Source organism: Coptis chinensis, chromosome 5, assembly GCF_015680905.1.
Source record: "Coptis chinensis isolate HL-2020 chromosome 5, ASM1568090v1, whole genome shotgun sequence".
NCBI classification, from domain to species: Eukaryota; Viridiplantae; Streptophyta; class Magnoliopsida; order Ranunculales; family Ranunculaceae; genus Coptis; species Coptis chinensis.
Window position 1 is genome coordinate 97,195,566 of NC_141460.1, and position 53,381 is coordinate 97,248,946.

Below are 53,381 nucleotides of genomic sequence, written 5' to 3' on the forward strand. Positions count from 1 at the left end.
AGCATGAAACTTGTTGATATTAGCTTGAATGAGAGTCCAACGGTGTTTCATACCCGTCAAGTTGCGTTCGGTCATTCTTCTTAAATTTGCATGAAATGCATTTAGAATTCTAGCCCAAAAATCGTTTGACTTTTGCTCATTTCCTACTACACCATCTTGACTAATTTGTAGCCAACTATTAGTGAGAGCAATACCTTATTCTTATATTCAAGAAACCCCTCTAGATTTTGATTTTGGTTCTTGACTCATTGTTGTTTTAAGAGTAGAGAGTAGAGAAAAGAAGTGAGTGTAAAACTATGGTGTGAGCGTTTCAATTTATAGGGTTAGAAAGATATAGCCGTTTTTTGCTCGTTGTTGTAATTGAGTGCACGCGGTTTTAGAAAAACCGTGCGGTTTTGCCAACACCGCTCCCTTAAAAGCCCAAGCCCACGTGGTTTTGCCAAAACCGCATAAGTGATTTGATACAGCATCAAACCTGGAACCAAATATTGGCCGATTTGGTGTTTGGTTTGGTGTTTTTTGGTGTTTTCATCAACTTGTAGCTCTCCTGAAGTTGAAAAAACACCAAATTGTTGGAAATTTAGTGTTTGGTGCTAGGTTAATATCACTCCTAAAGACGTTCTAAGTTGAGGTGAGTTTATCGCACCAAGATTTAGAGCCTATTGGTGGCGTTGGGTGATTTTTGGGCCTACTAAAATAACTTTAGCATCATACAGTCATGGGCCCAAGCCCAATTACCGAAATTCTTACGTTTCAGTTTCGAACACAACTGGTTTATGTAGGGAGGTGTTTGGCAACACATTTTGACTAAAAGCAGGTTCAAAGTAAATTAGTATTTATGCATTCAAAAGTCCATTTGTAATTAGTATTTGAATGAGAAACAAACCGTAAGTAGTGGGGTGTTAGTAAAAAGTTGTTCCTTAGTTTTTGTTTGATTTGGAGGATCTTGAAGAGAAGTAGAAAGGAGGAGAAGAAAAATAGATACGAGGAGAGAGAGGGAGACGTATAAGAAGAGAAAGAAACGTTGCCAGTTTCTGTTGTAAACAAATCATCAAGTTCACAATGACAAGTGAAAGAGTACAAGTTACAGACAGGTTTAGCTTTTTGCCCGAGGGAATCCGAGACCACATACAATCTTTTCTTCCCATGGAAGATGTTGTGAAAACCAGCATTCTTTCTCGACAATGGAGACACATTTGCTACTCTCTTTCCGACTTGAAGTTTAGCCTAGAGGAGTTTAAAAACACGGAGGGGAAGCGTCGAAATGCGGTGGATTTCAAGAACTTTGTTGATCGTTTACTTATTAGTCACGATACGTCTGATATAAGAAGTTTCAAACTAATTATCAGTGAAAGCCTTGATGGTCGTGATGCAGTGTTGGACAATATTCAAATCTATGCATGGGTATTATTTGCGTTAAAGCATAATGTCCGCGAGCTCAAACTTTTTTTTGACTCAGAAGTGCTTCCTCTTTGCATCTTTACATGCCATACTTTGACTGTATTGCATTTACAATGGGTAAACCTTCACTTTCCTAGTATGGTTTTTTTTCCTAGTCTCAAAACTTTGGAGCTCAGTCATGTTTATTTGTATGGTGAAAACTTAACTAAAAATCTCTTTTTGAGCTTTCCCGTGCTAGAATGTTTGATCCTTGAATGTTGTGAGTGGTTTAATTTTAATACCAGTACAAGTTCTCCTCCAGACCTTAAGGTGCTGAAGTTGCGGGAAATAGATCTAGAAGGGTCGAATTCCAGTAATATTCACATTTCTTCCCCAAATCTCGAAGAGATGAGGTACATTGCGCCCAACCCACCAAATGTTAGTTCTGAGACCCTTTCCTCTTTGGTCAGAGTGGATTTTATGTTAATTGAAAAACCATCTGTTCCGGGTAACATTGTGACTAAGACGTTGATGGGGTTGTGCAACGTAGTCAAACTGAGCTTATGTGCAAACTCTTTTGAGGTATGATTATTTTTTCCATCCTTATGATATATTTTGGAAAATGTGAATCATTATATCTGTATCTTACATGTAGTTGTGCACTTGTGCATCTAGGTTTTAGGCGAAGATCCGAACTTAGCAGCATGTCTTCCTACCTCATGTCGTAGCTTGAGACATTTGTGTCTTAGGATGGGGCCTTTCAAAGACTCTGTCAAAGTGTTAATCCTCTTACTCAGGAGTTATCCCAGACTGGAAACTTTGGACATATCTTTCCAGGAATTCCAGGTATTACTTGAAATCGTTGGAGTCAACTATGTTAGATTATTAGTAATGCAATATATGTTTAATGTTGCTGGAATTATGGTAACTTGACTCATGAATTACTAATTTACTGTTTTGGTTAGATGGATTATAAATTGGAAAGCATCCTCGTCAGTTCTAAGCAGTCTGGAGAGTTGTTCAATGCTTATATCTTGAAGCACCTTACCAGAAACTTGTTGAAGCACCTGAAAGCTGTCAAGATAAAAAGATTCCGAGTTGCTGATGAGGATGAATATCACATAGTAAGATATATACTTGAGAATGCCGACTTCTTGAAGAAAATGAGCATTCTATACCACCCTAGCGTAGAAGAAGATGTAAAGTTCCGGATGTTGGTTACAGAGTCCTTGTTGACATTTAAGAAGGTTTCTCCTGATGCAGTAATTGTATTCTCCTAAATCAACCTGATTATATTGACAGGTGCGTACTCTGTTCTGCTATCAATCTTTTGAACCTTGGGGTTAAAAAATATGAAGTCAATAGGTGAAAACTATCTTTTGAACCTTGGGGTTAAAAAGTATGAAGTCAATAGGTGAAAACTGATATAGCAGTACTTGCTACAGTCATCCCAAAATCGCAAATTCTTGTTTATAAAGTCATCTAGTAGCCACGACTCCACTAGCAGTTTAGTAGCCCTCCCTCTCTCTGTCTCCCCTCCCCCGTTCTGCTTCCGTTCTTTGCTGGTTCTTGCAGCACGACTACACAAGCAGGACTTCGGCCTATCGGCATAATAGCATCACCTAATGCATGCTTCTAGGATTCTAGCTATAGATTTTGTTTGAAAAATCGTTTTACAATAATTTCAACAGTATTGCCAATATTTCTTCGGAATGGAATATACATCATATGGCACTATGGCAGCACATGCATACAGTGATCTGCCTGACTTGTCCAAATTTTAGTAATACTGTATGTTAGTATCTCCACCATCGGTGGTAAAAATATGAGGCCATTATTCTTACCGTTACACTAGTTTTCTTATGTGTGCAACTACGAGACTAATTGTACTTTACCATAAAAAGAGAGATGGTAGAACTATTGGGGACTGATGTACAAATACTAGAATTACTGCATAGCAGTGGGGAAGTTAGTGTAGCAAGGGTAGGAGATGAGAGGAGAGAGAGAAGGGCGGAGAACAAAGAGAGTGAGAGGAGGAAAATGAAAAGAGAAGGAGAAGAAGAGAGAACCTACTATAAGGGAGGGGGGGCAACAGCCAAAAGTCTTTACCCTCTCCCAAAAACAACTCAAAAATGAACGCTCAAAATTTTGAACAACAATGACGTGGCAGCCACATCAGGCATTTGGATGCTCGTGTGTATTTCTCAAAGAAGTACTGAAAATCAAGGTCTCTCAGCTTGCCACGTCATTGTGTTCACAAATTGTGTTCAATTTGTGATGTTGCTGTAGAAGGTATGGGGGATCATGGACAGACAACAGCCAAGAGTCATTATACACCCTTTCCCAAAAAAACCAACTCGAGAACTTTCGCATACGCTCACTTGATTATTTTGCTTTTTTGACAATAGGGTCCGAATTTGATAAGGTGCAGCCACAGCAGTGCATTTGGATGCTCGTGATTTGGTGCGATTTTTCTAATTTGTAGAAGATTCCTGGTACCTGATTCTGAGGTGGCTGAACTGATTGGTACTGAGGTGGCGACGCCATTTGCCTAGATATTACAGCTACAGTTAGTTAAGGTATGGGGGATAACAAGGAGTTATGGTTACGCTATAAGGTGTCAGTGTCAGTGTCTGATTTGAGTCTGCGAATATTATAACTCTATGTTATAATATTCAGGTTAGTTTTGCTTGGACGAATAGATGTAATGTCAAGGAACAGTTTATGAACTAGCCCAATAAGCTTGAAACAATGTGTTGAGGGCCTCCACTGGATTGTTTTGTTTACGGAACTGCTTGTTAATTTTATTCTGTTTGCTAATTAATGTTTAAGGAAGTAGTTTACAATCTGCATTTGGGTAGAATTTTTCAAAGGAGGGTCTGTAAATTTACAGTCTAAAGGAGTCTCCAAACTAGAGGGGGGCAGTTTTTTACACGACCCGCTAACCCGACACGAAATTAGTGGGTTTGGGTTGGGAAAAAAGGCTTTTGGGTCATTTAAGGATTGACCCGCCAAACCCGTCAAATAAATGGGTTGGGTTAGGGTCACACATGTTAGCCCAGGTAACCTGTTAGTATATCCGATTAGTTTCGGGTCTAATGGGTCGGGTCATCAACCCGTGACCTGTATGACCTGTTTTAAGTCATTAAACATATATGTTTCCGAATTTTATTAAATATCATAATTCCAATTACCTCAAAAGAAAATACTAAACAGAAAAGGATCAATTGAATTTAGAAGGATTAGCCGACAATCCAGCATATAGAATATTATAGATTCATTTAATAAAATATATGATCACGTACATTTAACATTGAACCCTTACTCTAGTCTCAATTATATAAAGAGAACAATAAAGCCATCAAAATCACAATAATATTTGTATTTATTTAATAATAGGATTTGCCCACGAGGTAGCAAAGTGGACAAACTGGACATGCATGGTTGTTGTTTCTAGTTTGGTTATGTTTTTTGTTTGGCTAACAGGTTGTTTCACTTGTTTGGTTTAGGCGTTCAGCAGATGCATGTGCTTCAACAACTCTGCGTACTTTTGCAAGTTCTTTTATTATTTATATTAATAAATAAATATTCTTTATCAAAAAAAAAAAAAAATAGAACTTACGGGTTATCTATTAACCCAATCCGAAATTGACCCGTTGGTTTAGCGGGTCACCCGTTGGATAACCCGTTACATATGCGGTTTGGGTTTGACAAACTTGACACGATTAGTAATTGGGTCGGATTTGGGTTTGCTCTCCTAACACGTGATCCGAGTATGACACGACACGAACTCGACCCAACACGACCCATTGCCACTCCTACTCCAAACATCCTATTCATGATGTTTTGCAATCCATCTATATATTGTAATAACACAGGCACCAAAGTGCTCTGCACTATTACTCCAACAGAATCACTATTAAAACTCTTAATCGCCTGTCTAAATAAGTTAAATTGTTGACCATATTCTTAATGGGCTTACATTTGAAGGAAAATAAATGCACAAATTATTTAGTAAAAGTTTTAGGACAAAATAATTTTGACATGATTCTCATTCCATCTGGTTACGTAGCATGTATAGCAAACAAAATAATTGCATTGGGTGGCTTAACTGGGTAACTTCCTTGGGAGAATGGTAGCAAATAGCACAAGTGACACTAGGTTGATGCTTTGGGCCTTAAGGCCTCCAAAACATTTCCAATAAGGCCCACAATGATATCCCGTTAGGCCCAAAACGATTACAAAGTTTTAAATATAGAATTGCTTGTAGAGAAGAGAATCAGAAAAGAGGGGGGAACTGGGGAAGGATAGAAAAGAGGAAAATGGAGACAAGGAAAAGAGAGGGACGAGAGTATTTATTATTGTAAACTACTCATCAATCTGTGGGTTGGACACAAGGTGTTTGACGAAAGTGCACAATGACAAATAATGAGACAATTTCTACTGAACAAGCCATAGATAGGCTTAGTTCTTTACCTGAACCAATCATAGACCACATGCTATCATTTCTTCCTATGGAAGATGTTGTCAGAACAAGCATTCTTTCTCGCCAATGGAGATGTATTTGCTATTCTCTTTCGCAGTTGAAGTTTGATCAATGCGAGTTCAAAGAAGCCAAGGGCAAGAGTCGAGAGTCGTTAGATTTCGTGAACTTTGTTGATATTTTTCTTATTAATCATGATAGGTCTGAGATAAGTAGTTTCGAACTCAAAATATTTGATACCGCTTATGGTGGAGTTATAACAGATGGTCATCTAAATGCATGGGTATCGTTTGCTATAAAACACAAGGTCCGCATGCTGAAACTTGATTCTTCTAATGTGCTTCCCCTTTGCTTATTTACATGCAATACTTTGACTGTATTGACTTTAAAATATTTGGACATCCATTTTCCTAGTATGGTTTCTTTTCCTAGTCTCAAAAGATTGAAGATCATTCATGCTACTCTTTTTGGTGAACACTTGACTGAAAGCATATTTTCGAGCTGTCCCGTGCTAGAAGGATTGACCCTCAAGTATTGTGATTGGTATGACTTCTTCAATACCAATACTACAAGTGGTGATATCCACATTTGTTCCCCCAATCTCCAAGTGATAAGGTATTATGGGCCCCAACCACCTAATATTAGTTCGGAGACCCTTTCCTCTTTGGTCAGTGTGGATCTTGAGCTAGACGAAGAACCTTATGGGAACAGTGTCATTAAGTTGTTGACGGGGTTGCACAATGTGGCCAAGTTAAGTTTAGATGATTACTGTTTTGAGGTACGATTCAGTCCTCTTCCGCATGACATTTTTGAGGAAAAATAATTCTTTATATCAGTATCTTACATGTAATTGTGCATTTAGTTTTTGTGCAAAGTTCCAGATTTGGCAGCATGCCTTCCTACCTCATGTTGTAGCTTGACACATTTGCGACTTGTAATGAGGCCTGACAAAGACTCTCTCAAAGTGCTAATCCTCTTACTCAGGAGTTATCCCAACCTGGAAACTTTGCACATATCTCTCAATAAGGTACTACTTGATATCTTTTGAGTTACTACAATACTAATGCATTCATATAAGTTTTACGTTTGCTATAGTAATCGTAGCTTGACTCGTGAACTACTATTTTTATTAGACGAAACCGAACTCGAAAAGCATCCTCATCAGTTCTGAGCAGTCTAAAATGTTGTGCGACGCATATTTCTTGGAGCATTTTACTGGACACTTGTTGAAGCACCTCAAAACAATCAATATTGAAAATTTCCGAGTTTCATATGAGGAAGAATTGCACATTGTGAGATATTTACTTGAGAATGCCATCTCCTTGAAGAAAATGAGCATTGTACACCACCGTAGCATTAAAAAGGATGTAAACTACCGGCTGTTGGTTGCTGAGTCTTTGTTGACATTTACCAAGGTGTCTCCTGATGCAGTAATTGTATTCTCCTAAATCAGTCTGATTCTTTTGACAGGTGCGTACCGTGTTCTCAATCTGTTGAACATTGTGGTAAAAAACATGGAGTCAATAGGTGAAAACAGCTATAGGCATACTTACTACAATCATTCAAAAAACACAAACTCTTTATTACGATGCCTAGTAGCCACAACTCCACAAGAAGTTCTCTAGCAGTCCTCCCTTTCTCTCTCTCTTCGTCTTCCTTCCCTTGGTTTTCTCAATATCCTTCTTCCTTCCATCACCAAATGCATATTTGTTGGCATTGACTTTGTTATTTTGCCATCACAATTATTAGTTTTGTTGTTTCCCTCGTGTGGGACTACAAGACTAATTGTGTTTTACAGTAGAAACGGTGAGACAGTAGGACTATTGGGAACTAATATAGAGATATGATTTTGCATGATAGCAGGGTCTCTAGCAAAGTGTAGCTGCAGCTGTGTATTTGGACACTACTGCCATCTTTCCAAAAACACAAACTCTTTATTATGCAGAGTCTCTAGCAAAGGTGCAGCTGCATCAGCTGTGTATTTGGACACTACTGCCGTCTTTCCAAAAACACAAACTCTTTAGTACGCTGCCTAGTAGGCACAACTCAACAAGCAGTTCTCTAGTAGTCCTCCTTCTCTCTCTCTTTGTCTTCCTTCACTAGTTTTTCTCAATTTCCTTATTCAACTAGTTGTTAATTGCTTGGACCTTGGCCTAATACCCTCACCAAATGCATATTTGTAGCCGTAAACTTTGTTCGAAATTAGTTCCACAAAGATTTCAAAAAATATTACCAGCATTTCAACACTTCAGGAATCCGGCATGGAGTTTTGAATTTTACTGTACATCATATGCCAACAGATGCTTAGTCGCATCTTCCCAATTTGCCAAAATATCAGTGATACCGTTGTCGGTATCTCCGTGATGTGTGATAAAAACATGAGGCCATTAGTTTTACCATCACTATTATTTATTATTTGTTTTGTTGTTTCCCTTGTGTGGGACTACAATACAAATTGTGTTTTGCAATATAAACAGTGAGACAGTAGGACTACTGGAAGCTAATTTAGAGATATGATTTTGAATGATAGCAGGGACTTTAGAAAAGGTGTAGCCGCAGCTGTGTATTTGGACATTCATGAATTGGTTTAATGTTCTGCTTATAGAAGATGCAAGGTAATCGATTCTGCGGTGGCTAAATTGATTGGTGCTGAGGCAGGCGATGCACTTGCCCCGGAGATTACTGCTGTAGTCCGTTGAATGTGGGGATAGTGAGGCAGTTATAGCTATATGCTTAATGAAGAAGGTGTTAGTGTCAGATTTGAGTCTGCTAGTATTGTGGGTTTTCTTCTGAACACTATGCCGTCTATGCTGTAATATTCAGGTCAGATTTTGCTTGGAGTAATATATATGTAATAATGTGAAGTATGCTCATTAAATAGCCAAAAAACCATGAAACAATGTACTGAGCTTCCACCAGATTATATTTTTTAGAGCACTGTTATTTGTGTTAATGTTTAAGTGGTTTCACCGGAATAAAAATTAGCATAAAAAGCTTTTTTCAATCTGCATTTATATAAGATTTTAAAAATTCTATAATCTTCATTAAGGTAAACTCTTAATAACAGTGGCCTGAAAATGTGATTTGGAATATCTGGATGAGACCTCTGAAACTCAAGTGTTAATAAAATATTTCGGACAGGATTTCTCGTTTCATCTGGTTGCAAACTAAACACGTAATGCCGGTAATGGCATTGGGACGACATCATATGTATTATGTATATCAAATTTTCACGGCAACAAGAACAATGTGCTTTGGTTTGGTTTTTCATATTAATGCATGGGTATCGTTTGCTATAAAGCACAAGGTCCGCGTTCTCAAACTTCGTTTTCCTTTTAACACGCTTCCCCATTGTCGAGTTGCAGATGAGGATGAATTACACACTGTGAGATATTTACTTGAGAACGCCATCTTGTTTTATAGCGAAGGCAATCCATGCATTGATATGAATATCAGTAATAATTCGATTCAGAAAAAAAGAGAGTTTGAGTTTGAAGCTTCTTATCTGAGGCCCTAGTATAATTCATAAGAAAACAATCAACAAAATTCTTGAAATCAATGATATTTAGTGTGGTGCTGAGGTGGCAATGCATTTGCACAGAGATTACAGCTACAGTTACATAAGGTATCGTGGGGTAATATGGGTTATAGCTATGCTTAAAGAATGTGTCAGAGTCAGTGTCAGTGTCTGGTTTGAGTCTGCTGGTTTTTTGGGTTTTATTCTGAACACTCTATGCTGTAATATTCAGGTGAGAATATATGTGTAATAATGTTAAGGAGCCTGAAACAATGTGAGGAGCCTCCACCTGATTTTGTTTTGCTGAGCGCGCTCTGTTTTAATGTTTAAGGAAGTGGTTTCGCAGGGAAATTTTTTATCATAAGAAGCTTTTTCAATCTGCATTTTTATAGGGATTCTTTAAGGAAAATTCAAAAATCAAAAAACAAACTTTTTTTTAATTTTTTGTTGGATTTCTTGAAATTGAATTACAGACATCCTCCATTCAGGAAGAATCATGTCCCAACCGTCTGAACCTTCATTCACGTGGTAGCCCAGGTCACCCCTTGACCCATTCCAGTGGCCCCAAATGTGATTTGAAATTTGAATATATGGATGGGTCCTCTCAAACTCAATGGCATTAATTCTGTTAAAAAAGATAAAACTGGAGATGGTTTTGGCGTTGGGTCCCAGAGTAGTAGTTGATAAAGGTTTCTGAGTAGACTAGTAGAGTGTTTGACAAGTTTTGTGCAGATGCTTGTGAAAAGGAGCAAAGAAGTACTGACACGAGAAGAAGGGAAAAGGCACAAATAATCGGAGATGAAAAAGTGAGATGGGGAGTGAAGTGAGAACTGAGAACAAGCCAGAGTTAACGTTTCTGCTGAACATTTGAACAGAGTCGGCAATGGCAAATTCTACTGAACAAGCCATAGACAGGCTTAGTTGTTTACCTGAACCAATCCGAGACCACATACTCTCATTTCTTCCTATGGAAGATGTGGTTAAAACAAGCACTCTTTCTCGCCAATGGAGGGACATTTGCTATTCACTATCCCGGTTGGAGTTTGATCAATGCGAGTTCGAAGGAAGGCAGGGAAAGAGTCGAGATACACTAGATTTCAAGAACATGGTCGATCATTTTCTTATTTATCATGACAGGTCTGAGATAAGTAGCTTCACACTCGATCTCATTCCCCATCCCGATCGGTATGATGGTGAAATATCAGATGTTCATATGCATGCATGGATTCACTTTGCTATAAAGCACAAGGTCCGTGCCCTCAAACTTTGTTTTTTTCATAGAGTGCTTCCTTGTTGCTTGTTTACTTGTCACACTCTGACTGTATTGAGGCTAAAATATTTGGAACTATATTTTCCAAGTATGGTTTCTTTTCCTAGTCTCAAAAGAATGACCCTGTCTAACGTATTTGTTTATGGTGAAAAGTTAACTAAGAATCTCTTTTTGGGCTGTCCCGTGCTAGAAGAATTGTACCTCCATAACTGCTTCTGGTATGATTTCAATACCGTTACAAGTACTCCTCCAAACCTTAAGGTGTTCCATTTGGAGGAATATCATGTGTCTACATCCAGTAATATCAACATTTGTTCCCCAAATCTCCAAGAGCTATTGTATTTGGGGCCCAAACCACCAAATATTAGTTCGGAGACCCTTTCCTCTTTGGTCTGCGTGAATTTTAGGACTCCACGTTGGGGCGAAAGTAAGTTGTTAAGTCCTGATGCCAATGTGACTAACTTGTTGATGGGGCTGAGTAACGTGGCGAAACTAAGTTTAGATGCTAACTATTTTCAGGTATGCTTTATTCTTCATTCAAATGATGAATTTGGAAATCTCTATATCAGTATCTAACACGTAGTTGTGCATCCAGTTTTTATGTGAAGATCCAGATTTTGCAGCATCTCTTCCTACCTCATGTTGTAGCTTGAGACATTTGCATGTTACAATGAGGTCTTTTAATGACTCCGTCAAAGTGTTAATCCTCTTACTCAGGAGTTATCCCAACCTGGAAACTTTGCATATATCTTTCGAGGTACTACTTGAACTCTTTTGAGTTACTATAATACTAATGCCTTCATATAAGTTTTACATTTTTTGTTATTATCTTAGCTTAACTCGTGAATTGCTGTTTTTAAGACAAATTCGGACTCAAAAAGCATCCTCGTCAGTTCTGAGCAGGCTGAAGTGTTGTTTACCGGGTATTTCTTAAAGCAATTTACTAGACACTTGTTCAAGCACATGAAAACTATCCTGATCCGAGATTTTCTTGTTGCAAATGAGGATGAATTACACATTGTGAGATATTTACTTAAGAACGCCATCTCCTTGAAGAAAATGAGCATTGTACGCCACCATAGTGTTGAAGAAGATGTAAACTTCCAGCTGTTGGTTGCTGAGTCTTTGCTGACATTTACCAAGGTTTCTCCTGATGCAGAAATTGTATTCTCATAAATCATTCTGATTCGACAGGTGCGTACCATGTTCTCTTGTCAATCTTTTGAACATTGTGGTAAAAAACTTGAAGGCAATAGGTGTAGGTGAAAACCGCTATAGGCTACTACTACAGTCATTCCGAAAACATGAACTCTTGTTTATTACATATTTAAATCATTTGGCAAGCACAAGTCCACTAGCAGTTCTCTACAGTCCCTCTTTCTAATACTTCTTACTTATTTTCTTTGCTCTGTTCTGACACCGTAACTCCAAAATTGATAATAGCTTGGACCTTGGCCGAATAGCATCACCAAATGCATCTTTCAAGCCATAAATTTTGCTCGAAAATATTTCCGCCAATATTTCAACACTTCAGGAATTCGGCACGAAATGTTTATACGTCATATGCAAACACATGCTTATAGGGATCTGCCTGACTTGTCAAACTATTGGTGATACCTATGTCCGTATCTGTATAATGCGTATTAGAAACATGACATGAAGCCATAAGTTTTACCATCACATAACTAATTTGTTATTTCTGTGTGGGACTACAAGACTAATTGTGTTATACAATAGAAACAGTGAGACAGTAGGACTATTGGTGACTGAAGTAGAGATATGTTTTTGCATATTTGCAGTGTCTTTGGCCAAGGTGTAGCCGGTTTAATGTGCTGCTTATTGAAGATGTAAGGTAATTGATTCTGGGGTGGCTGAATAGATTGTGCTGAGGCGGTCATGCATATGGTTGTAGGCTCGTCGTATACTTAAAGAAGAATGTGTTAGTGTCAGATTTGAGTATGCTATTAATTTGGCTTTTGGGTTTTATTCTGAACACTCTGTTGTAATATTCATGTTCAATTTTGCTTGGAGTAATTTATGTAATGTTTATAGATAATTAGTACAAAAAGCTTTTACAAGAATATGGCCCTTGTTGTAGGTGCCGACTAGCAAAGTCGGTAAAACCTTTGGGTGATGATGCTAGAGGTCGGGGATCAAAAACCCGATCTCATTTAAAAACAAGGCCAAACCAAAAAAAAAATGATCTCATTTAAAAACAGGCTTGCCAAAATATCCCAATATATTGTGATATTTGAAGATATCTATCCAGATTTAAGAGAAAGATATATAACTATCACGATATGTTTAGAGATATATACGACTGTAAATATCGGTGATATTTTGATGATATTTGTGATGTTTGTGATATTTTATGATATTTGGTGATATTTTGTGTATATAATAATTTTATTTAATATTTACTATTATATTTCAAATAAATATAAATAATGTATCATGATATATCAAGAAATATTCACAATGTCTACGATATTTATCGATATTTTAGATATATCTATGATATTTGCATGTGAAACAATGTCAAATATCTCCAAAGAGAAAGATATATCTACGATAAATATTCAGAAATTAAATATCGATAAATACCTATATTCAAATATTTTGTACTAGGACTGCATGAATGTTGCGAACATTTTTGGTGTTGTGATATAGGCCTTAGGCCCATAGTATTTAGACAAAAATTCTCCTCGGCTTAAGCCTTTATAAAAAAAAACTTTGCGTTGTGCATGTTTTTAGGCCCAACCTGTTACAAAACTTATCATTTTCGTTTTTGAGAGAGAGAGTGAGAGAACTGAGGAGTCTCTGAGTGAAAACTAAACGAGTGAGAACTGAGAAGTATAAGAAAAGAATTTGAGCACAAGGTGTTTGAAGAAAGGTCTCAATGACAAGTGGTAAATTCTTTGTTACTGAATAAAAAACTTGCTCTTAAGGCCAAGCTTTGATCACAAGGTGTTTGAAGAAAGTTCACAATGACAGGTAAAAGGAAATATAAAAAGAAATGTTCTTCTACTAAACGACCCATAGACAGGCTTAGCTCTTTACCCGAGGAAATCCGTGACCGCATATTCTCTTTTCTTCCTATGCAAGATGTTATTAGAACCTGCATTTTTTCTCGGAAATGGAGAAACAGTTGTTCTTCTCTTTCTCACTTGGAGTTTAATCAAACTGATTTTAGAAGTGTGCAAGTTTTCAAGAAGTTTGTTGATTGTTTTCTTATTACTCACAGTATGTTTGAGATAAGAAGCTTCAAACTTGTAATGGATGAGACTGCTAATGAAGACGTGATTAATGATGTTTATGTCAATGCATGGATATACTTTGCTATAAAGCACAATGTCCGCGTGTTGGAACTTTCTTATCCCTGGGAAGTGTTTCCTGATTGTGTCTTTAAGTGTCATACCTTGACGGAATTGCGTTTAGAATACGTAGACTTTCATTTAACTAGCACGGTTTCTCTTCCCAGTCTCAAAATTTTGAAGCTTACTGAAAATGTTATTTATGGTGAAAAATTAACTGAAAATCTCTTTTCGAGCTGTCACTTGCTAGAAGAATTGATCATCCGTTCTTGCAGCTGGCATGATTTTAATACCATTATATGTTCTCCTCCAAACCTTAAGGTGTTGGAGTTGCTGGAAAACGAAGATGGTAATGATACCAGTGATATCTTCATTTGCTCCCCAAATCTAAAAGAGCTAAAGTATTTTGGACCCACACTACCCCGTATAGATGAGGAGATCTATTCCTCTTTGGTCACTCTGGATTTTGAGTTGTGTGAACGACCGCGTTTTGAACCTGATTACAGTGTGGCTGAGTGGTTAAAGGGGCTACGCAATGTGGCCAAACTAAGCTTAGATTCTTTCTGGTTTGAGGTATGATTCATTATTCATCCATATGATAATTTTGTGAATTTTTTTTAATCTTTTTATCTGTATCCTACACGTAGTTGTGCCATACAGATTTTAGGTGAAGATCCAAATTTAGAAGCGTGTCTTCCTACCTCATGTTGTAGCTTGCGACATTTGCGTCTTGTAATATGGCCTGTCAAAGACTATGTCAAAGTGTTAATCCTCTTACTCCGGAGTTATCCCAATCTGGAAACTTTGCACATATCTTTTGGGGTACTACTTGATGTATTTTGAGTTACTATAGTACTTGATACATTTAAATGAGTTTCAACTTTGCTGTACTTATCATAAATTAACTCGCGGGTCACTATGTTTTTTAGACGGAATTGGGTTCGAAAAGCATTCTCGTCAGCTCTGAGCAGTCTAAAGTGTTGTTCAATGCATATTTCTTGAAGCACCTTACTGGACATTTGTTGAAGCACCTTAAAACAATTGAAATCGTAGATTGTCGAGTTGCAGATGAGGATGAATTACACACTGTGAGATATTTACTTGAGAATTCCATCTCCTTGAAGAAAATGAAAATTGCATACCACTTTAGCGTTAAAGAGGATGCCAACTTTCGGATGTTGATTGCTGAGTCGTTGTTGAAATTCACCAAGGGTTCTCCCAATGCAGTAATTGAGTTATCCTAAATCTTGACAGGTGAGTACCGTAGTCTGCTATCTATCCCGCCCTCTTGTAGCACCCACTTAGTAATGTTGAAGTAGTTTATGATCTTATAAATAACTGTGCTAACTGGGATCACAAGACAGTCAAGCATGCACAAGCTATTGGTCAATCTTCGTAAATAGAAGTCACATTGATAGAATTTATATGGCATCCGTTCAGGCTTACTCAAAACCCATTCTGTTTCAATGATCACCTTTTATTTCACCAACAGATTACCCAAATCACACTCTAACACTCAATTTGGAATATTCACTGACCTAGTCGAGTTGAATTGTTTATTTGGAAATTAACTACTGGCTTCATTTCCGTGAAACAATTTTGAACTTCTGGAAGTATAATGATTATAAAACTTTCCCTAGATGTGGGGAACTGGTGTAGTGTTTTCACTTGTTATAAATCGTAAGCTTGAAATCTTTAACTTAAATTCCATTTTTTGTAATCTTATTGAAACATTGAAAGACCTTATATGTGCAAAAAGGGAACATATTTTTTGCTCCTAGTTAGTTTACTAATACTGCTTAGTCAATGTGGATGGATAGAAATGTTGTTATGCCCAATGCGAAGTTAAGCTTTATCCCTATACCATACTTGTGGAAACCCAAAAGCTCCTCATTAATCCACCAACGCAAGGGGAAATCAAAACATTCTGCCCCTCTAAACTCCGAAGTTAGTTGCTCTAGATTCATGCAGATGGCTAATATTTCTTTGAAGATCGTTTGTGTGAACTTTTCATTATGTGCAGATGACCTAACAAATTTGTGTATGCAGGTAGTTGAAGGAATGAAGCATAGAGCACTGAAGCAGCTGAAAGCCTCACCTTGGGATGGACTGCAGAAAGCTGTTGAGTCGGGTCGGATGTGACTGCAAAAGTGGAGCAGTCGCAACTCTCAAGTGTGGATACCTCTTTTTTGTTTATTCTATGTTCAGAATATAGAAAATATTTTCACCTGTCATGTAACTACACCTAGGTCCCTCAGTATAGTACCTAGCTTATGAGATTGGCATTAGGCATGGGAAGACTCAAATCTCAAGTGTGATAATCAGTTCTTTGGTTTCTCTCCAAAAAAAAGGAAAAAGAAAAACTTAAATAACAATTGTTTGCATCTCTCCTCATAATGCTTGTTAAGTCTTGAGATTGCCGTTAGGCATGTGCAGTATGTTAGTTGATCAGAGTTATTTTTTAATGAATCCAAGATCCAAGATCTCTGTCTCTCTGTGTGCGTGTGGCATTTGAGGGGTGGCTGGTGCAGTAAGTTGGTCTGTGGTGGTCTGACAATTAGATGAACCCAGATATAGCCCTGCAGGGTGCAATCCTTGAAATGGTTGCTCCCTAGTCCCTAGTAGCCTTTCTCCCACCCGAGCAACATCCCAACAGGCAACAACTATCCTCTTCCATTTCTAATTCCAAAGGAGATATTTGGGGAAAAATGATATGTGCCAGGGCCAGTATGCTTGAACAGTTCTTTCCTTTATGTTGAAAATTAAACTTATATGAAAATGCATGACCAAATATTTACAAGGAATTTAACAAAAGAAAAGCACAATGGAAAACCAACAATAGTTATATTTCTTCATCCTCTGCCATAACCTCTACTAAGAGGACTCGGCCCAAGTTTCTTCCTTCTCATGGTGCTTCTCTTCCTTATGACTTCAATTTGATTCTTTCTCCTGAAATGCATCATTGCTTTTTCTTCCACCACGCAGCACCAAATGCATCTTCCAAGCCATAAATTTTGCTCGAAAATATTTCTGCCAATATTTCAACACTTTAGGAATTTGGCATGAAATGTTTATAGGTCATATAACTACTAGTGATACCTATATCCGTATCTCTATAATGTGTATTAGAAACATGACATTATGCCATGAGTTTTACCATCACACATAGCTAGTAAATTCGTGGACGGCAAAAGTTTGGTACGTCAATTTTCTAAGATTGGGATTTTCAACAAAATACTTTTTATGAAAAAAAATATGATACGTGTTTTGGGCGGGTATTTTAGAATATATTTCTTTAAAATTAGGTTATATATTTTACATTTAAAATTTTGATATATAAGTATATAACGTTTTTATTTTTATTTTTACAATTTTATTCATGAAAAAATAATACAAATGTCATTTTAAAACCTTATAATTAAGTGAATAAGCAAAGAATTAAAAAGCGTATCATTCAAAAAATTATAGGAAACCTTATAAGGCGAATAAAATTGAATAATGAAATTACTAGCTATGCCATCACATAACTAATTTTGCTATTTCTGTGTGGGACTACAAAACTCTTTTATGAAAAAAAAACTTAACATTGGGCTTGCTTTTAGGCCCAACTATTAACAAGCTTGTAATATTTAAGAGAGTTAGAAGTGAGAAGTGCTGGTGAAGTCTCTGAGTGAAAACTAGCAAAGAAGAAAAGTAGGAGGGAGATAAAACATGAAGAGAGTTGGAAATTGAGGTGGGAGCTATTAAAGTAGTGAGAAGTATAAGAAAAGAACACTTCATAGAGGACTACTACTTTGAGCACAAGGTGTTTGAAGAAAGGTCTCAATGACTTCTACTAAACAAACCATAGACAGGCTTAGCTCTATGCCCGAGGAAATTCGAGATTGCATACTCTCTTTTCTTCCTATGGAAGATGTTGTTAGAACCTGCATTCTTTCTCGGAAATGGAGGGACATTTGTTCTTCTCTATCTCACTTGGAGTTTAATTGTCCTGATTTCAGAAGTGCCCGGTATTTCAAGAACTTTGTTGATTGTTTTCTTATTACTCATGGTAGGTTTGAGATAAGAAGCTTCAAACTTGTAATGGATGATACTGTTGATATAGACGTGATTAATGATGTTCATGTCAATGCATGGATATACTTTGCTATAAAGCACAATGTACGCGTGATGGAACTTTCTTTTCCATGGGAACTGTTTCCTGATAGTGTCTTCATGTGTCATACCTTGACTGAATTGCGTTTAGAATACGTAGAAATTCATTTACCTAGAACGGTTTCATTTCCCTGTCTCAAAATTTTGAAGCTCACAGAAAATTTACTTTATGGTGAAAAGTTAACTGAAAATATCTTTTCGAGCTGTCTCATGCTTGAAGAATTGATCATCCGTTCTTGCAGCTGGCATGATTTTAGTATCATCATATCTTCTCCACCAAACCTTAAGGTGTTGGAGTTGCGGGAAAAAGAAGATGGTAATGTTGCCAGTCGGATCCGCATTTGCTCCCCAAATCTTGAAGAGCTAAAGTATTTTGGACCCACAATACCCCGTATAGATGAGGTGATCTATTCCTCTTTGGTCACTCTGGATTTTGAGTCGTGTGAACGACCATGTTTTGAACCTGATTACAGTGTGGCTGAGTTGTTAAAGGGGCTACGCAATGTGGCCAAACTAAGCTTAGATTCTTACTGTTTTGAGGTATGATTCATTATTCATCCATATGATAAGTTTATGAAATTTTTTTAATCTTTTTATCTGTATCTTACACGTAGTTGTGCATACAGGTTTTAGGTCAAGACCCAAATTTAGAAGCGTGTCTTCCTACCTCATGTTGTAGCTTGAGACATTTACGTCTGGTATTAAGGCCTTTCAAAGACTATGTCAAAGTGTTAATCCTCGTACTCAGGAGTTATCCCAATCTGGAAACTCTGCACATATCTTTCAAGGTACTACGTGATAAATTTTGAGTTACTATAGCACTAATACCACTCTATGAGTTTAATTTAGCTGTAGTTATTGTAAATTAACTCGCATGGATAACTATGTTTTTAGACGAAATTGTACTTGAAAAGCATCCTCGTCAGCTCTGAGCAGGCTAAAGTGTTGTTCAATGCGTATTTCTTGAAGCACCTTACTGGACACTTGTTGAAGCACCTGAAAACAATCAAGATCGAAAATTTTCGAGTTGCAGATGAGAATGAATTACACATAGTGAGATATTTACTTGAGAACGCCATCTCCTTGAAAAAAATGAGCATTGTACACCACCTTAGCATTAAAGAAGATGTTAAATTACGGTTGTTGGTTGCTGAGTCTTTGTTGACATTTACCAAGGTTTCTCCTGATGCTGTAATTGTATTCTCCTAAATCCATCTGATTCTTTTGACAGGTGCGTACCTTGCTCTGCTGCCAATCTTTTAAACATTGTGGTCAAGTACTTGATGTCAATAGTTTTTTTTTTGGATAATTGAAGTCAATAGGTGAAAACAGCTATAGGCATACTTACTACCCATTTTAAAAACACAAACTCTTGTTTATTACGTTGCCTAGTACTCCAGAACTCCACAATCAGTTTTCTGGTAGTCCTCCCCTCTCTCTCTTCGTCTTCCTTCCCTCTTTTTTCTCATTCTCCTTTCACTAGTTGGTAATTGCTTGGACCTTGGCCTAATGGCATCACCTAATACATATTTCTAGCCATAGATTTAGTTCGAATCTATATTTCCACTAAAAATTCAACTAAATGCCAATTTTATAACACTTAAAGAATTCAGCATGGAATATTTGATTATAAATCGTATGCCAACACATGCTTACTGGATTAGGCACAGCTTGTCAAAATTTTAGTTGATATTGTATCTCTATACTGTGTAATAAAAACATGAGGCCATTAGTTTTACCATTGCATAATTAGTTTGTTGTTTCCCGTGTGTTCCTACTTGACCGATTGTGTATTACGATAGAAACAATGAGACAGTAGGACTATTGGCAACTAATTTAGAGATATAATTTTGCAAGATAGCAAGGTCTCTGGCAAAGGTGCAGCTATGTATTTGGACACTCATGAGTTGGTTTAATGTTCTGCTTATAGAAGATGCAAAGCAACTGATTCTGAGGTGGCTGAATTTATTGGTGTTGAGGCGGCGATGCATTTGGCCCAGAGATTACAGCTGTAGTCAGTTGAGTTATGTAGGGATAGTAAGGGAGTTATAGACTTATAGTTATGCTTAAAGAAGAAAATGTGTTGGTATCAGATTTGAGTCTGCTAGTATTCTTGGTTTTATTTCGAGCACTCTATGATGTCATATTGAGGTCGCATTTTGCTTGGAGAAATATATGTAATGTTAAGGAGGCTGGTCGCATCAAACAGCCCAGTGCGCTCTGAAACAATGTGCTGAGCCTCGACCTGATTGTATTTGCTGCCTGTTAATGCTTAAAGAAGTGGATTCGTTGATAAATAGTAGCATAAATATCTTTTACAGTCTGCATTTTATAAACTTTTACAATCTGCATTCAGGTAGAATTTTTCAAGGAGAGTCCTGTTAATATAATTCTGCGTTCAGGAAGAGTCATACCCAAGATGACCCATTCCAGTGCAAATGTGACTTGAATAATTGGATTCATATAGTTATTGTTTGCGTTTGAAATTGGGACATGATTTCCAATTCCAAACTGGTTGCTAGCTTACATAATTGCATTGGGACAACATATTGTTTTGTAAAAATGTGTGCAATCGTTACAACTTTCAATCCCCCCCAGTGGAGCAAATTGCATTGGGATGCTTTTTGGGATTTGCTCTTAAATACTTTTTAAGTAAAGAATATAAATTAGGGCCTCTCTTATTGAAGAGTTACCCCAACCTAGAAACTTTGAGGATATATTTTGAGGTACTACGTATTTGAAATCGTTTTATTCACTATGACACTAATGCCTTCATATATTTTAATTTTTGACGCAAATAACTGTTTTTTATCAGACAAAATTGGATTCGAAAAGCATCCTGGTCAATGCTGAGCAGTCTAAAGAGTTGTCCAATGCATATTTGTCCAAGCACCTTACTGAACACTTGTTGAAAGCACCTTAAAACAATTGAAATAGTAGATTTTCAAGTTGCAGATGAGGATGAGTTACACACTGTGAGATATTTACTTGAGAACGCCATCTCCTTGAAGAAAATGAAATTCTCATACCACCTTAGCGTTAAAGAAGATGTCAACTTTCGGATGCTGATTGCTGAGTCGTTGTTGAAATTCACCAAGGGTTCTCCCAATGCAGTAATTGAGTTCTCCTAAATCTTGACAGGTGTGTACCGTAGTCTGCTACCTACCCCTCCCTCTTCTAGCACCCACATATTAATGTTGAAGTAGTTTCTGATCATATAGATAACAGTGCTAACTGGGATCACAAGACAGTGAAGCATGCACAAGCTATTGATCAATCTTCATAAATAGAATTCACATTCACCAACAGATTATCCCAAATCACTCTAACAATCAATTTGGAAAACTCACTGACCTCGTCCAGTTGAATTGTTTATTTGGAAATTAACTACTGGTTTCATTTCCTTGAAGCAATTTTTAACTTCTGGAAGTGTAATGATGATAATACTTTCCCTGTATGTGGGGAACTTGTGATCCCTCTGACTCTACTTTTCATGCTGTAGTGTTTTTACCTGTTAGAAATCGTAAACCTGAAATCTTTAACTTAAATTCCATTTTTTGTAATCTTATTGAAACATTGTAAGACCTCATATATGCAAAAAGTGAACATACTTTTTTCTCCTAGTTACTTTCCTAATATTGCTTAGTCCTTGTGGGTGGATAGGAATGCTGTTATGTCCAATGCGAAGTTAAGCTCTATCCCTATACCATACTTGCGGAAACCCAAAAGCTCCTCATTAAACTACCAACACAACGGGAAATCAAAATATTCTGCCCCTCTAAACTCCGAAGCTAGTTACACTAGATTCATGCAGATGGCTAATACTTCTTTGAAGATCTTTTGTGTGAAGGTTTCATTATGTGTACTGTGTAGATGGCCTAACAAATTTGCGTACGCAGATAGTTGAAGGAATGAAGCATAGAGCACAGAAGCAGCTGAAAGCCTCACCTTGAGATGGACGGCAGAAAGCTGTTGAGTCGGGTCGCAAAAGTGGAGCAGTCTCAACTCTCAAGAGTGGATACCCCTTTTTTGGTTATTCTATGTTCAAAATATAGAAACTATTTTTACCTCTGTCATGTAACTACAATATAACTAGGTCCCTCAGTATATTACCTAGCTTATGAGAATGTCGTTAGGCATGGGAAGTGTGATAATCAGTTCTTTGGTTTCTCAACGAAAAAGAAAACTTAACAATTTTTTGCAGTTCTCTTTATAATGCTTGTTAACTCGTGAGATTGCCATTAAGCATGTGCAGTATGTTAGTTGATCAGAGTTACTGTGCGTGTTTGTGTGTGTGTGGCACGGGGGGGAGGGGGATGTTAAATTTGGCTGATGTAGTTGTGGCGGTTTGACAATTAGATGAACCGGTTGCTCCCTAGTAACCTTTCTCCCACCCAAGCAACATTCCAACAGGCAACAGCTATCCTCTTCTATCTGCTCAAAGGTATATATGTACCAAGGCCACCATGCTTGAACAGTTCTTTTCTTTGTGTGTTCAGTCACTTCAGTGTTCAGACTATGTAAATGAAAATAATATGAAAATGCATGACCACAAATTAACAAGGAATTGAACAAGAGAAGCACAAGGGAAAACCAACAATAGCTACATTTCTTCATCCTCTGCCATAACTACTCTACTAAGAGGACTCGGCCCAAGTTTCTTCCTTCTCATGGTGCTCCTCTTCCTTATGACTTCAATTTGATTCCTTCTCCTGAAATGCATCATCGCTTTTTCTTCCACCACAAATCTTCTCATTAAAACATCATCGTTTAACGATTTCCCTCTAAAAACTTTGTTGTTTTCAGTATTGATTCTAACATTGGTAAACCTTTTTGAAGGTACCATTAGTGACTTTGTTCTTGGATAGCTATTGCTTCTCCTTGGAGGAACATCTGCTTGAAAAACTTCATTATATGAAGAAATCGGTGCACAAAGACAGACTCTAGTGAATGAAGTGGCAACACTGAGTGATGTGCTTTTCTTTAGCCTGGGTTTGCTAGACCTTGTTGGAAGCTCTATGGGCTTTAATATGCTTTTCCATAAAGTTGCAATTTCCATTGCTCTTTGATACCAGCTCTTCCTGTGGCACAATAATGCTTGTCTGAAAAGATCCATATGTAACAAAACATGTCCACTGATGTCCATGAAAAGTAAATGCCTGTTTCTAGGAACGAAATTCGGAGGTGCAAAATTCTAAAATAATATGAAAAACAACTTGTCTGAAGTTCTGATTTATCGTAAAGGGCATAAAGCTAGCTCCGAGTATGAAACACAACGAAACAAGCATATCAAACTATTTGTAATTCCCTTGGCTAAACACAAAAAGTTTGCCTGACAACATTATATTGGAGTAGTTTGGTTATGTTTTTTAGGTGGTTCCACTACCATTTTCACTAAGAAATATCATGCAAAGTTAATCAGAATTTTGTTAATTAACTACCGTACTAGAAGAATATTTATCGGATTGACACACCCCTTCATGGCTCCATGCATCTAATATCAGTAAACCCGGCCAAGAACCCAGTATATAACATAACCAATTACAATTTCTCCTAAGTTTTGCTTCATAGCAAGCATAGCAAATTCATATGTTTTGGAGTTTTGACAATTAATGAGGATTCAGTAATACAGAATGCATCAAGTTCATAGCTACAAAACTTCAATCATCTTGTGTAGAAAACTGACGGATCACCCTGTCCACTTGGAGTCTTAAATAAATGGACTTCTCGATCATTGGACTTACTAATGTTTAAAAGACTAACTCTACCAAGAGTGGGACTAAGAAGAAAAGCATTGACTTGCCTATGAAGAATCTAAGTTTATATACAAAATTTGATGAAGAAAGGAACTGCATGCATATATACATCCATACCTTCTGTGGGACTTCTTTGGATCTTGCATGAACAAGAAAAACTGAGAGTACAAAGGAGCTGCAAAATGAGAGGGAGAGAGTTCATTTGGATAGAGAAGAGCCTGTAGCTTGAAGTGGTGATCGAAAGAAATTAAAGATTGGTGGTGGCAAGGTGCTTCTTTACTTTATCTTTTCTTTCTTTATTTTAAAATCATTGTAATCATTCTTTTGCTTTGGCAAGGTGGATTGCTTTTGAGAGCATGAGAGAGGTAGAGTGTGTACTAGTTGAAGATTTGATTTTAAATGTATGAAACAAACTATATTGCTTCTTTTTAGGCAATTCGATAAAGTTGTGTACTATTTATTATTTACCTTTTTGAACGAACAATATAATTGTACACTTGCTGTCTGTATCATGACCATCTTAGGTTCTGTAATCATGTTCTAGTTTTGTTTAATGCAATGGAAGATGAGGGTGTGTTTAGGCAATGTTCAAAGACGATCATTACAGCAATACAACACAACGACATAAGGGTCATAAGCTGTTAAAGCTATATATGACCATAACAAAACTGAGAAATGAGACGCAAGAATTTGAAAGAGCCCAGATGGCCTAGTTGCGGGGGAACACTCCCCTGTGGATGAATACATGCTATGACCTTCGTTACTTGGCGTTTACACCAGGTAACGCAGAGTATATGATATCGATCTTTTCTGGACTTCTGCTGTAGTGGTGTTCAGCATAGGCAGTCTAGATATATAAATGTGAACTACGATGAAGCATGATATCACCTTTACAGGTTATAGTGACAACAGTCTCAGGTAAAAAGTTTAATTATACCAATAACTGATATGCTGCACAGTCGAAAGCTTTTGTCTGGGTGCCATAATTAGGTCATCACATTGAGGATCAGGCTGTGTACAAGTGGATCATCTGGCGGAGACATGAAAATGGCATGGCTCATTACAGATGTGCGCTACTTTGATTAAACCTGTTTTCAAATCCGTACACGACTTCAAAGTTTCAACAATGTCTACAATTCTACCCTACCTTTTATATTCTCAGCTGAACTCCTTCACATGCTTTCTACGCCGCACAAATTGAATATAAAATTAAAAAAGTCACACTTGATGAATTAAACTCAAGTCACAAAAATTGTAATTTGCTCTGAAATCAACATGACTATCATAAGTTTATGGAATAGATACACTGGTATTTTGTACAGCCTATACTTATAAAAGAATGAAAAATCTTGTACAACAAAAAAACATATCCTCCCTACCAGTATCTAATCCAAAAACTGAATGACAACGCTTGCAGTATACAACTTCCTGGTGCTGCATTTTAAAGCAGACATACTGCCCACTTCTTCACACTTTACAAAACTGTTTCGCCCAAGTTCAGTCAGATGCTCAAGTCCCTCCTCATTCTGAATCTAGGGTATTTGTATCACGGTCAAGGAGCCACCACGGAAAAGCATTCATAGACACCACATAATAGAGAAACTATATAGGGCTCAGTGATGAAGATACACACAACTTTCACAACCAGTGAAGCTAGAGAGAACATAAATTTATAATACATCAAAACTTGTGGGACCAGGTTGAAAATACTCTGCAACATTCACATTCCTTGATACCAACAAAGGAGAAGCAACTATATTAGCGGTCTTTCTTTGTGATGCAATTGCTCAATTTTCTGAAGAAGGTCTTGGCAGAGTTCAGGCTCATCTCCACTCAACAGAAACTCTAAAAATGGCAACAAGATGGTCTTGTCTTCAACGCCATTCAGTCTCAATAGGTCTGAGACCAGTTCTTGTGCTTCTTGGACCTTGCCTTCATTACGCAATATGTGAATGACAGAGTAGTATGTTGAGAATGATGGAATAAGACCATTTTCAACAACCTGATTTAAAAAATCGAGGCAATAATCAAATTTGTGCTGCTTGGAATGGTATTCAATTAGAGAGCAACAAACAGCTTTGCTAGGAAAGAGGCCCTTTTTCAACATTTCTTGGACCAGGTGATCAGCTTCAAAAAGCCTCCCCTCCTTGCAAAATCCCATAATTAATATATTATACATATCCCATGACCATGAGGAACCAGAACACTTCTCAACCTCATCCCTCAGCCGAAGTGCATGGTTGATGTCTGCTTCGCCAAAAATACGATCTGAATACCAATTATCTGTACTCTCCAAAGCCTTTGTCAGGTGCATATCCTCGTCTGTAGATACTGAACTACTGACTAACTCATGAATGGGTAATGGTTCGCTATATAAACTTTCCATAGAGCTCACGAGTTCTGCTTGGTTAGTCTTGTTTGACACAAGCAACCCCTTCAACAGTGCACAATAGATACGATAGTTGGGTTGACAGCCATTTTTCACCATGACGCTTAGAATGCCAAAGGCACGATCTAGTCTCCCAATCTTAACATGTGCTTTCACTACTACGGTATATGTCACATGATTTGGTATCACTCCATAATCATACATACTATGTAGAAGTATTTCTGCTTCATCCAGTCTTCCAATTTGACAGAGACCATTGATCAGAACAGTGTAAGTATAGACATTTGGGGCACAACCAACTTTGTTCATCATTTCTAGCACGTCAAAAGAATGAGTAACTTCACCTGCCCGACAAAGGCCATCTATTAGTATAGTATAGGTCACAACAGAAGGGACTAAGCCGTGTTTCAGCATCTTTCCGAACAAAGAGTGTTTGTGAAGTAGCTTATTTTCTTTTTCGAGAGCATCCAAAAATGCATTATACGTGTGAGAATTTGGTGGGCATTCATTCTCGATCATCCTCTCTAAAATCACAAATGCACTTCCAGTCTTACCGAGTTTGCAATGTCCATCAATTAAGGTAGTATATGTTACTTCATCAGGAGGAATACCTTTTATAAACATCTGACAGAGAAGCCCATTTGCTTGCTCAAGCTTTCCCTGTTTACATAGACAGTCCATAAGGGTTGTGATAGTAACAACATCAGGCATTACACCACAGGAGCTCATCAAATAAAATATATTGAATGCCATACTAAGATGGCCTTCTCTGCAGAACCCATCAAGAAGAATGTTGTATGTCACTGTGTTGGGCAGTAAATCATTATCAGTTAACCTTTTCAGTAGCCGCATTGCTTTAAAGGACTTAGAAATTCTACATAACCCTTCAATGAGCTCATTATAAGTCCGGATATTAGGCTTACAGTTTCTTTTCTCCATCATACTAAGAAGCTCAAAAGCTGAAACAACCTGTCCTTCTTTGCAGTATCCATTTATCAATGCATTATACGTCACTACACCTGGAAACAAGCCATCCTTCAACATCTTTCTGAACATCCGATTGGCTTCCTCAATCTTATTCTCTTCGCATAACCTATCTATTAATACAGTATATGTATGTCCATTTGGTTTACATCCCTTCTTTACCATTTCATTAAGCAAACTCAACGCCTTATCAGTTGACCCAACATCACACAAGCCCTTGATGAGGATAGTATAAGTACAAACATCTGGTTCACAATTGTTCTTGGTCATTTCATTTCTCAACTGAAAAGCTTCTTCAAGCCTACCTACTTCACAAAGGCCATGTATCAATACCGAGTAAGTAACAAAACTGGGACTAACACTTTCTTCTTTCGACATTAAATCAAACACTCGAAAACCCTCTTCGAGATCTAATACTTTACAATAACCCAACACTAAAGAAGTATACACATGAGTATCTAACACAAACCCAAGTCTCAAAACCTTACAAAAGAACATTTCAGCAGCTTGAATAAGCCCACTCTTACAAAATGCATTGATCATAGTCCTATAAACAATAACATCAGGTACAAAACCATCTACCAACATTTTCGAGTATATCGAAAAAGCAATCCAACCCATGTTCTTCAACTTAGCTAATGCCATCAAAAGAGTACAATAACAAGGAAAACTAAGTCTAAAACCCAAACTACTCATACCCTTTAAACAACAAATAAGCTTCTTAATCTCTTCTTCACTACTACAACAATCATTAATAGTAAAGACAATAACTTTCTGAGCAACTTTAAAAAAGCCCATTGAAACTAACAAGTTCAAAAGATGTATTCTACTGTTTATATCATAACAATAAGTTGATTGCTTACATACCCACTTTAGAAAACGAACACCATTGTCAAACTCAGTGGTTTGCAGTGCAATAACATTGATAGCCATTTCTGGAGATAAATGAGAAACGAGGGGCTTCAAAAACTTGTTGTGTTTCCAGTTAGGTGTGTTTATCAAAGTGGATATTTGTTGTGTGGTGTTGTTTATCATAGTTTCTGAAGTGGAGTAAAGCTTGTGAGAGTGTTTCAACAAGAGACAAGTTTTGGAAATGAGTGTTTTTTGACGAATCAGCATTAACACAACTCTAAATTTGAAACCAGGTTTTTAACAGAGTTTTAAGGAAGGCGCTGTTTTTCTGTGTTTGTTTTCTTTTTATTTAAGAGAATATCCCATCATTTGCAGCAGGTGGATATGTGAAAATATTTGGTTCAAAACCTTTGGTCAATGCAAACGTGAATATAAAGGTGGCTATTTTCCCAAATTAAAACGAGAGTGAAATCTTTAACCGAAATTGGTTGAATTGTGTACTTCGGATAGGATGTTGGATTCCGGGTATCGTGTGTTTTTTTTAAAAAATTTGGGTTTTTTTTTTGAACGTGATGTTAGATTCGTCTTGTGTGTTTTCAGTTTTTTTTTTTAACTTCAGATGGGATGTTTCATTCCGTCTGGCGCGTTTTTTCAATTTCCTATCTGTGGAAAAGAGGAGAAATATTGCTTACGTGGAAATCATAATAGTGGCTTGCATTGAGAATGCTCTAAAGAAAATTATCGTCCGAAATTTGGAATCCAGAATTCTAAATGATGTCAAGAATTCGAGACCGGTCCAGTTTTGGTATATATCGTCATTATTGTTAGCCGATATATATCTGGACACGTGTATAGACAGATGTTGAATTTTGAGCCACTTTTAAACTATGAAAACAAGTATCATACACAGACGTTTGGACAGACGTTGATCACTGAAGTTTGATGAACATCGTGTCCTGAGGACTGTTTTCTGTATAATTAAAAAGGATACAGGAAATCTTCTGACTTGACATACATGTATTGCTGTCAGTTAAACTCCACAGTGACGCATTAACCACCAGTTATCTAGCAGTACCAGATGGCTTCTTGTTTTGCTGATTCTCAAACATCGGCCTTGCAATCTTTGTCAATCAAATATTTCCTGGGCTTCGATTATGCTGTGCTGACTGAGAAAAATTGAAGTCAGACAAAAACAGTAAAAAGGGAGACGTAAAAGAGCAAAAGGAAAACAAAATATAATAATAACAGAGAACTAGAAACTAATAGAAACTTACCGGTCATTCTTTGCAACTCTGTAATATTTCTCAGCATGTTGGCGTTGACCAATAAGTTGCGCAAACCGTTCATCATGGGTGATTACAATGAGTTGAAAGTTCTCTTGACCTTTCCTGTCGTCCATGATTCTGCAAAAATACAATATACATTTGAGGTTGGGGGGTGGGGAACGGTGGATAGTTCTTAATCCCACCACTCAAGCAAAGGTTTAAGTGTTTAAATTGTACACCTCAGAAGAGCTGCAGCAAGACTCTCCGCATTTGGGCCGTCTAAGTTTGTAGTTGGCTCATCTAATGCCAGTATTCCGCAGTTGAGACAAAAAGTTTCAGCTAATGCCAACCGTATGATAAGCGAGGCAAGAACCTGAACATATATATTAAAAGGGGGTAAAAGATTGCAGCATCTCAATAAAAAGTCTACAAAACGAATATGTATACAAAGTATCACAGGCACAGGCCAAGTATAGTACCACTACTACTAGTATTGTTGTTGCCGATTAACCCGAACTCACCTTCCCACTACTCAAAATGTGTTCACAATATCCATATAACCAAAATCCTTCAAGCCATTCCTAAGTTTTAGACTCCTCGTACTACGCACAAAATGGGGTCAATAGAGGGATCACTCTTTTCTTTCCTTTTTTTCAATAAAAATCATTGGTACAAATATATTAGTCTTTAACCCCTAAGCCTTACACCCCCTTTCTCTGGTGAAGATGGGAATTGATCCCAAGAGCTTTGGAGCGAACATTGTTTTCAAGTAAAAGTTTCTCATTGGCTCATTGCTTTTGGTGTTCCTGACAGTTGAAAAGATCTTGAAAAACATCAAGACTGATCCTAAAAGAAGCACATTCTTCTAGTTCATGAGGGACTTCCAATTCCTTTAGACCCATGGGCTTTCTCAATCTAACTGAGCACATGGTAAATGCTAAAGGAACCTCATCTGTAAACCAAGGACAAAGTTTTTAACCAATGTCAGTAGCCCCTAATAAGAAGCATTTAAACATCGGAATCATTTTGACCTTTTTAAAGGACAACCTTTTCATTAACCAAAGGTCCACATTGGAAAATGCAATTTTTTATGTAACTAACATGTAGTCCTATTGCCAAATATGTTTGCAGGTGAGGTAATTGTTTCTTCAACATTGCCATATCTCTTTTCAGAAGGCGGTCCCCTTACATATAATCTAAGGAAAAACCAAAAAACTAATCAAGAGAAGACTTCTTCCATTCTTTTTCATATAATATACTAGAAAGTTGCACTTTCTCACCTTCTGACCAGCACTGCACCTTCCGCGCATTTCCAGCTCTGCATCACCAGTCTGCATGAGCACCTACAAAGTAGAGGGAGAAACAGCACCAAGTTCATTACAATGAAACCAGATTAAATCTAAAAGAGGTTTTAAGTCTAAAGAGATTTTCAGTGCGTACTCTGTAGCTATAGGATCGAGTCCCAGCACTCTCAGAATCAGAATGAATGCTTATATAATCTATATCTTGTCCCCTGTATGTTTGCTGCCACAGTTCCCTTATAATCTTGTTTATTTCCTCCATCTTCATTGAGTGAAAACGCATTAACGCTCTAAACCAGAGAAGAATATGAATAATATTTAGATAAACAGATAAAAGCAATACTGTATCTGTACAAATGCCTTGTGAGAAAAGGGAAGATAAAAACAATCAAATGCTCCCGGTGAGGTTGATGCAGCATTACAAGACACTATAGAAGGTACTAAACTTGACTGCGCCAAAAAGTTCAACTAAATTATAATATATTGAAGAAACGTGGGAAAGTTTCAGAAGAGGTTTGGCATAAACATAGTTAGAGAATGAAACAAGCCACAGTAAGTTCTATTGTGCAGAATTTTTATTAAAATAATTCGAACTGTTTTGCATTTATACAGTTTCATTTAGAACTGTAACAAAAAGCCAATGGTTCAATCACAACGCACATTTTTAGAAGACAAGGAAAACTAAGATGTTTTTCAAGCACTCACTTATCAAGTGCATGGTAGTATCTGTCCAGGTCCTTATTTGCCATCTCAGTTGTCTGTAAGAGAAATGTAATCAAAAGCATATTGCAAACAAACAGTCAAAACTGATAAACATGTCAAGGACAAGTATATTTCACCTTGAGCTGAATCAGCTGGTTAAAATAACGATTGTCGATGTCATTGTACTGTGCTTGTTTGAGGTCAATTTTAAGCTTTGACACTTTAGCCTGATAGACGGACAACGTTCCATGACACCTGTCAAGCTGTAAATCAAGATATATCTAGTTAATGTTTCACTCAAAGGAATTGAGCAACTTTTTTTGTTCTCTTTGTGGTGGTGGCGGTGTGTGTGTTTGGGGGTGACTAGGAGCCTAGGAGGAACCAGTTAGACTATACTGGTCATAAATTGACTAGGACCCAGGCAATGGCACTAAATGATATCAGCTCACTTTGATAGACATAGTCATAAATTGCAATATCTGCTATAGGAAACTTCTTTAGATCTGGATCTGATCAAACATTAAACACAGACCAAGCATCTGAACCCAGACTAAACCCTGAAATCTGAATTGATACGTAATTCATTTTGGTAGCTCCATTTCCATTCAATCATTCATTGAAATGAATATATAATGGTCTTGTACGTACCTCTGAACGAAGTCTCACTTTTTCCTGCAGGTGCTTTTTGTGATCAGCTTCAAAGGTGGAAACTCCCCCAATCTTTAATATTCTGTCTTCAAGTGATTCTATCTCATGTGTAAGCTCATCTACTTTTGCTTTCGTTTTCCTATAATTTAAGTTGTCATCAATATTTCGCTTAAACTGATCTTGCCTTGACCTCAAGTCTATACTATTGGTCAGTTCTGCTGAAATTTCTTTCTCCTGTTCTCACAATTCTGAAGATGGGAATCGGACTCGGATAACTTTTCCTGCAGCTCCTTAAGCTTCTCTCCTTTCCTTAAGTTGCTATACCTGGTAAAAACTCATGATCATTACCGAAGGGCAAGGGGGGGTCCCAATGTATGTCTTAAACAAGGATATGATTCAGAGACAAAGTCCTGAATCTGTATGTTGGGGTGGGGTTCAGGGATGATAAACAAATACATACTCTTTAATATCAAAAGCTTTTGCAAGGAGATTCTTAACCTCCTGCCTACAACTTCTTTGAAGTTCATCCTGCTCATCAGTTTCTTGGACAAACTTCAGTTTCAGATTATTATGGTCATTCAAAAACTTCTCTTTCTCCTTGGACAAAGGAACAAGAGCCTCTGATAGATGCTGAAAGTTACACAAAATCAAATGATGCATCAGAATAATAAAATCATATTCAGAAAATTTGTTATAACTTAGAACGATGTTGCATAAGTACATTGATAATAAGGGTTCTGATGCTAGCTGTATTTCTAAAAGAGATATGCATACAATCCCATGCCTAATGAAGGCAGCTTTTTCTTCATTGACAAATATTCCTAAAGATGAACTCCACAGTAAAGATGATGAATTTGCTTTTCATTTTTTTCAAGTCTTCTTCTTCCTCATATTTCTTTATACTGTAAATGGGGTAGTTCTCAGCAGTGATGGTAACACTTGATCCGAAACCTTGGCTTCATCTACATTTTCCTTCATAACTCGGCATATTCAATATCATTAAAAGAAAAAGGGAAATCAAAAATAAAAAGAATGAGGTGATGCATGTCCACAATTGCAAGAAATTTGGGACTAATGAAAAAGTTCCACACAAGACATTCTCTAAGAGCAATTATTACCTTCTCATCAAGGTCCAGTTGATCTTTTTGCTCAGCAAGACTATTTATGTCCTCTTCTGCCTTTTTCACTCTATCCAAGATATTAGATGCTCGTGATTTCTCCTCCCTTGCCAAATGCCAGCGCATCTGAGCATTTGACAAATCACTTTTCATGTGATGTTGCTCTTCCCATAGCTTTCTTAGTTCATTGTTCAAGTTATCCCTGTTAGCCACAAACAAAGACTATGTTTCATGATGGAAAAATGGAATCAGAAAAAAGATTTTTAGTTTACATGCAATTAAATGAGTTTTTCCATATGGAAACAAAATTATTGAAATGGAAAAGGTTTTGTGTCCTTAGCTAACCCCTAAAAATTTTTGTGGAAAGGAAATTTTCAAAATAGCTTTTGCAAACAAAATAATTCATTTCCCCAGTTTTACTTTCCTTTCCCCAGGTTTTTTACCAAACACATACCACTTAAAATTATTTCCTTTCCATTCCATTCCATTCCATTCCATAGTGGACCACCCATTTTATTTCCTTTCCTTTCCATGAGTTAAAATTTAACAAAACAGAAAGAAAGGCAAAAAATTTTGGACACAATTTTCAAATAGGGAAATAAACAAGTTCGAATAGAAAGAACAAATTTTGGTTTTAAATAAATGGTTAATGTAGTTGCTTATTCTAGAAAATAAGCAAGCTGGGAATCTTAATATGTAGATGTTCAAGAAGAAGATACCTTAAATTTTGCAACATGGTAAGCTGTGACTGTATTTCTTCCATAGATTTGACACCATGCCCTTGAGCATCAAGCCTAGATTCCAAGTCACTGACTTCCCCTTGCAAAGTCTGGATCTCAGACAAAAGCCTGTCAGCAGTTTCTACAGGCTGTAACAAGGCCTCAACCAAATCCTTCTCAGACTTCACATGAGCTAAAACACCAACCACCTGAAAGAGAAATATGTTTTATTTATTCTGAAGTTTGCCCCAAATTACACCAATAGGAAGGACTGAGTGTGAAAGAATAGGTCCATTTTATTTGATTCATTTTCACCCTATTGTGATTTACTAGGACGAAATCAACATAAATCGACATATTACATGTGACCAAAAGAAATTAAAATGAAAATCCCCAGAGTTCAGAAAATCCTTTCATCAGGATCAAAGTTTTGAGGACAACGAGGTTCAAGCTTTTAAACCTCTGAGACTATAAGCTACAATTATTCAACAAGGTTGAATTTGCTGCTTTTGGAGCAACAGGAATGCATATAAGCTACTCATTTCAGCAATAATATCCATTCCACATCATTTGAGGCTTTCAACCTAAAATATGGCCAATACAAGGCCCCCCTTTACATGTGAGCATGACAATAATTCTAGCTGTAAAAGGAAAGTATAAAATGCTACTAACACCTACAACACTAATAGTTTAACAGAAGGGAAAATAAAGAGAGTCGGAAGAAAGCATATCACATCATCAAGGGCCTGCAACTTTTCATCCAGATCTTCAGTGAGTTCCTTTAAGGTTTTCTCTGTTTGAGGAATAGTATCTCTGCCAAGTTTGAGATATTCCTCATAGATCATGCGAAGGTTGTCCAGCTGCTGAAATTGTGAGTCGGCATTTGATACGTCTACTGCCAAGAACTTCATATGCTCCGCCGAATCAGCAGCTTTTTTCCTTTGCTGTATTCCCAACATTTCAAGCAACTCAATCAGGATTTTGAAAGTGGAAACAGAAAACAAGAAGCATTCGATCAGATGAAGCTGCAAGGTACTACATGAGCTAGATGAGAAAACAACAAAAATAAAATACAAAGACAGGCATAATACCTTCTTAACGAAATTGTCCTCTTCTTCAGGAGAGAAAGAGCGCTCACAGCAGGGACAAAAATGATTTGCACGTGCAACTCTCTCAAAAGGTTCAAACATTTTCCGCATACCATCTGCCATGTTGTACTTGCTACACGGAACATAAAACAAAAGATGGATAAGAGCCATTACTTTGACAAAATCACCTTTGACACATAATAACAAAATCACCTAAATACATCTTAGCAGCATATCACAAACCTTTTTTGGAGATCTCGTTTCTCCATCACCTTTTGTAAGACTTCTGGAAAAGATTCAATACTACACTGCAGAACAAGGAACTGGGCTTTTGAATCAATACTTCTTTTGCGGGCTGCATTATACACAAAAAAATTTATAGTTTGATTATGATTACAAAATGATGATTATGACATCAGCAAGAAAACCAGTGATGAAAATGGAAAGTAGTAACACAGGGGAAGTAAAGGAGAGGCCAGCCAAATATCAAACAAGCCTGTAAAACATTACATGTAAAGCTAAAATTGGACCCCATAACAAGTTCCTGATCAATATCAATTCATTACCTCAACCCATCGCTACAACGACATTTTATTGACATTGTAACAAGTAATAATATAGGATACTTCAATGAAGACTACTAAAGTCATCTATTCACCAGATAGCATATATAATTGGAGCTTCAGCTTGTATACAACATTGCACGTGCAAAAAATGTTTTGGGGAAAATCAAATATCGTAATTAAATTGATCAGCATAATTTATGAGATGTGTGTTATTACCACTAAAATAACAGAAGAATACTGATCAAAATATCGTAAAATAATTTCTTCCAAACTTTAGTTAGCTACGATCTCATATTGATCCCAAAAAAATAAAAATAAAAGTATGACCACATATAAATGGTCAAAGGAAAAGGAAAACCTTGTTTGCTAACCACCATCACCCCTTCCCTCCAACTGCATTAGAGTCCTAAATAACTGTATTTATTAAAATACCAAGGATAAAATTTGCTTAATTCAATAAATGGATATCATGGTATCACCATAGTCTACTATGTAACGGTTTCACAAAAAATATTTGCGACATATTACATAGCAACATCGAACCACTCGACTTCAATGGGTTGATTCTTGGTGAGGTGAAATACAGAATAGCTTAGTATCCTGACTAAAGAAGGGTAGATTGGCAATTGGCAACTCCTAAACCCATTGAAGTCTATTAAACTGAATGATGGCAACTCCTAAACCGTCCAATGCTCAAGGAACCTAGAACACCTCTGACTATATCCATGCAACTTAATGCCAGGGGCAAGGATATATTTACTCTTGATGTTCTTTGCAATCAAGTGGAGGACATCTTTAGCAAAAAAACAATCAAGTGGAGGATGCAAATTAATCATGACACCCATCTCTATTCCTACATGTTTCAAGAGATGGACTGATATGTTACTTACAGTTTTGGCAGGCAAATTTTGTCTTTCTTACATTTCGTTGTGCATAGACACATTTGGTACACAACGTTCAGTGAAATCGAGTATCCTCCACAGTCCACACCAAACCTTCTGAGTTTGGGGTAGTGAGAAGGGGATACTATTTTGGAAGACTTATTTCCAGTAGTATTACTTTCTCAATTTTATGTAATACAAAATTCAACTCTTTTTAGAGATGCATATAAAACCTCAACAGCTCCTTTCTACAAGTCAGAGCTTAATACTACACCTAAAGGGTTCGTAATTTCTCGTCATCTAAGAAGACAACAAACTACGAAACCTGAGGAAAAACAACTAAACAGACCATAACAAGAAAAGAACAAGATACGAGGTTTATTGGATTTGTAGCTTCAATCTATTGAAATGGGATGAAGGGGGTCCATAGATTGGAATAAGTATGAAAACCGATGATCACAAAGAGTTCATAGAGCCACCTCATGTTACATAGAATTTTGTTTTCCCAACGACCTAGCCTCCCAGATCTCCCTAATTCATTGATAATCAGGTGCAGATAACAAGAAATTAATTGCTATCCCCAGCAATGGATAAAATTAGTCTCCTGATTTAACCTATCATCAGTTTTAAAGAAAAGAAACACAAAACTACAGAAAACAAAGGTATAGCAGGAATTACATTCACTGGTCAAGAGTCAAGAATGGCTGAGACTCACCATCCATATCTCTTTGAAACTTGGAAAGGTTCTCTTTGACATCTCGTATTTTCATTTGAAAAACTTTCACCTCCTGATTAGCTTCAACTGATTTTGAGTTCAAGTCATCACACTCTTTCTCAAGAGATCTACAGAACGAGCACCGTATTGAAAGTTTAAGAGAAGGAACCTTTCAGAAAAATTGGGCGCAAATTGAAAATGCGGATCTAAGAAACAATCAGAATTTTTACTTACCAACTGTTCATGTTAGTGAAAACAAATATATTATTGCTAATGTACGTTTACTACAAAGATTAAATGCACTTACAATCTTCAGTTGAGTTTAAGAAATTCAAAATGAAAGTTAAAAAATGAAAAAAAAAAATAATAATAAATAAGATCGAGTTGATAAAAAACCTTGAGCAACATAGTACATCTATATCCTAAATTAAAGCTCGCACTCAATGTATTTTCTAAGCTCTATTAAAAATCCACATCATCTCCTGTTAAAACGGGAATTCATTCCCTTATTGAAAAGGGAAATTCTAGCACTTCTATATTACAATGGGAATACTCCTACTACTAAAACAAGAATCACACTCCTAAATTAAATTATCTATTAAAACGGGAATTCCTTTCCCATTCAAAACGGGAATCAAGTAATCTATTTAAACGGGAATTCCTCACCTATTAAAATGGACATCACACTTCTAAATTAAGTCAAAAGGGACCCTACCCCTATAAACTGGTCAGTAAAGCTTCCAGTTAACAGGTTTTAATCAAGATAAGTTTCAAAATAGTCAGTGCATATGCACGGGCATACAAACTAGTTTCAATTAGATGCATTCACACTCACTTCATTAAAGTTAATAATAATTATATATAAATAAATAACAAATGAAAAAAAAAACAAATAACTAACTAATAAATAAACAGGGAATCAAACCTGAAAACTTGATCAATGTCCTTTTTCAGATCCTTGTCCAAAGGAAGCCTCCCTTTCAGCACTCCCCTAATTCTGTCTTTGTTCTCATCTATTCTGATAACCAAAAAAAAAATTAGCATCTAAGCAAGAGATCAACTTGAACAGACCTTAATATCTTTAGAAAACATCACAAGATGGATGGGGTTACATCTTTCTATGTTTCTTTTGTACATCTTCCACTCCAGTTCTTCTTATGCCCAGTCTCAGTCTGTCCTCAGAGTCACTAGCCATGACATCCCTCTCACCAGATAGGGTCCTAATCTTTTGTTCCAAAGAAAATATTTCAATTTCCTTTTGATGTATATTTGACTCAAATTCTTTTTCCTCAAATTGACGAGTCTTTCTGTCAACCTCTTTGCACTGCAAACAATTTCAGAAGCAAAATATAAATAAGAATACTGACGAAATATAAATAAGGACAGACAACTATAATTTCCAAAAAGTGATATGTGAACTAAATAAGAATACTGACAAAAGGACACAGAAACAGACCAAGTTTTTTTCCTTTTCATCAATGCGTACTATATCAAGGCCAGAAAGTTCAGCTTCAGTATCATCCCGCTCCTTCTCTTTATCTTTGATACTATTCAAAATAGTTATCTGCATGTTATAAAAATTGTAAATCTTGCTTCAGATTTTAAGTGGAGCACAAGAATGGTAGAGATATGTTACATAAGTTTTGAAACACGAACCTTGGCATCTGCTTTAGCAGACTTCTGACCTCCTAATTTACTACAGCGCTCACATGCCTTCATGTAGCTATCCCATAGGGCACTGAGTTCCATTTCATTGGATTTCTGAAACAAAGTTCTTCCCAGTTAATATGTAGAATCAAGGCCACATTATTACATGGACTCATGGAGTGGCAAAGCATACATAATATATTTAATCAAATTAAGCTAGTAGGAAGATATAAATAAACAAATGCTAGAAAAAGCATATTGCCTTTTTATCCTTCAAGTCCGTCTCAAGTTCATTCATCCTTGTACTAATACGATTTATGAGATTGAAAGCAACATCGTTACTGAATGGAGTACTTGGAAGATGCCCCAGATTATGCTTTGCAAAGAGCTTTTCAATGGTTGAATCACAGTCACGTCTCGAGGCCATATGAGCCTGAAGCAAAGTAACAAAATTTTACTAGTGTGCTGACTGCTAACGAGAGCAATGTATATAACAAACTTACTGAGTCTTACCTCAGCTTCCTGCTGAAGCTTGCCAATGTCCCGAGAATATTGTATAATTGCTCCTCTAAGAGAAGAACTTTTAATATCTATGTCCTTCATCTCCCTCTCCACCTTGCTAATTCTAGATTCTAAACGTGCAATTTTTTCTTCAAACGTTGTTTGCCATTCCTTTAACTCCTCGTCCGTGTCTGAATACAAGAACAGACTCTGTTAGCGACCACAAAATAAACTATAACCAAGTGACAGGCAACATTTACTATAAAAAAAATACACAAAAACTTGAGACGCGAGCAACAGCAACAACAAAAATTTAAAAGCTTGGATTGAGGTCATTGAGCCCATCATGTGGTCGTTATGTAACAACAGACCTTCATTTTCCTCTTCAAGAGCAGCATACTGTGTCTGCTGAAGCTGAAACAAAGTACGTCGTTCAGTAGTTTTTGTTGATATTTGGTCCCGTAGGTCCTGCAAATCCTTTAGAGTTGTTTCTGTTTGTTGTATCTTAGCCTCAACCTTCTGAACATTCCTTTCCAGTTCTTGTATTTGAGATTTGAGAGTTTTGGTCTCTTCTTGATCTTCATCAATATTTTCTCTAAGCTGTAGGACCACAGAATCAAAATGTCGAGATTTCAAAGACTTATGTAGGACTTTGAAACCACTGAAGTCTTGTTTTATGAAAAAATAAAACATGTGTTTATTGTACTCCTACAAATGTGAAAAAGTATCAACTCCGTACTGAGGGAATGGCAGTAATAACCAACAATACACACATGAGGGGGTGTGTTGAGATTTATAATCCAACATCGGGTATCTCAGGCCTTGCATATAGATCTTTGGACCTCTCCACTCATCACCAATTGGTTGAGTTGGATGCCCATAATTAATAGATTACACAGAAAAAAATATATATATATATTATTTTTCACAATTTTTTTTTTTTTTTCACTTACCGGTGAAGTGAAAGATTTTCACAAACACAGTCAAAATATGAACATAAAAGAGAATTAAAACATGTTTTCTCTTTTCTTGTTGAAGTTTTGTTCAGTATCCGTGTGGCTAGAGAATAATATTTTTTTGTCAAAATGCTGGAGAGGTCTTGCCTATGAAAACAATATGATGTGGCAGAAACAATCGCCTACCGGAAGAAAAACAAGAACCAAATTAGACAGTATCAAGTATATTCCAAAATGAAGTTGCCTTTTAAGAAAACCTTGCATGCAGCATCTTTCAGAACTTGAAGATTCTCTAGCTTCAGCTTGTATGTTTTTATCTCCTGAGCTTGATCCTTGTGAAGCTTCTTTATTATCTCCAAGGCTTTGGTGTATCTGAATTCATATCATATGGTTAGAATGTGTACCAAGAAATTACGCAAAGTAATAAAATCAAATACATACATATATATATATATATATAGAAAGAGAGAGAGAGAGAGAGCACAGATAAATATAACTGTTTGCAAATTATTGGTTTTAAATAGGAGACAATGGTACAGTAACTAGAGGCAACTAGTAAAGTTATGAATCCCCCAGGCCCCAGATAGTGAAGTTCTTAAAAAGATTTGAGAAGACAAATTGTCTGCATAAGCAGCAAAGAAAGTATTTTTCTTCATCTGTCCAACAAAATTAATAGGATTTGGATATAAGAACTGTTTACAAGCAAAAACAGAAGGGGATATTGGCCAATACCGAGTAGCAGAAAAGATGTCATCAAACTTCTTTTTCAATGTCGAGGGGTCTTGTAACGGCCAATTGGCATCATCCTGGTGTACAAATATAACATTTTCCAAAATAGCCTTTGATACGCCCATCAAAGCGGGAATCTCCCTATCCATGTCAGCACATCTGTAACTGAGGCAAACTTTCTGCATTTCACCAATAAAAAGTTAGAAACTGTATTACAGCTAATGAGTGTAATCCAGTAACTCTATACAATAGAAGCCCAGTTGATATCAATGGAATTCTTCAAATAGGAAGTTATGATCCGTCATCTAGTGAGTTGTGATAGAAAATCATAGTTGGATGCTTATGGCTTTTTCCCTACTGTGTTCTGTGTTATAATCGTAGTCACAACACTCCACTTTAGAAGGGGGGGAGGAGGAGGACTAATATAGTATACTATAAGACATTTAACATTGTACCGACTATATGATGAACTAATGCCTTTTGCAATCATTCCTACATTGCTCCACACAACCGCTGCCCACACTATTTATAGCTCAAACCCAATACCACTTGGAACGACTTCAATTCAAAGGTTCCTCCACACCTATTCAACTTCCCAACCTCAAAAACTATATTTTCATAGAAATATGACAACTATAACACTACCATACATACAAACTACGTTACATTGCATTTTATAACGGTCATTTAAACGAAACCAATAATATAAAAAACTACCTCTCCAGAATGAGGATTAATCGTTTGCAAAACACTCTCGATCGCCTTAAACTCCATTTTAGTTGCTTTTTGCGTCAACTGAAATGACCTTATACAAACCACATCTTTCCCAGCTGCAGTCTTAAATCTTAATTTAATCTGCCCTTTCGTTTCCGTATCTCCTTTAACCTATACAAAGTTACAAACCACAAAAATTAATAATAATAAATCATTCCACAAAACTACAATAATAAAAAAAAAAAAAAAAAAACACTGATTAATCAAAAAGGACGAAAATAACCTTGGGATCATGAACAAAACTATGACCAGAACGGGCATTGGGAGGTAATTCACCAGTACATGAAAGCTTTAAACATTCGATAATAGTCTGAAACAATTACAGATTAATTAGAAAAAGAAATAAATTATGACGTGAGATTGAGGTAATAAAAATTAATTTACCGTTTTACCAGCACCGTTGGAACCAACGATTAGGGTTAATGGTTTGAAGAAAGTGACCACGTGTTTGTTATCTGGACTGTAACTACGAATCCCTTTTATTAACATCTTGTCTACTGTACTCATTTTTTTTTTTTTAAGAGGTGAACTGAAAATTGAAGCAGCAGAAAAAAAATATATATAAGTGTTTTTGTTTCTTCCCGCCACAAGGGAGTGTGATGGACTGGTGGGCGTGTGTCAAAATTGATGACACGTTGTTATTTGAGGCCGGGTTTGGGATTGCTTGAGTTGGGCCTGGAAATTAGCAGGTTACATTTTTAAATCGGATCATTTAATTTGGTTGACTTCAAATTTTTAACAAATATTTTATTTTTATTTCAATCTTTAATGTAATGGAAATTGCAACAAGAAAAATCATAGTTATATCTTCTTAGTCCCTAGTAGTGTAGGCTGAACATCTACCTCTCTTAAGGTTTTAAGCACTAGGATTAGAAGATACATTGTATGTTTTTAGCATTTATATTTTGGATTTAAGGGACTGCAAAATGCAAACACTTCATTTGAAAAACTGAACCAAACAAATAAATAACAAAATAAAAACCAGTCTAACCATTTTCAACATTTTTTTTTTTTTTTTTTTTGTTAAGTGAGCTAAAAATTGTATTAAATATAGGAAAATGGGAGGGTTTTTTTTTTTTGGCTCTCGCTATAAAATGTCTATATATTTGTTAAAGTGTTTACAGACGTTTTGTGATGAAATTAAAGAAGAATTTGGACATTTCCCGTGTTTTGAGTGCATTGTAGATCGTGTAGTACGTGAGCTGAAAGAGTCTTTTTATCATCAGAAATACGAGTTGGATAATATTGTTATAGTAGATGGTAAACCCGTGATTTTATGCGATTTAATCATATTCGGATATGATATAATGGTTGGAAGATATCGATTGTGATTTTATGCGATTTAATCATATTCAGCTATGATATCATGGTTGGAAGATATATGATTGTGGTGGTAGACAAGGGTGTGGAGAAAACCTTGAGAAGTAATGGGGTAAAGACCGAATCAGGAGTCGTAGTCACTACTAAACTAAATTATCCTAAAAAACAATCTCAATAAGAAACTAACAAATTTTCAAATAACTAACTAGAGATAAGTAAAAAATGAATAATAAAAAATGCATATAAAAATTTATGTTTTTGTTTTGATTATGGGCAAGGTTTAGGAATTCTCATTTGCTCTATTTACACAATAACATAAATGATGAGATGATGTCATGATAGTGTGCAGGGCCGGCTCTGAGATTGTGGGGCCCAAGGCAAATTCTTAAAAAGGGACTAAGTAACCTATTATTTATGCTACAAAAATATTTTAAATGCCTAATAAGCATCCAAAATTATTTAGTGTAGTTGGTTGCTATTTTAATTTCTCTATCTGTGAGTATTTTTGTATCTAGATCATTTGATAAATATAGTAGATAATAAAAAATGAATAATCAAAAAAAAGCACTAAATGGGGGCCTTATTATTATGCTTTGACTTTGACTTAAGGGGCTATTTACACAATAACTAGTTATTGGCCTTATGATGAGATGATGTCATGATAGTGTGCGGTTCTTGCATTTTGTATTAAAGAGTGTATTTGTTGATGGTTTTAGTAGAGGGTGCACTAAATTTTAGATTTGCATATATAATCTTCCACCTTTTTGAGATGGCTATGCATTTGAAAAATTTTGTGGAAAGATTTGTTATTTTTTATTTTTTTAAAGTAAGAACGAGTTTGGCTCTAAAAGTCTCATCATATATAACCATAGGTTAATATCAACTAGATGAGTAGGTGCACATTTGTTGTTGTTTATTGTTGTTTTAACAACTATTACACTATTAGTAACTCCGTGTCCCCGGTAGTCCTCAAAGAAAATGACATATCATTTGTTATTTAATTTGATTTTAACAACTTTTGCAGCCCTTTAACCCTAATTAATGTTTGTTATAAAAAAAAAGTGGCAACACCGTTTACTTTTCCATATGTTATTGTGTTTTGAGTTTGTTAGCTATGACAAAAGTTGTTATATAGTGTTTTGGGGTTTAAAGTTCACTGCCTTCTTAAAAACGAAAAACCACCTCAAGTTCGCGCGTTTCTCTAATATCCATACAAACCAAATTTTCTTGCATGTACCACCTCATTTTATAATAATATAGATTTTGTTTAAATTGAGGATTAAATATATATTTGAGTTTAAAAATCAGATGAAAGGGATTGTGATTAAGTCGATTCGAATTGAAAAAGTCGTAGTAGGTGAGAAGAGGAATTAAAACACATAGGAGTTAGAGTGATTGAAAAGAGTAGCTCGATCAATGCGATTAGATTTCATAATGTCAAAGTTATAAAAAAATGGAGAGAAAAAATAAATATCGATACAACATCAGAAATAACATAGACTGAATATTGATACAACATTCGAAATAACTAACAAATATTTTAACCCCATTGGTGTTACGTGGAATGCGAGTTTCGAACCCATATATGGTTTGATGCATCATTGCACCAAACCACAATAGTATAATGTATAGAGTTAGCGGGTTAGCGTTTCCAAAGACAATGGTTTTTCTCAGAGCCGTCAATGCATATGGCATATAAGATTTTTTATTATTATTGTTTGACTATCCAGCTGCCATTGTCAAAGGCGTGTGGAAAAAGAATAAAAAAATAAAAAAATATAGTCGCCACTCATACTAGCATATAGCTTAGATTTATTCTACCGCTACTCATACTCACATGTATACTCATACTCACATGTAGACTTGACGCTATCTCGTTAAAACTAGCGATATAGATAAATAGATAAGTAATCATTTTCAGAGACTGTTGTTGGACCCTGCAAAGACTTTCGGGTTTTTTTTTCTGGGCTTTACCAAAAATAAAAGAAGAATGCCTATAATTCATTTTTATATTATGTCTTAAAACGGGAAATCCTCAATCACAATCCGCCCCCAATTCATTTCCCGCCAACAGTACCCCAACCCCAACTCATCCATCAAACATTCTAACTCCCCCATCCAAAAAATGGACCCACTATCAGATTGGGAACAACCAATACCCGAATCCGAACTAGAAGCAATTGAAGCCGCATTCGATTCCGCATCCTCATTATTCAAACGCCGCAAAACCACTAACACCCCACTCACTGATGATGGCCCACCAACTCCATATTTTCTTCGACCTCATCGCGGTAAATATTTATTCTACTTTTTTTACTATTCTAAAAAGATGTTTTACTAACAAGTTTAATTTATTTACTATTCAGTTTCGGTAAATACGACGATGAAATACCCTACGTATAAATTTGGAGGACGTATTGTATACTGTAGAACGTATTCCGAAGTAGAAAAAGCAACAGTGGAACTTATGGAACATATTCAAGATAAGCAAAAGAATGTGGATCGGTTTATGATTGGATTTGACATTGAGTGGAAACCTACATTCAAAAGAGGTTAGTTCATTACAGTCGAATTCGAATACGCCTATGTGATAGGCTCGTTATTCATATAGTGACAATACAGGAGCAGTGCCAAGGAAGGGTGCCGTGATGCAAATATGTGGGGACATGTCGCGTTGTTATGTATTTCACATTATTCATTCTGGAATTCCTATCAATTTGCAGTCGTTTCTTGAGGACCCCAAATATGTTAAGGTATGCGTGTCTTTATATTCGTTTGCGTTGGATAACTTGGAAAAATGATTATGGTTTAGTGGTGTTTGATTGTGTAGGTTGGAGTTTGGATAGGCGGGGATGCTGATAAAATCTATAATGATTACAATATACGTATTCAATCAATAGAGGAGCTTTCTTGTCTTGCGAATAAAAAGCTTGATGGATTCCATAGGAGGTGGAGTCTTGCTGCACTTACTGAAACACTCACTAGCAAAGAGGTTACTCTTTTTCACTTCTCAGACTAAATGATTTACTCTGTCATATTATCTACCATATGTTTACTAGAAGTCTTGGAAAACTTCATAGGATACATTATCAAAACTTTCATCTTAGTGGTCTGTCCAATGCTGTGGTCTGAAAATGTCAATCAGTTCCATGTTGAGCCACACGGTTTGGAAGAGGCCTTTCGGATGCCTTTTACTAGCAGAGCTGATAGTAAAAATACTTGTTAGTTGTCGTTGTTCGTTTATGTCCAACATAGATGCCACTATACCAAAACCATCTAAATCATTCACCTCCTGATTTCCCTTGAATGTACTTATGTACTGGATAGAAGAGAAAGATTGGCGAGCAAAAGTGAATACCCAACTTCTTTCCATCCACACATTGCTGTTTAGTGATGAGCAAAAAACAAATAGCGTTTGGACCAACTTGCTTAGTGCGAGCCCAATACACTTAAAAAACATACACCCTAAAAAATGAAAAAAACAAAAAGGCATTGATAAAATAGAAAGCACCCTTAAGGTGGTGCAGGCAAGTCAAACCTACTAGGTACACTGACTCGGATTGAGGCTTTGATAATTATATCACTAGAAACTCTTTTCTATAATCTTTTGGGATGGTCACAGTCGGGCTCCAACCGCTCCATACATTGAGTACTTCAGCCCTCCATTTGATAAACGAAAAAGCAAGTTTTCATTTTTAGGTTGCTCTCAATTGTGACTTTGAGCTCATTGACTGCTCATTTTTGAGAGCCCGAGCTTGAGTTTTTGAGACCAAAGAGCAATAAAGTATAACCTTACATGTAAATTTCTAGACTTAATGAGCTGACGTTGGCGTCACTTTCAAGCCCAATATCCACTAGGATGGTGATTCACGTTCTTGTATGAGCTCGTTTGCTCGTTCCAATATCCCTAGCATATCATATTTTTCCCTGCAGATTCCTCTTTCCAACTCATGGACCTTATCACCGTTATCCACCCTCTCATGGAAAAAATTGAATTTTGCACTCCAAGGTAGATCGTTTTTAATGGTGATTTGACACTTTTGGTATGTGTACAGCATGCAATGGTGAACATTGTTGTTTATCCCAACGTCAAGCCTTGTAGCATAAAAATGTCTTTTAATTGTGAATGCATGCAATCTTCTGACCTAGATCTTAAAACCTCCAAGTGTTCCTTGAGGATTACCCAAGGATGACATGTTTCAATTGGGTCAGTTGGACTCTTGCTGACTCACAACTGTTGCAAGAAGCAATTTATATGCATGTTTTCAAAGATTGTACCATGATTTAATTGGATATTCACTTTATTTGCTCGTTACTGTTTCTCAGTTTTTAAGAAAAGCGAGATTACAGGTCACTAAGAATGTTATCATGTTAACAAATTTCCAGCTGGAGAAGCCCAATAAAATTAGATTAGGAAACTGGGAAGTAGAGGTTTTATCAAGGGATCAACTCCTATACGCTGCTACAGATGCCTTTGCTTCTTGGCAACTTTATGAGGTAAATGAACCGTATTTATTTCTCTAACTATGTTGCATTCATATACCCATGTTCTTCTTTGTTTATCTGTATCTATCTCTACTCAACAGATTCTAAAGACCTTCCCGGATCTATCCGAAAAGCAAAATGAGCAGGAAGTAAATGGTTTACAGTCAAAACGACAACTTAACGAGTGAGTGATCAATTTTTATTTTTTCGTTTATGTACCTTATGCGGCTTCCTCAGCCCACTGGTAATCTGTATAATGTTTATTTGATTTAATTTATTACAGTTTGCTTGTTTACTGTGAGTGACATCCAATAATATTTTGTAAGTCATGTTCGGGAAACTCTTGTGTATACATTTATCGCAATATAGGTGCTTTACGTAGGTTAGTTCCGGGTTACATTTACGCTGCGCATAGACTATGGAAACCATACATGGGGACTGTCATCCTTCTGATCTCATTGCATGGAAATAGCTTGTTAAAATAGCACAGTAATGACTAACCCAAACCACAGCCCCGCCAGACGCTGGCTCAACCCCTTTTTCACTCAGTCCGGCCCGTTCAGAAGCCTGATGGGTGTTGGCTTGAGGTTCATTTGATTCTCTCATAGTCTCATCTCGCAAAGTCGAATTTTTTTGTATGTTAAAGGCCACAGCTGGACCAAAACCAAGAGATAATTGGATTCTGGGCTTAATCTCGGACCAAACTCCTCATTTCATCTTGCTCAATCAGCATATATATTCTGTTTTTGGCTCGACCCAGTCAAGCTTACACTCTAAGGTGAAGTTACAAGGTCTCACGCTCTCACTGTCTCATCTCGATAAGTCGATAGACGACAGTAACTCCAGACTCCAGAGTCTCACTCTTCATGTTAAAGTCTTGTGATATTGTCCTCACTTCGATAGACTCCAGACTCTGGAGTCTCACTCTTCAATCTTCATGTTAAGTCTTGTGATCTTGTCCTGTTGCAAAGCCCATCCTTCTGATCTCATGGTCAAAGATGCCAAATTGCAATTTGTCTCCAAACTGGGGTGAAACCCATGTTATGAATTGCGCCCGCCCCCTTTATTATTCTCATTATCACCCAAAACTTTCTCAGTTCACATGGTCTTCTTTCTGTCTCTCCATATCAAGGTCCTTTTCACACTCTTTTCATGGAAAACATATTTTTCTTATATTTATAAACCACACATCCCCGTTCCAATTTTAATTCAACAAACCAAGCAAGCAGCTTCCACTGCTTTTCCAGTTTCATACTATATAGTCATGTAGATGTCGACCGTGCCATCATATTCGTTTAGTACCAATCAATTAGTTATATCATCATTGATGGTAGTATTATGTTTATATTGACATCTATCCTTGAAGACCAGGGGGAAAAAATATCCTTGAAGATCAAATGGTTTTGCTATATATTGGTTTGATTTCACTTGTAGCAATTTATGCACAGATCAGAGCTTTACAATGCATGAAATTTCAACAAGCTCGATCGAGTGCTTAACCGCTGAAAATCCTCTGATAACCTTTGGAATTTTCCGTATTTTCTGGTACTTTTGCTAAGCTAAAAAAAAAAAAGGATAAATCATCAGAGTTTCCAAAATGCCAATGCAATTCAGTGTCTATGTCAGCAGTTTCCGTATGTGTTTAAAGTTCAGCTCTCAACATTATCAAATGGGAAAATAAGAGCTTCAGGAAAATTATGCTGAGCAAAAAATGATTGACCGTATGAGCTACTAGCTCATGCCTAAACTCTTTACCTGATTAATGATCAAATGATCGATAAGTTATGATTATTATTATTTTGTTAATGGAAGATTTAAAAAAAATCAAATGTGGATCATTTAGAATAGGTGCCTTGTGTGATTCAATATAATTGAGTTAGACAGTTTTAATCAGTATTGTAGTGGCCAAAAAATAAAAAAAAAAAAAAAGTTCAAGTTTGACATATAGATCCAATTGGAATCCTTTAGAATATTGCATTGTGTAAGTCAATCAAATTGAGTTCGACATTCAGAATCCCATTGTATTGTAAGTTATGTAATGTTCAATGTTTTGGATTACCATAGCACCGACTTCCTTAATCCCATTTCACTCCATACCTGTTGTAACTAAAATCTATAATTTGACATGGTCGTCTAATCAAACTTTTAAGGAGGTTTTCTTTACAAACGTCAAAATGTTTGGAAAGTACAGGACACACTCTCTACAACACGACAACTTGTGCTAGCGCCTAGAAATCCTTTCTGATTTCGAATCCAATTTCGAAAAATATAATTTTTCCGAAAAAAGAATTCCACCGAAAGAGATTGAACGGACTGTCGAACAGGGAATAATGATTGCTGACAAAAAATCCAAAATTCATTTAACATGGCAAAGTCTGCAGATATTAAAATTTGAAAATTAAGAATTACACCAATCTTATAACCGTACGAGTCCGGTTCCTTATAACCGGTACGAACTCTGTACCACACACACATCTCGTATCTCAGTGCACACACACATCTCGAAACACACACACAGATGTTGAGGCACACACACACATTTCGGATTCGAATCAACAGCGAGATAACACGGTTACAGAAATGATCTCTGTACCCGGTTGTAGAGATCTCGAGTCCTAACGGTATATACATACTTGGAAGAGTTGGAAGTTAGATTATCTTGGTCCTACTTCTTAGATTCCACCACGATTTGATCCGTTTTGACATAATATCATTACAGTCTGGTTTGAGATTGGGGATGTACTTAATATTTTTTTTTTCCTAAAAGATTTGCATCCAGGGCGTGGAAACACCTATACAGTCGAAATACAAATTTTTACAGAAGATATCAAGTGGTCTTCCATGCCAACTCATATATCTTGCTAATGTAATGTCATGTAGTGCCAAAATGTCTAATGTTGAGTTGAATTCTCTATAGACGTGATTGAGAGATATGTTCTCAGACAAGGAGAAAAATTGTCTAATATCCTCAATTATTCCAATCGCCTCACATGGACTTTTCTTGTCCTCTCCATTAATACAACTTATCAAGGTCTTGATGCTAATCCTGTTATAGGAGATAGCGAGATAGAGACCTAATCTCATGGCCAAAGCTTCTGCAAGAAAAGATGGCATGGAAAATAACATTTTCCTATTTAATATATGTTTGGTACTTTCGTTGTTATGTCCATAGAAGTGGTAGAACCCATTCAGAAAGTACGCTTATGAGAGCCAAGTAATACCGACCAATATTCCCATGACCTATAGGAAATTGTTGTACTTTTTACCTTAGCATATCTCTTTCCTTTGTTGTTGGTTTTATACGTTTTTTTTTTTCAATTACGTGAAATGTTTAGCGTATTAACTTTTATACGAAAAAGAGATTAAATAATTAGACTTGAAATTTCCATTGTTTCAAGGGGACCATAGTCGATATCTCAAATTGCCCATTGATCATATTTTTTTGGCCTACAATGGTACAGATGGTACAATATATTATTGCTGGAATAATTATAATAAGAATATTCCATTTCTGACTCGCATATTCAAATGATATAAATTGAAGACATTTTTTCAGATTATTTTTGTGCTACCAAAAAAATTTTAATCTGAATTTTGGCAAAGAAGTAGCAGCCCAAGTCAAAGTTAATGAGACGACCCCCAAGTCAAGACGACGCCCAAGTCAAAGTTAATGAGACGACGTTGGATGCGTGTTTCAGTATTCCCTTGGTTTCTTGTTAGAATGAGCAATCATAAGAAATGAAATTCTTAAATGGTTTGCATCGAATAACATGCTATGAAAGCAGTACTTAATTAACAAAGTTAGCTGATGATAGCAAAGCATTGCTATGATTTTCATGGCGAACGTGTGGAACTTACCAAGCCAATTATTAATCATTTCAAATTACTAAATTCAACCAAGTTATCACCTTCCAATTCTTGCTCAATCCTACAATTGTTAAAGTAAGTCCAATGGAAAGCTGTTAAATTGGAATGTTAAAAGTGTCACATAAGTGTCAGATAACTGCCACATAGGTCTTTTAGCTTGCCCAGTCAAATTTGACTCCAAAATAAAAAAAAGCCAATCTAATCGTGTTGCTTGTTTTGAAGTGCTAAATGATACAAATGGTATAGTTTCTGCCGTCCGTCCATTATTTTTTGAATTTTTTTTAGATGGACTGTATAGTTTCTGCCATCTGTCGAAATTTAACACACAGACGGCATAAATTATGCCATCCATTTCCCGAATTTATTATAGCAGTTGCTAGTGAATATCTTAATTTTGGCATACTCTTTCCAAATTTAAAACTTTTTTAGTAGTCCTATTAGAATGATATTTTTGTGGTTAGAGTGTTATATTTGACTTTAACAGTCCATATAACCCCCATTAGACTTGCTCTTAGCCAACTAGCTCATTTCATCAAAGGGCACGCATGCACCCTCGACGTTATCAGTAATCACGACCGAGACCGCGTGTGTTTTGGAGAAGGACCATGATCTGAAATCCTGGTCCAAAATCAGATGATCCATCTCTTTTATTGTTAACACCATCATGATCTAAGTAGAACATGGAGTGATAGAGTGAGTTGTCAGCTGCAGCTATCAGCTATCAGCCTATCAATCACAATCTGGTTCTATTCTCCAACTTGGTTCTTTTACTCATCGTTTCCTTTACCAAAAAAACAACAACTCATCGTTTCCTTCTATTGTCGGTGTATGTGAATCACTCAAACTTTACTATCACTAGAAAACTTGTTCATTCTCAAGGGCTTGCCTCATCATGGAACAATCCAATCAAAATTACCAATCACTTGTACCAAAATTTGTCGGCAGAGTTATTAAAGCAGTGATATATCATGTGAATTGGTCCCACCAATGAGTTTGTTATTCATCAAGAGGTCATCAATATACCCCAAAAACTGGCAACATTTTGAGTTTTGATCTCATCTTGTTACATTTCTTTTAGTGGTAATAACATGGAATTTTGATTGCTAACGTGTGCAAACTGAAATGTTAAAGACAACAACCACTTTTGTTTGTTTATAAACTTTGATAGGTTATGTGCACTTGTTTATCTCATAATAAGATTAGTGGGGAGTCTTATCTGCTTGCCTTCTACGTAAAAACAAATCGTTTTCGAAATTTAGAGTCGACTAGTAGATTTTCTAATTGATACTGGGAATTTCAGATATCCAGGAAAAAGAAGGCCATAGGTCCATTAAGTCCAATTTTACAACTAAAGTTGAAGTTGGAGGCACTTGGAGCCTCCCTAGGTAGGTTAGGGGTTGCCGGTTTGACAATGGGCATAATGCCCAGGCTCCAGCTCTTGAGTGGTTCTTGCACCTTGGGTTTGAATTTTGAAATGCTGATTAGTTGGTAGATTTTTGTTTTTTTTTGTTTTTTTCTTTTGCGTGTATACTTAGAATGTATGGCTATATTTTTTGTTCTTCCCCCCCTTCCTTCTAATAGGAATGATCATGAAGAGCACTTATTTGCAGGTTAGAAACATGCATATATAGTTGTATACAACTATACATTACGTTCCTTGTGTCCTTCTTTATGGTGTGAAACTGTGAATGTTCAGACTGTATTCTTATGAATTTTAAGGATTTTATATACCCTGAGTCCCCGACTCTTCAATACGCATGGGACAAATTTTGGAGTCCTACTACAGTCCTCCTACACATGATGTCCACACCTATACCACTACCATTGGTTGAGATCTAGAAAGGAATTTAAGTCTGATGAGTTGGTCACCATGGAAAGTACATTCGAACAACTGGCGCACTTAATATTATATGGGAATATATATATGGGGGATTTCATAAACAAAGTAACGCGTAAATTAATTGCTGATTTGCTGCTAGGCAGTAGGCACCATTTTGTC

General features: G+C 36.5%; 9 protein-coding genes across 20 annotated transcripts; 6 read left to right on the top strand and 3 right to left on the bottom strand.

Moving 5' to 3' along the window:
- The first annotated feature begins 1,035 nt into the window (after nucleotides 1-1,035).
- LOC147500648 (F-box/LRR-repeat protein At4g14103-like) lies at nucleotides 1,036-2,706 on the top strand. The gene is made up of 3 exons (XM_086562253.1): nucleotides 1,036-1,962; nucleotides 2,056-2,226; nucleotides 2,346-2,706. Exons 1-3 carry the CDS (start codon nucleotides 1,063-1,065, stop codon nucleotides 2,658-2,660), a joined length of 1,386 nt encoding a protein of 461 aa, XP_086418379.1. The 5' UTR covers nucleotides 1,036-1,062; the 3' UTR covers nucleotides 2,661-2,706.
- Nucleotides 2,707-5,540: 2,834 nt separating this feature from the next.
- On the top strand, nucleotides 5,541-8,816 carry LOC147500649 (F-box/FBD/LRR-repeat protein At1g78750-like). 3 transcript variants are annotated; one of them, XM_086562254.1, is made up of 4 exons: nucleotides 5,541-6,641; nucleotides 6,726-6,890; nucleotides 6,997-7,333; nucleotides 8,397-8,816. In XM_086562254.1, exons 1-3 carry the CDS (start codon nucleotides 5,799-5,801, stop codon nucleotides 7,309-7,311), a joined length of 1,323 nt encoding a protein of 440 aa, XP_086418380.1. In that variant the 5' UTR covers nucleotides 5,541-5,798; the 3' UTR covers nucleotides 7,312-7,333; nucleotides 8,397-8,816. The 3 variants fall into 3 exon arrangements, with proteins under 3 accessions (XP_086418380.1, XP_086418381.1, XP_086418382.1); XM_086562255.1 differs by having other exon boundaries at nucleotides 5,657-6,641; nucleotides 8,394-8,816; XM_086562256.1 differs by lacking the exon at nucleotides 6,997-7,333 and having other exon boundaries at nucleotides 5,664-6,641; nucleotides 8,394-8,538.
- A 1,136-nt stretch (nucleotides 8,817-9,952) lies between these two features.
- LOC147500650 (F-box/FBD/LRR-repeat protein At1g51370-like) lies at nucleotides 9,953-12,796 on the top strand. The gene is made up of 4 exons (XM_086559403.1): nucleotides 9,953-11,169; nucleotides 11,246-11,407; nucleotides 11,512-11,844; nucleotides 12,450-12,796. Exons 1-3 carry the CDS (start codon nucleotides 10,264-10,266, stop codon nucleotides 11,824-11,826), a joined length of 1,383 nt encoding a protein of 460 aa, XP_086415529.1. The 5' UTR covers nucleotides 9,953-10,263; the 3' UTR covers nucleotides 11,827-11,844; nucleotides 12,450-12,796.
- A 563-nt stretch (nucleotides 12,797-13,359) lies between these two features.
- LOC147500651 (FBD-associated F-box protein At1g66310-like) lies at nucleotides 13,360-16,358 on the top strand. 2 transcript variants are annotated; one of them, XM_086562257.1, is made up of 4 exons: nucleotides 13,363-14,537; nucleotides 14,625-14,786; nucleotides 14,894-15,218; nucleotides 16,014-16,358. In XM_086562257.1, the coding sequence occupies exons 1-3, from the start codon at nucleotides 13,638-13,640 to the stop codon at nucleotides 15,206-15,208; spliced, it is 1,377 nt and encodes a 458-aa protein (XP_086418383.1). In that variant the 5' UTR covers nucleotides 13,363-13,637; the 3' UTR covers nucleotides 15,209-15,218; nucleotides 16,014-16,358. The 2 variants fall into 2 exon arrangements, with proteins under 2 accessions (XP_086418384.1, XP_086418383.1); XM_086562258.1 differs by lacking the exon at nucleotides 14,625-14,786 and having other exon boundaries at nucleotides 13,360-14,537.
- Nucleotides 16,359-17,517: 1,159 nt separating this feature from the next.
- Nucleotides 17,518-20,436, top strand: LOC147500652 (putative F-box/FBD/LRR-repeat protein At1g78760). 5 transcript variants are annotated; one of them, XM_086562263.1, is made up of 5 exons: nucleotides 17,562-17,974; nucleotides 18,362-18,659; nucleotides 18,746-18,907; nucleotides 19,014-19,350; nucleotides 19,977-20,436. In XM_086562263.1, the coding sequence occupies exons 1-4, from the start codon at nucleotides 17,790-17,792 to the stop codon at nucleotides 19,326-19,328; spliced, it is 960 nt and encodes a 319-aa protein (XP_086418389.1). In that variant the 5' UTR covers nucleotides 17,562-17,789; the 3' UTR covers nucleotides 19,329-19,350; nucleotides 19,977-20,436. The 5 variants fall into 5 exon arrangements, with proteins under 5 accessions (XP_086418385.1, XP_086418386.1, XP_086418387.1 ...); XM_086562259.1 differs by having other exon boundaries at nucleotides 17,518-18,659; XM_086562260.1 differs by having other exon boundaries at nucleotides 17,518-18,659; nucleotides 19,981-20,436.
- A 2,150-nt stretch (nucleotides 20,437-22,586) lies between these two features.
- Nucleotides 22,587-24,256, bottom strand: LOC147500653 (Serine/Threonine-kinase). 2 transcript variants are annotated; one of them, XM_086562264.1, is made up of 2 exons: nucleotides 23,993-24,256; nucleotides 22,587-23,221 (listed from the first exon to the last, which is right to left on the bottom strand). In XM_086562264.1, exons 1-2 carry the CDS (start codon nucleotides 24,019-24,021, stop codon nucleotides 22,723-22,725), a joined length of 528 nt encoding a protein of 175 aa, XP_086418390.1. In that variant the 5' UTR covers nucleotides 24,022-24,256; the 3' UTR covers nucleotides 22,587-22,722. The 2 variants fall into 2 exon arrangements, with proteins under 2 accessions (XP_086418390.1, XP_086418391.1); XM_086562265.1 differs by having other exon boundaries at nucleotides 22,587-23,200; nucleotides 23,993-24,252.
- A 901-nt stretch (nucleotides 24,257-25,157) lies between these two features.
- Nucleotides 25,158-28,455, bottom strand: LOC147500654 (Pentatricopeptide repeat (PPR) superfamily protein). 3 transcript variants are annotated; one of them, XM_086562268.1, is made up of 2 exons: nucleotides 28,116-28,455; nucleotides 25,158-27,553 (listed from the first exon to the last, which is right to left on the bottom strand). In XM_086562268.1, the coding sequence occupies exon 2, from the start codon at nucleotides 27,516-27,518 to the stop codon at nucleotides 25,629-25,631; it is 1,890 nt and encodes a 629-aa protein (XP_086418394.1). In that variant the 5' UTR covers nucleotides 27,519-27,553; nucleotides 28,116-28,455; the 3' UTR covers nucleotides 25,158-25,628. The 3 variants fall into 3 exon arrangements, with proteins under 3 accessions (XP_086418394.1, XP_086418393.1, XP_086418392.1); XM_086562267.1 differs by having other exon boundaries at nucleotides 25,158-27,556; XM_086562266.1 differs by having other exon boundaries at nucleotides 25,158-28,455.
- A 505-nt stretch (nucleotides 28,456-28,960) lies between these two features.
- LOC147500655 (DNA repair protein RAD50-like) lies at nucleotides 28,961-42,490 on the bottom strand. The gene is given in 28 exon segments (XM_086562269.1): nucleotides 28,961-29,266; nucleotides 29,375-29,503; nucleotides 29,605-29,738; nucleotides 30,646-30,708; nucleotides 30,806-30,956; nucleotides 31,372-31,424; nucleotides 31,506-31,631; nucleotides 32,017-32,246; nucleotides 32,249-32,340; nucleotides 32,477-32,646; nucleotides 33,135-33,336; nucleotides 33,854-34,062; nucleotides 34,588-34,797; nucleotides 34,945-35,074; nucleotides 35,185-35,296; nucleotides 37,104-37,231; nucleotides 38,029-38,121; nucleotides 38,216-38,427; nucleotides 38,560-38,667; nucleotides 38,760-38,864; nucleotides 39,013-39,183; nucleotides 39,264-39,442; nucleotides 39,623-39,851; nucleotides 40,465-40,579; nucleotides 40,940-41,115; nucleotides 41,654-41,821; nucleotides 41,934-42,020; nucleotides 42,095-42,490. Coding segments are annotated over 28 exon segments (3,945 nt in total). The 5' UTR covers nucleotides 42,218-42,490; the 3' UTR covers nucleotides 28,961-29,226.
- Nucleotides 42,491-44,961: 2,471 nt separating this feature from the next.
- On the top strand, nucleotides 44,962-47,855 carry WRNEXO (Werner syndrome-like exonuclease). 2 transcript variants are annotated; one of them, XM_086562271.1, is made up of 6 exons: nucleotides 44,962-45,321; nucleotides 45,397-45,582; nucleotides 45,653-45,783; nucleotides 45,861-46,022; nucleotides 47,417-47,527; nucleotides 47,617-47,855. In XM_086562271.1, the coding sequence occupies exons 1-6, from the start codon at nucleotides 45,156-45,158 to the stop codon at nucleotides 47,701-47,703; spliced, it is 843 nt and encodes a 280-aa protein (XP_086418397.1). In that variant the 5' UTR covers nucleotides 44,962-45,155; the 3' UTR covers nucleotides 47,704-47,855. The 2 variants fall into 2 exon arrangements, with proteins under 2 accessions (XP_086418397.1, XP_086418396.1); XM_086562270.1 differs by having other exon boundaries at nucleotides 44,968-45,321; nucleotides 47,381-47,527.
- The last annotated feature ends 5,526 nt before the right edge of the window (nucleotides 47,856-53,381 follow it).

Excerpts from the sequence above, each read along its gene's own strand:
- LOC147500649 (XM_086562254.1), top strand. The coding sequence starts at position 5,799 with ATGACAAATAATGAGACAATTTCTACTGAACAAGCCATAGATAGGCTT. Across the intron at positions 6,642-6,725 it reads TAGATGATTACTGTTTTGAG|TTTTTGTGCAAAGTTCCAGA; the intron begins GTACGATTCAGT and ends TTGTGCATTTAG. Across the intron at positions 6,891-6,996 it reads TGCACATATCTCTCAATAAG|ACGAAACCGAACTCGAAAAG; the intron begins GTACTACTTGAT and ends TATTTTTATTAG.
- LOC147500651 (XM_086562257.1), top strand. The coding sequence starts at position 13,638 with ATGACAGGTAAAAGGAAATATAAAAAGAAATGTTCTTCTACTAAACGA. Across the intron at positions 14,538-14,624 it reads TAGATTCTTTCTGGTTTGAG|ATTTTAGGTGAAGATCCAAA; the intron begins GTATGATTCATT and ends TGTGCCATACAG. Across the intron at positions 14,787-14,893 it reads CTTTGCACATATCTTTTGGG|ACGGAATTGGGTTCGAAAAG; the intron begins GTACTACTTGAT and ends TATGTTTTTTAG.
- LOC147500650 (XM_086559403.1), top strand. The coding sequence starts at position 10,264 with ATGGCAAATTCTACTGAACAAGCCATAGACAGGCTTAGTTGTTTACCT. Across the intron at positions 11,170-11,245 it reads TAGATGCTAACTATTTTCAG|TTTTTATGTGAAGATCCAGA; the intron begins GTATGCTTTATT and ends TTGTGCATCCAG. Across the intron at positions 11,408-11,511 it reads CTTTGCATATATCTTTCGAG|ACAAATTCGGACTCAAAAAG; the intron begins GTACTACTTGAA and ends GCTGTTTTTAAG.
- LOC147500654 (XM_086562266.1), bottom strand. The coding sequence starts at position 28,367 with ATGCTGATTCGTCAAAAAACACTCATTTCCAAAACTTGTCTCTTGTTG.
- LOC147500648 (XM_086562253.1), top strand. The coding sequence starts at position 1,063 with ATGACAAGTGAAAGAGTACAAGTTACAGACAGGTTTAGCTTTTTGCCC. Across the intron at positions 1,963-2,055 it reads TATGTGCAAACTCTTTTGAG|GTTTTAGGCGAAGATCCGAA; the intron begins GTATGATTATTT and ends TTGTGCATCTAG. Across the intron at positions 2,227-2,345 it reads TATCTTTCCAGGAATTCCAG|ATGGATTATAAATTGGAAAG; the intron begins GTATTACTTGAA and ends TGTTTTGGTTAG.
- WRNEXO (XM_086562270.1), top strand. The coding sequence starts at position 45,156 with ATGGACCCACTATCAGATTGGGAACAACCAATACCCGAATCCGAACTA. Across the intron at positions 45,322-45,396 it reads TTTTCTTCGACCTCATCGCG|TTTCGGTAAATACGACGATG; the intron begins GTAAATATTTAT and ends TTTACTATTCAG. Across the intron at positions 46,023-47,380 it reads AAACACTCACTAGCAAAGAG|GTCACTAAGAATGTTATCAT; the intron begins GTTACTCTTTTT and ends GCGAGATTACAG.
- LOC147500652 (XM_086562259.1), top strand. The coding sequence starts at position 17,790 with ATGACTTCTACTAAACAAACCATAGACAGGCTTAGCTCTATGCCCGAG. Across the intron at positions 18,660-18,745 it reads TAGATTCTTACTGTTTTGAG|GTTTTAGGTCAAGACCCAAA; the intron begins GTATGATTCATT and ends TTGTGCATACAG. Across the intron at positions 18,908-19,013 it reads CTCTGCACATATCTTTCAAG|ACGAAATTGTACTTGAAAAG; the intron begins GTACTACGTGAT and ends CTATGTTTTTAG.
- LOC147500653 (XM_086562264.1), bottom strand. The coding sequence starts at position 24,021 with ATGCAAGATCCAAAGAAGTCCCACAGAAG. Across the intron at positions 23,222-23,992 it reads CCAAAGAAGTCCCACAGAAG|ACAAGCATTATTGTGCCACA; the intron begins GTATGGATGTAT and ends GGATCTTTTCAG.